The sequence below is a fragment of the Macaca fascicularis genome, chromosome 4 (assembly GCF_037993035.2).
Source record: "Macaca fascicularis isolate 582-1 chromosome 4, T2T-MFA8v1.1".
Classification (NCBI taxonomy): domain Eukaryota; kingdom Metazoa; phylum Chordata; class Mammalia; order Primates; family Cercopithecidae; genus Macaca; species Macaca fascicularis.
The window spans coordinates 161,366,756-161,438,844 of record NC_088378.1 but is presented as its reverse complement, the minus strand read 5'-3'; the positions used below and the strand labels follow the sequence as shown (position 1 = coordinate 161,438,844).

Genomic DNA, 72,089 nt, shown 5'->3' with positions numbered 1-72,089 from the left:
AAATTCAACAACTTAGAAGGAATGGACACATTTTCTGAACAATACAACTTACTAAACTGACACAAGATGAAATAAAAATTCTTAACTAGTCCTATATATATAAAAGAAATTGAATTTGTTATCAAAATCTTCCCTCTGAACTCTGTTAAACATTTAGGTAAGAAAAAACATAACAGTCTTACACAAAAGCTTTCAGAAACCCAGGAGGAAGAAATACATCCCAGTGCATTTTATGAGGTCAGCATGATCCTGATACTAAACTTGACAAAGACATTTCAAATAAAGAAAATTAAAACACTGGTCACGTTAAGTTGATTTTCTTTCCCCATCACTGACAGGAAGGCAGGAGGGCCTGAGTCTGCGGGTGGGGAATGTGGGCTAGCTGGCTGGTAGGGCTACAACATCAAACTTGTATGCAGTTCCCAACTGCACATGGAAGAATATGAAGCCCAATCTGGCCTTCAGGTTACTACAAGACCTTGAAAGAAGCCTGAAGTGGGTGAAGAAATGTAGAAAAATTAACTTACAAGATAAAACACCTGATTGGCTGAGTAAACATTATTGTCAAACACTTTATAGAACTAGTACTTGTAGGAGAGTTCTTTGCAATTATGCTATGCTAGCAATGTTTGATTTTGCTGATCATCTGAACAATCCACATGGTGGACACTGAAAATAAGATAATTGAGTGATAATTAAATCAGGACACAAATGGAAAAAAATGATGAAACTTCTGAACAGAAACAAACCAATAAAGAAACAACAGCAATACGCAGAACTCCAGTGCAGAAGAAGAAAGTGAAGAACAAAATGAAGGCATTTAACCCCTAAACTTTGAAGAGAATAAAAACAAAGATCACTTAACATCTTTATTTGAAGTTTGGTTTTTACAAAATACATCTTTGGATGAAGATGAGGTTGACCAAATCTCAAAGGGTTTCTTTTCTCCTTTTAATGTTTAAGCACTGCTGGAGTGCAGTGTACTTTCTGGTGAGGCAGTTCTGAGAAAGTTCTTTGAAACACATTATTCAGTTTGAAAACACAACAGAATCAGGTGCTTGAGATCTACAGCAGCTGCACTGGGAAGAAACAGGGAAGTGAGAGATTCACTTCTTTCCTACTGTCGCTAATATGGAGGACATAAAAAGCTGAGAAAAAGCAATCACCGGTATTGGTGAGGCTCACTGATGAATCTCAGGGCCAGAGAGAAGGATGCGGGATTTCTCCCTTCTGAAGCTGATGCAGGAAGTTTGGCTGTGAAATTTCACACTACAATAACTGAGAAGTGGGAAATGAATAAGGAATTCTGGTGTGATCTGGCTTAGATTACATCTAGTAGACTTTCTTTCAAAATGGCAATCATGATAACTAGAACTTTAGAGAAATAACCCCAACATATCTACACACCTTGCTCTTCCTCTGCCTTTAACATGTAGAAGTCAAAATCAGTTTTCTGTTGTGGGAGGATCATCTATTGCTTTGGGAGCAATTAAAGATGTCAGTTCTCTTTTCTATGTTGATCACAAGTGCTTTAGAGCTCAGTAATATAATGTCTGTCCCCTTTCAGAACAACAAAGAAAAGGCAAGTGAACTGAAAGAAATCTGCTATTCACAATGTACAGGCATGCATGATGCTTTTGAAATGTTTTTGCTAGCAATTGTTTTGTGTTTAGATCATATAAAGGATGACACCAATGTTAGATGGAATACCTTTCTAGCTGGTTGAGCTTTTGTTCTCTGTAGTGCATTAACATTTTGATTTAATTATAAATCATTGTTGTTCATAAAAGTGTCCTATTTTCAGAAAGACCATTTGGAAAAAATCTCCAGGGCCACACCTCCAATGTCTTCTTAAAAATAGGCAGTTTGACTGCAGTGTTGCATTACAGAAAGAGCTTGAAGATATTTATATTTATTGTAAATTTTGATTTGAAGAAGCCACAGGGTTGACAACCATACTTGATGCTGAAATGAAACATGCTGGGAAATTCCTCAAGGCTCCGCAAGATAATCTAGAATCTCAATGAACCACAGAGAATTACTATAAAGAAATGTGCTCCAACAATGAGGCACATTATCCAGGACCTTAAACATGTTTTCTTAGAACAGTACCTCACAGTTCTTAAATGTTCTTCAACAGTCAAAAGCAGTTCACTGGTGGCCTCGGTCATAGAATAGCTTACACTGAACACCACGCCAATGTGTACTGAGCTGACTTATTCAATCCTGATACATTCTCTGCCAACTTTCAATGTTGGAGGTTAAGGCCAAAACGCAGAAAAAAAGACAAAGAGCTTCCACCTACCACATATAAAACTCCCTATTTATCTCACTTAAAGTTTTTTTTTTTCTTACTGTTTACATGTTACTGAAGGTCCTGTGTATTCTTCCTTTTGATGAAGCTTGAGAATGAAAGTTATGAAATTGGATGAAAGCGTCTCAAACCATAACTAAGAAACACTTCAACAGACAAGAGGTCAAGTAACTTTGCACTGCTTAACGTAAATGTTGATATAAAAATAGGATCTTAATTTAACAGTAGACACATATATTAAAAAACTATACATAAAGCCAGAACTTCCTACAAGTACCTAAAAACTATTGAAAATGCCTAATAGTTTTTCTTTTTATATTTGATATTTAGAGGAAAAGCTGTGAGTTGTATGTAGGCCACTTAATCACTGAATATTTACCCACAGACCTTTCACTGAATATATTAAACACTAAAAATCTGCTGTTGAGTGGCCACTATTTGACCTTTCCTTCTTTGAAGACTTTTCCTTTCAGAATACAGCATTAAAAGAACATTCTATTTCTTTTGTTGGCAAGCTAGGGATATTTTAGTAAAGTAATTTTGAGCATAATGTCATGAATCTAATTATCAGGTATTATTAGTTACCAGTTCTTTCACAAAGTAAATGTTAAGGAGGTGTGAGGAGAAGGAATATATCTTGTAAAATATTACAATAAAGCACAGGATTGATCATTGACTAATGGGTGTTTTAGTATAGTTAAAAATATGGAATGGGTAGTTAAGGAAATTACCAACCAGCAGCAGAAACTGTGAACTCACCAAACCGAGATTTCAATGTAGATTTCATCTTTTTTATGTGGCCATAAAGACAGAATTAGAGTTTGAATAGAAAGTAATCCAAAGATGTTCCACATCTGGTTGTTTACATTCATTTGTTGGGTTTACATCTTAACATGTCCAAAGGAAGACATACAAGTGACCCAGAAACATATTTTTAAAAAGTACAACATCACTACTCATCAGAGAAATGCAAATTAAAACCACAGTGAAATATCATCTTACACTAGCCAGAACGGCCATGATTAAAAAGCCAAAAATCCAACAAGTGTTGATGAGGATACAATAGAAAGGGAACACTTATATACTGTTGGTAGGAACGTAAATTAGTACAGCCTCTATGCAAAACAGTATGGAGATTTCTTAAAGAATTAAAAATAGAACTACCATTTGATCCAGCAATCCCACTACTAAGTATCTACCCAAAGGAAAATAAATCATTATACTAAAAAGACAACTGCACTCATATGTTTATTACAGTGCTATTCACAATAGTAAAGTTATATAATCAACCTAAGTATTTATCAATGGATGATTTGACAAAGAGGATATCATATTATATATACATATCTTTTACTTCTCAACCATAACAAAGAATGAAATCATGTCTTTTGCTCAATAAGGCCATTGTCCTAAGTGAAATAACTCAGAAACAGAAAGTCAAATACTGCATGCTCTCACTTATAAGATGGAACTAAACAATGGGTGCACATGAACATACAGAGTGGAATAATAGACACTGGAGACTCCAAAGGTGGGAGGCTGGGAGGGAGATAGGGTTGAAATATTACCTATTGGGTACAACGTTCACTATTTGGATGACAGGTACAATAAAAGCCCAGACTTCCCCACTATGCAATGTAATTATGTAACAAAACTGAACTTGTATCTTCTAAATCTAAGTTCATACATACATAAAACCCTAAGAAACTCTAAGTAAACTAAGAAAAGATGGAAATTTCCTTGAGCTGATAAAGGATATTTATGAAATTCTTACAGTTAATATAATGCTTAGTGGTGAAAGACTAACCGTATTCCCTTCAAGATTAGACTCAGGGCAAAGATGTACCCTCTTAATGTTGTAATAGAAGTCCTAGCCTATGAAATGGGGCAAGAAAATGAAATAAAGAATATAATGTTCGTTGATGTAGAAAATTCTAAAGAATGTATAAGCAACCACTAGAACTAATAAGCAAATTTAACAATATTACAGGATACATGGCCAATACTCCACAATCGTCCTTTTATGTACTAGCAGCAAACAATTGAAAAAATTTTAAAAATCCACTTACAATAGCAATTAGAAATATGTAAAATACTTACAAATAAATTAAATAAAACCATACAAAATTTCTACACTAAAAATTACAAAACATTGTTGAGATAAATTAAGGAAAACCCAAATAAATGAAGATATATACTATGTTCATAGATTAGAAGACCCAAAAGACCCAAACAAACATGAAAAAGAAGAAGAAAATTGAAAGATTTACCCTATCTGAATTCAAAATGTGCTAAAGTTAATCAAGATAGTATATGGTATTGGCATAAGATCTAACAAATGTCAATGGAACAGAATAGAGAGCCTGGAAACAGACTCACACTTACACAGTCAATTAATTTTCAACAGATGCACCAAAGTAATTATACTGGGGACAAAGGAAAATTTTTTCAACAAAAGGTGCTGAAACAATTGCATATTTAAATGGAAAAGTTTATGCAAAAGGAATCTGAATGTTCAGCAGTGCTTTTGTCTGGTATGGTAATCTGATGTGTTATCTTTCCTATTTCTATATTGGTAATGTAATATCAGCTAATCAAAGCACTGTTTCCACGAATATAGTGATATTTCTACTGCAGGGTACTCTTTTTCTTTTTACAAAAATAATCTTTTTAAATTATAAAAGCAACAGATTTTCACTAACAGCTCCAAAAATAATATATAAAGTAAAAAAAAAAAAAAAATTACTCATCATCACACAACCCAGAAATCACCAAAAGTGACATTTTGAGGTAGTCTTCCCACAATATTTTATTTTGCCCACAGTATATTACTCTGGTGGTCTTCCTAATCTTCTGAATATGATGTCATAAAATTTGTATAATATACAAGATCATAGTAGATGGGGGAAGAAAACATTTGGATAATGCATTTTTCAACCTAATGTTAACTTGCATGTAATTTTTTTTCAAGACTCCTTGAGATTCAATTACTTTTGTATTCATGTACTACAGCAATATTAGCTTTCCTTTCATGATTTCTGCATTTCTATTTACTGAAGACATAAATTCTAATTTTAAGTTATATCCAAATTGTACTTCCAATAGACATCTATTTCTGAAGTATCTGCCAAACTTATAATGACTGTTTTTTAATGAAAATAACTCTATTCCCTATCCCCTATCCAAAAGGTAACTTTAATGTTAAACAAGCATGATTCAAGGAATTAATTATGAAACAAATTTGTTTTTGTCATCTACTGTTACATTAAGTTTATTTTGTATGCTCATTTCTTCCCTTGACCCTGATGAAATTTAGGGCAAGTCACAAAACTGAACATTTCAACATTATGCTTAAAACCACAGAAGCAGTCTCCGGGCAACCAAATTTATAGTAGATAATCAGTTCCATGTCCACAGTTGATTGTTCAAGTTCAGGCAATCTGATTTAACTGGGGCAATTAGGCTGTCACCCAAGAATTTCTAAATTAAGTCCAAGAGTAAAGTTTATCTCTTCATGTGTCCTGTAGCCATAGCCCACTGTGAAGCCTGAAGACCAGAGAAAGGAAGTCTTTAAGGAGAAGGAAGATAGGAGAAGATGCAAAAAGGAGAAGCAAAGATGTACACACAGTACTTCCTGGATTCTGTCAGCTGTCAGTTGCTGGTTTCACTTCCTTCCAGAACTCCAGTTTCATTCCCGCCTTTTGATTCTGTGAAACCCCTCAATTATTGTAATGATTAATAATACCCAACTCCAGGTCAGGCACAGTGGCTCATACCTGTAATCCCAGCACTTTGGGAGATGGAGGAGGATAGATCACGAGGTCAGGAGTTTGAGACCAGCCTGGCCAATGTGGTGAAACCCCATCTCTATTAAAAATACAAAAAATTAGCCGGGCATGGTGGTGCACGCCTGTAGTCCCAGCTGCTTGGGAAGCTGAGGCAGGAGAATCACTTGAACCTGGGAGGCGGAGGTTGCAGTGAGCCGAGATTGTGCCACTGCACTCTGGCCTGGGTGACAGAGAGAGACTCCATCTCAAAAATAATAATAATAATACCCAAATCCCAACCTTTCTTCTTTTTTTTTTTTTTTTTTTTGGTCAAGTTGAGTTTCCGTTAAAAAGGCTCAAATAATACAAAAATTAATGTGGCTTGTGGGAGGTTTTCTCCTATAAACAACCAACCAGCCTTAATCATAGTCCATATATTTTTGGCTTCACCCATGGTGATAGCCCCTCTTTTATCTATTCCCTCAATCTGAGGGCCCATTTTATTTATTTTTAATAATTTCAACTTTTAGATTCAGGCGGTATAAATGCAGGCTTGTTACATGGGTATATTGCATGGTACTGAGGTTTGGGGTATGGATGATTCCATCACCAAGGCAGTGAGCATAGTATCCGATGGGTAATTTTTCAACACATGCTCCATTCCCTCTTCCCTCCAGAGGTCTCCAGTATGTACTATTCCCATCTTTATATCCTGTGTACTCAATGTTTAGCTCTTATAAGCAAGAACATGTAGTATTTGGTTTTCTGTTCCCGCATTCACTTTCTTAAGATAATGGGCTCCAGCTGCAGCCATGCTGCTGCAAAGGACATGATTTTATTATTTTTTACAGCTACATAGTATTTCCTAGTATATATGTGCCACATTTTATTTATCCAGTTCACCATTGATGTGCATCTGGGTTGATTCTGTCTTTGTGCTTGTGAATACTGCTGTGATGAACATAAGAGTGCATGTGTCTGTTTTGTAGAATGATTTCTTTTCCTTTGGGTATATATTCAGTAATGGAATTGTTGGGTCAAATGGTAGTTCTGTTTTAAGTTCTTTGAGAAATCTCCAAACTGTCTTCCACAGCAACTGGACTAATTTACATTTCCATAAACAGTGTGTAAGCAATTACCTTTCCTCCGCAGCCTCACCAGAATCTGTTATTTTTTGACTTTTTAATAGTAGACATTCTGAATGGCTACTATTCAGATGGTAAAGTACAGTACAGTATTCAGGTGGTACAGTACAGTAAGATGGTATCTCACTGTGGTTTTGATTTGCATTTCTCTGATAATTAGTGATGATGAGCATTTTTTTCATGTTTGTTGGCCATGTATATGTCTTCTTCTGAGAAGTGTCTGTTTATGTCCTTTGCCCATTTTTTAATGAGGTTACTTGTTTTATTTCTTGCTGAGTTGTTTCAAGTTCCTTACCGATTCTGGATAGTAAATTTAGGGTCCATTTTAGCTGTAAACTTATGGTGCTTCCTGCACACTCACCAAAGTGCTGAATGTAGAACTATTTAGACCATCTCTGCTCTCATAAAAGTTCAGTGTCAAACGTTTACGTATATTTTCCTGAGTAGAGAGAGTAGATTACCAGAAAATGATTATGATTTGACATTCAGTGACTTCTTTAGATTCTTTTTTTTTTTCTTTTCTTTTTTTTTTTTTTTTTTTTGAGATGTTGAGATGGAGTCTCATTCTGTCACCCAGGCTGGAGTCCAATGGCGCAAGCTCAGCTCACTGCAACCTCCGCCTCCCAGGTTCAAGTGATTCTCCTGCCTCAGCCTCCCGAGTAGCTGGGACTACAGGCGCCCACCACTATGCCTGGCTAATTTTTGTATTTTTAGTAGAGACAGGATTTCACCATGTTGGTCAGGCTGGTCTCAAACTCCCGACCTCAGGTGATCCACCCGCCTCGGCCTCCCAAAGTGCTGGGATTATAGGTGAGAGCCACTGTGCCCAGTCTTTCAGATTCATTTTCAAAAAGTTCTAATCCCTTCATGTTATTCATGGAAAAGAAATCAGGTTTTGTTTGCCTATTATTTACAATATAGACAATAGTTTTAACACTGTTGGAATGAAGCACTTGAGTATTTTTTGTCTTTTGAATGTCAATGAGTTCCATTTTCAGAAATTTGGCATGGGTTCAGCATAAATGTATGTGACATATATTTAGTGATTAAGACAAAAAGAATAACATTCACTAACATTGCTGAATAAAAATTTTCCAGTATTACCAATATAATTTATATTGTTTATTATAGCTTTAAGGATTTTTCTAGAAAACTGAAGATAGCAGAGAATTAACACAACTCTAAAATATCCTGAAAACTAATTTTTGCTTATACAATTGAGGAAATTATCTTCACATTTCACATTACAGACTCTGTCTACCTTCGGTGAAATATTTTTGGCTTAGAAAACTAGTGTCTAGAACACATTAGGTTTCGGAAACAGTTTTTTGGCACTTCTGTAAGAAGTGAAATTTTATTAAGTAAATTAAGTGAAAACTGTTTAATACATATTCAATATCGTGTTAGGTGGTATAGGTATTAAGGAAAAAAAGATGAGTTGTGGCCTTTGCCCTCACTTGTCTGATAAAATAGTTGAGAAGAGACATAAAGCAACAATTAATAAAACAGGACAGCTCAGAGTAATGTGTATGCTGATTTTTAGAAGTTCTGAGATGAGAGAGAGAAAGATGGAGCAAATATAAACATAGAAGCCAAGAATAGAGGACACAGAGAGAGCAAGTCCATCCTGCATTTCTGACTACTTTTCTGTTATTCTTTCCTTGAGGCTCCACTGAAATGAATAAAACCTGAAATGGTCAGAGAGAACTGCCTAGAGGAGGTGAGATTTGATCCAGGGCCTGATGGAAGAGGTAAGATTGGAGAGGATAAAAGGTCAAGTGGATAACATAAGTCAAAGCATAGAAATGAGAATATGCTCAGTTTTGCAGAGAAGCAATGCCTAACTAGACTACAAGTGCATGTTGAAGCCATGGGAAATTATACTAGGTGAAGATGGTGGATAAAGAGATGTCAGAGGAGTGTAAACATGAAGCAGCAGAACATAGGGAATGGCTGAGCACAGGGAATAACAATAATTGGGTTTAGAGAGATTAGTTGGTCAAGGTTATGCAAGACACACTGGAAGGGTGGAGACTGGCATTAAGTCAGTTAACTAGGGCATTGCTGTAGTGTTCCTTCCATGAGACGGCAAAGATTTGGGCCAGGACATGTGTGTCAGTGCACATGGTGAGACAGGATGAAAGCTTTTCAAGGAAGAAAAATACCTGGCTTGAGCATGCTGGGCTAGAGATGATGGTAGGACTTCTTGTCCAACAGGAGTTTGAAGGTATGGGGCTAGAGATTAGGGGAGAGGGCAGCAGGCAGAAACAGACTGACATAGATGAGGGAGCCAATGGCATAGCAGTTACAACTGAAACTGAGAATGGAAGATATTTCAGAAAGAAAGAATGTGAAGGGAAGGACAGAGAAATGTGAGTTGGGAAGCACCCACATTTAGGACATAGGCTAAGTAAGATGAGCAAGCGCAAGAGGGAACACTCGGTCTGGAGTATAAGGCTCAGAGTGTGGCCAGAGAACCAAGGGAGCAGACTGCTAAGGAGGAGGATGTCACCACCAGGGCAGGAAGAAATCAGATGATCCAGAAGGTGAGGTCCTTTGGGAGAAGAGTTTCAATGGCAATCTGGGACTGGAAACGGCATCACATGGATGAAGGAGGAAAGGCGATGGGGCCAGTGGTCAGGTCACATAGTGAAGCAGTTATGATGACAGGTTCTGATGGCCACAGTACCTGAATCCTGATTCCACCCAAACTGCACAACTTAACAGGTAGAAGTTTATCTAAGTCCCAGTGCACTGGGTTGAATGTGGTCCCCCAAATTCATGTCTTCCCAGATCAGAATGTGACCTTATTTCGCAGTAGGGTCATTACAGACATAGCTAGTTAAAATGAGGTTATAATGGAGAAGGGTGGCTCCATAATCCATATGACTGGTGTCCTTATAAGAAGAAGACAGAGACACGGAGAGAGACATGCACAGGGAAGACACTCAATGTGATGACAGAGGTAGAGACTGAGGTTATGCAGTTGCAAGACAAGGAACGCTACGGACTGCTGGCAACACCAGAAACTAAGAAAAAAGCATGGAACACAGTCTCCCCTTGAGGCTTCAGAGGGGGCCTGCCAACACCTTGATTTTGGACTACTAGCCTCTAGGACTATGAGAAAATAAATTTCTGCTATTGTAAGCCACCAGTTTATAGTATTTTATTATGGCAGCATCAGGAAACTAATATACTCATCCTTAAAGTAAGGAGAATAACACTTTGCTCATAGGCAGGCTGAATATAACATGAAAAATGCTTAGCACAGTGTCTGCCCCATAGAAAGAACTCAGTTAAAGCCAGGTGCGGTGGCTCACACCTGTAATCCCAACCACTAGGAAGGCAGAGGCAGGAGGACTGCTTGAGGCCAGGAGTTCGAGACCAGCCCAGGCAACAGAGCAGGACCCCCATCACCAGGGAAAAAAGGGAACTCAGTTAAATGTTGGCAATATACTGTGTTATTCTTTGAAGAATTTTTATTGTAGGGGAAAGGAAAAAGTGATCTTAGATGAGTCAGGTAAACAATAAAGTAAATGTTGTTTTTTATTTTGTTTCTCTTTTAATAGGAGTTATTCGTGTATATTTGAACACAGAAAATAAATAAGATCTCTAAGGAGAGGAAAATAGCTAAAAAATTTGGAGATGATATGATATCTTTATCAAAGACCAAATCTGGTGCAAATGAAAGATTTCAAGAGATGTGACTGTGAAGTAAAATATTTTTAGTTAGTTAGTATTTTACTTTATAGTCACATTTGTATCATTTATAATTCCCAGTTGATATTACCCTTCAGAGAAGACACTCTGGAAGGTATGACTCTTATTCTAATGTTGTTATCATTAGCTCAAATAGTTTTTTTTTTGAGATGGAGTCTTGCTCTGTCTCCCAGGCTGGAGTGCAATGGCCGATCTCGGCTCACTACAACCTCTGCCTCCTGGGTTCAAGCGATTCTCCTGCCTCAGCCTCCCGAGTAGCTGGGAGTACAGGCGTCTGCCACCACTCCTGGCTAATTTTTTTATATTTTTAGTAGAGACGGAGTTTCACCATATTGGCCAGGCTGGTCTCCAACTCCTGACCTTGTGATCCACCCGCTTCGGCTTCCCAACATGCTGGGATTACAGGCTTGAGGCACTGCGCCAGGCCTAGCTCAAACATTTTTGAAATTTTCTTCAAAACCAGGTTATGAATTACTCAAAGGTTTTACCTCTTAAGACACACCTCAGTTTTGATCAAAATAACTATTTCCCAGGCTGGTCACTTAACTGACACAACACCAAACAACTTCTGACTATATCCAAACACCGAATCTACCCTCACTTTATACACATTCACACCATTGAGGGCTTTTTTAAAAATGGACCAAATATTTATCAAAGCTGTTTTAAAATACCTAAATATGAAAAACAAAATTCTGATTTTAAATGGAAAATCAACCTTGTTGGCTTAAATTCCCAATGACTTCAAACTAGGCAAGCTTTTCGATATAAGTTTTTTGAAGTTATGTATTATACATAAATCTTTCTGCAGTCATTAACAGCCCTAACAGGCTACTCTGACTGGAGCAATAATAAGACTTTCAAGGAGTGTATTTCTATTTTAAGGGGTGGACGTCTACTCAGTAATTTCAAAGTAAGTGATCAATTTAAACTCACGGATTTATTATTTTCCTTATATTTTAGACCTCAGTATATATGAGAAGGAAATGGTCTTGCTTTTCAAAGATTTACAAAGAATAGAAAGGAATAAACAATAATTCAAAAATGTTTAATTATCTATTCACACCATGTTCGAACTTTCAGAAGGAAAGGAAGATGGGCAAAAGGCAAAAGGGCCTTTTTGTCTTCTCTTTAAGTAACTTTTCCAAAGGTTCCAGAGAAAGAGAAAAGAAGGTCATTAACTAAATCACAATGAGATTTTTTTTTTAACTTTGGTAAGAACCTAACATAAGATCTGCTCTCTTAGCAATGAGATCCTTTAAATGGGCCTCTCTTTACACATGGACCAGGAATTTGTCAGGGCCTAATCTTCACCTTGGAGTCAATTAAAATCTTTATTCATCCTTCTACTGTACTTTGTGTATTGTGTTTTACAATAAAATACTAAACTGCACTTTGGATGTTGAAAATCCAGGACGAATATAAGGAAGTTGAAATTAAAGGGGAAGCTCCCTTGGCAGCCAGACTCAGAAGCAAGCAACCCTCCTTGGTTGCAGGCAGGAAGTCACATTTTGTTGTGCAACTTGTTGGCTTACATGCAACCCTTGGCCTAATTTTGAAAGATGACATCTATTCAGCCATTGCCTAACTCAGTGTCTTACTCAAGAGATATTTGTTAATTTGACTTTTACAACTGTCTTAAACTCCTTTGGTCATCTGGAAAGATGAAGAAACCAAGATGGTTGACAGTCTGCTCTAGCTGACACAAGCATTTTTTCAAACTGGAAATTAGGTGACATGACCATGGCTATGAGGAAGGCCATTCATCTTATTCTATTTGTATAATTCCCTAAGCATTTGTGCAATATATATATATCAGTGACTGGGTACACATTTATATATATATTATGAGTACACACATATATGTTATATATATTATGTAATAAATGTAATACATTTGCTGAGTAAACACATTATATGTGCTATATATATACACACACATATATATTATAATACAAATAATAATACATATATATTACATATAATACATAGTCATGCATTGTATAATGACATTTTGGTCAACAATGGACCATTTATATGGCAGTGGTTCCATAAGATTATAATGGAGCTGAAAAATTCCTATCGCTTAATGACATTGTAGACATCCTAATGTCATAGCACAATGCATTATTTATGTGTTTATGGTGATGCTGATGTAAACAAACCTCCCCTAGAGCCAGTCATATCAAAGTAGAACACATACAATTACATATAATACACAATTGTATTTAAAGAATGATAATAAAGAACTATGGGCCATGTGCGGTGCCTCATGCTTGTAATCCCAGCACTTTGGGAGGCCGAGGCCGGTGGATCACCTGAGGTCAGGAGTTCGAGACCAGCGTGGCCAACATGGTGAAACCCCGTCTCTACTAAATACAAAAAATTAGGCAGGTGTGGTGGTGGGCGCCTATAATCCCAGCTACTTGGGAGGCTGAGGCAGGAGAACTGCTTGAACTCGGGAGATGGAGGTTGCGGTGAACCGAGATTGCACCATTGCACTCTAGCCTGGGCCACAGAGTGAAACTCTGTCTCAAAAAAAAAAAAAAAGTTAATATAAAACAGCCTCAGGTAAGTCCTTCAGGGGAATTCCAGAAGAAGGCATTGTTACCATAGGACATGACAGCTCCATGCGTGTTACTGCCCCCGAAGACTGTCCATGCCACAAGATGTGGATGCAGAAGACAGTGATATTGATGAGCCTGACCCTGTTTAGGCCTAGGCTAATGCGTATGTTTGTGTTTTAGTTTTTAACAAAAGAATCTAAAAGGTAAAAAAAAAAAAAAAAAAGTTTTGCAAACAGAAAAAAGCTTATGGAAAAGGGACAGAAATAATGAAAATATTTTTGTATAGCTGTAAATATGTTTGTGTTTTAAACTAAGTGTTATTACAAAAAGTCAGAACATTTTTAAAATTTAAAAGTTTATATAGTAAAATTGTTACTGTAATCTAAGACTAATTTATCATTGTAGAAACATTTTTAAAATAAATTTAAGGTAGCCTAAGAGTGCAGTGTGTATAGAGTCTATACAGTAAGGTCCTGGGCCTTCACACTCACTCACCACTCACCCACTGACTCAGCCATAGCAACTTCCAATCCTACAAGCTTCATTCATGGTAAGTGCCCTATAGAGTTCTACCAATTTTTATCTTTTATGCCGTATTGCGACTGTACCTTTTCTAAATTTAGATGTGTTTAGATGCACAAATACTTCCCATTATGTTACAATTGCCTGCGGTATTCAGTACAGTAACCTGCTGTACAGGTTTGTAGCGTAGGAGCTATAGGCTGTACCATCTAGCCTAGGTGTGAAGTAGGCTATACTATCTAGATTTGTGTAAATACACTCCACCATGTTCACACAATGACAAAATTGATTAATGATGCATTTCCCAGAAAGAATCCTCATTAAGTGATGCATGACTATATACATTATACAAATAAAACATAATACATACATATTATATATATTGCATACAATATGTTCAATTATAATGTGATATGGATTATAGAATGCAAATATATTTATTAGTATTATATAAATATATTTGATATGATACATATACATATATACATCTGTTCTCAGTAACTGTTTGTTACCTATTTCTTTATTGTTTCTAATGTATCTTTTATTCTCCCTTAAATAGATGCTAAGGTCTTCGAGGGTAGGAAAAAAGTATTCTATTTTTTAACACACATAATTAGTATAATGAAATGAAAGTGATAAAAATTACAAATTTGTATTCAATCTCATACTTTTACAATAGGCCAGATATTGTCATTAGTTTCCCAATTAACCCAGATATTTACAATATGAGCTTGAAAAAGTTATCTAAGAAGGCATAAAAAAATGACTATTCAAATTTCATCACAGAAATAGGAAAAAAATCCTAAGATTTATATAGAACCACAAAAAGCCCTAAATAGACAAAGCTCTCCTGAGCAAAAAGAACACAACTGGAGAAATCATATTACCTGATTTCAAATTATATTAATACTACAAAGCTATAGGAACCCAAACAGTCTGGTACTGGCATAAAAACCGACACACAGACCAATGGAAGAGAATACAGAACCCAGAAATTAATCCCTGCATTTAGAGTGAACTCATTTTTGACAAAGGTGCCAAAAACATACATTGGGGGAAGGAAAGTCTCTTCAATAAATGGCGCTGGAAAAACTGGATATCCATATGCAAAAGAATGAAACTAGACCCTTATCTCTCACCACATACAAAGATCAAATCAAAACAGATTAAAGACTTAAATTTAATTAGGACCTCAAACTATGAAATTACTAAAAGAAAACATCAGGGAAATGTTCTAAGACATTGATCTGGGCAAAGATTTCTTGAGCTATACCTCAAAAACACTGGCAACTAAAGCAAAAATGGACAACTGGGATCCCATCATGCTAAAAAGCTTCTGCACAGCAAAGGAAACAATCAATAAAGTTAAGAGACAACCCACAAAATGGGAGAAATATGTGCAAACTACTCATCTGGCAAGGAATTAATAAGCACAATTTATAAGGAGCTCAAACAACTCAATAAGAAAAAAGTCTAATAATCTGATTTTAAAATGGGCAAGAGATCTGAATAGACATTCCTCAAAAGAAGACATATAAATGGGCAACAGGTATGTGAAAAAATGCTCAACATCACTAATCATCAGTTACATGCAAACCAAAACTACAACGAGATATCATCTCACACCAGTTAAAATGGCTTTTACCCAAAAGACAAGCAATAATGAATGCTGGGGGAGGATGCAGATAAAGGGGAACACTCGTACACTATCGGTGGGAAAGTATATTAGTACAGCCACTGTGGAGAATAGCATTAAGTTTCCTCAAAAAACTAACAATAGAATTACCATATGATCCAGCAATCCCACTGCTTGGTATATTTCCAAAGGAATGCTTTTCATGAAGCATTGACAAGATATCTGCACTCCCATGTTTGTTGCAGCACTATTCATAATGGCCAAGATATGGAATCACCCTAAGGGTCTATCAATGGATGAATGGATAAAGAAAATATGATGCATATACACGATGGAATATTATTCAGCCATAAAAAAGAATCAAATCTTGTCACTTGTAACAACTAGGATAGAACTGGAAGACATGTGAAGTGAAATAAGCCAGGCACAGAAGACAAATGTCACATGTTCTCACTCATATGTGGGAGCTAAAAATTAAATAATTAAATGCATGCAGATAAAGATTAGAATGATGGTTACCAGGCCGGGTCTGGTGGCTTAAGCCTGTAATTCCAGCACTTTGGGAGGCCAAGGCAGGCAGATCACTTGAGGTCAGGAGTTTGAGACCAGGCTGGCCAACATGGTGAAACCCCGTCTCTACCAAAAATACAAAAATTAGCTAGGCATGGTGGTACATGCCTGTAATCCCAGCTACTTGGGAGGTTGAGGCAGGAGAATCACTTGAACCTGGGAGGCGGAGGTTGCAATGAGCCAAGTTCATACCACTGCACTGCAGCCTGGGTGACAAGAGTGAAACTCCATCTCAAAAAAAAAAAAAAAGATAAAGAATGAATGGTTAACAGGCACAAAAATTATAGTTTGATCAAATGAGTAAGAGCTAGTATTCTGTAGCAAAATAGGGTGACCATAGTTAACAAAAATGTATTGTATGTTTTAAAATAACTGAAAGAGTGATATCGAAATGTTCCTAACACGAAGAAATAATGAATTCTTGAGACTAAGGATATCCCAATTACTCTGATTTGGTCATGATCAATGGTATGCCTGTATCGAAACTCACATGTACACCATCAATACAATTATTATGTACCCATAATTTAAAAATTAAAATTTAATTTAAAAATAATTGTAATATGTATTCATAATAATTAAAAAATTAAAAAATAATTTTAAAAAAGAAAGAAAAATAGACCATTGGGAAAATTTACTTTCAGAGTTTCAATTTTTTTAATGCAACTAATATTTCTAGTTGAATTCAATTTATGATGGATTGGGTTAGGTACCCAATTGGACAGAACTTTAATATGGAGAAGGGTGTTGGAGTAACATTTATTATGTACATTATATAAAAACTTAGAAAGTCATATAAGTGAAGAAAGGTAGTGTGGATGAATTCTCTAGGAAACAGCCTTTGCCAGTTGCAAGGTGGCAGGATTTTGTGGATAGACAAGATATGCTCAAATTGTTTGTGTCTATAGAAAATTTGGATCATCTAGCTTTGATTAGTAAGCTGAATTCACCAACTGACTTCAAAAATAGAATCACTGGAAACCTGGAATACAAAATAATGCATTCTTATCGGAGCAGTATTGGAATACTGATTAGGGAAGCTAAACCACTGAAGGAAAAGTCCCAAAATACAATAGCTTGCTAATCTAAAATAATCAAAATGGTCAAAATCTAGTTTAAGGAGAGTGTGTTCAAGTACAATGTGGGGATGGCCCACCTGGGAAGTACAGATTCCAAAGAACGGAACCCAGTGTTCCAAAGTGTAGAAGTTATCTAAGCTTTAATGCATAGTTACAATGATCTGATTAGCAAAAGGTGGTCTTTTTCCCTTGGGAAAGGTACATTTAACATTCCACATGGAAGATGTAACTGTTATGGGGTCTTGAGCACCATCTGGTCTAAGTTAGACACAGGACAATAAAGGAGGCAGCTAATCTATAACAAAGATCAGTGATTGGAAGGGAAGATCTGGGCTCTGGGCTCTCTTAGTCATTTACAGAACAAGAACAATGAGGAAGAGAGTTAAGCTACAACCTAAGAAGCAGAATTCCAAACAGGTGACATGACTCAGTCTCCAGGGCTTACCTTCCCTGTTGGCATAATAAATTCACAGGGTCTTAAAATTTTATTTTCTTTTATAAGCTCTATACTAAGGAAGTTCAAAGGGGATTCCAGATCAGCTGGGGGTTCCGTGTCCTGTTCTATGCACTCTTTCAAGAACCCAGGCTGATATCTTTGGCTTTGACATCTTTGATATGTGACTTTCAAAAATACTGGAGTGTCACCATCCCAATGAGTCAGAAAAGTAATAAGAGTATGGAGCAACAGTTAAAAGAGGTTTTGATATGCCAGGCATGGAAGTGGCACACATCACATCTGGGCACGTTCCAAGGCCATACTTCCCTGCAAGGGTGGCTGGGAAATGTATCAGGTTGTATGCCCAGGAAGAAGAGATTTTAGTGAACAGTGAATATCTCTGCCTCAAAAGTCATTCAACAAGCAGATCTAAAGTTCCTGTAAGTTTTGAGCCTCAGAAGTCTTATTAAAACAAGGGGCAAATTGAGGAAGTAATGGTTAAATTTTGGGGATTTGGATTCAGACAGTATTGGGCTATGTGACCTTGGCAGGTTACTGGCTGCTCAGAGTCACAATTTCCTTATTTGAAAAGTGAAGCTAATAGCAGCACAACCTTAAAAGTGTGTTGTGACGGTTAACAGTTTATAGATTGGTATATGAAAGATAGAAAGTGTTAAATAAACGATGGTTTTCAAGCTGTTCATGACAACTCCACTTCTCGTTTCAAAGCTTCTTTCAATAATAGGAGGGTCATGCCTTGTTGAACATACTGTATAACCCAGGTGTCTTCAAATCTCCTGAATTTCTCAGATGGTTAATTTTGTGTGTTAAATAGAATTATGGTTAATTTTATGTGTCGACATGACTGGGCCGTGGAATATCCAGTTATTTCGTCAAACATTATTTGGGGTGTTTCTGTGAGGGTGTTTTTAGGTGAGAGTAATTTTACATTGGTGGATGAAATAAAGCAGACTGCCTTCCCTCATGTGGGTGGGGCTCATCCAGTCAGCTGAAGACCTGAATAGAGTAAAAAGGCTCCCCCAAGTAAGGGAGAATTCTTCCCTGTCTTTGAATGGAAACATTGGCTCTCCTGGTTCTCAGGCATGCAGTCTCAGACTGGAACTATACCATTGGCTCTCCTTGGTTGCCAGCTTGCCAACTCACCCTGCAGATACTGGGTCCTGTCAGTCTCGTAATCATGTGAGCCAATTCCTCATAATAAATGTCTTCCTATACATATGCAACCTATTGGTTCTGTTTCTCTGGGAGAATCCTGACTAATACTCTTTCCCTAACTAAAATGCTGCATACAGTTGGGAGCCCCTAAAACCCATTTTCTTACCAATATTGTGTAAACGGTCTAGGTTTGGGAGCAGAATAGGGCTATTTTTAATGGACATTTGTCACTAAACTTGCATTTCTCCTGTATTCTCTTATTTTATCACTTACCTTCTATTAATACTACAGTTTCCATCCTACATTAAATTATTTCTTCATGCCCAAACATCACTTTCTACACTTTTACTAAAGGAAACAGTGTTATGGCCCAGGAAGGGCAAGTAACTCCCAGGCAGCATGGACCTAAGTGGCTGGGGGCCAGGGGTCAGTGGAGACTTTTCACTGATCCCATGTCATATCATGAGAGTTTACAGTCATATGAATTCATCACTCTTAAAAAAAAAAAAAAAAAAAAAAGGTGGGAAAGAGGTAGATTCTTGCCCATCAAGAGAATCCTTCACAAGTTCTTTCTGCTTGTTCTTTAAAACAAATAATTATTTAGAAGATTGCCATTCCCATACAGTTCTAAAAAATCTATTAACATTTAAATGTTACAGTAATAAAAACTAGTATTCATTGAGTATTTACTGCTCCAGACTCCACTCTAAGCACTTAAATACTAAGTACTTTGATCCTCAAAATATCTCAAGGAAATATTATAATTAAATATACACTATCTATAATGCATAACATGTATATTATACATATAATGGAACATTATAGTTCACATTTTACAGAGGAGAAAACCGAAAGTTACAGAGGTTAAGTAACTCCTGAATGTTGAATATTCACTCCTGGTAAAGCAATAAAATCAGGATTAAAACTTAGGTAGGTTAGCTGTAGAAGTAAGAAATAGAAAAAAATATATACTGTATTATAATCTGATGGAGAAGGGGAGGAAGAGCAGGTTATAAGGAAGTGGAGTCATATGATTTTAGGATTGCTGAGAGTGAATGGTCACTAGATACATTCTAAACAGAGGACAAAGTGTGTATTGGTTATGGTAACAGAGATTACTATAAAATATAAAAACCAAATCAATCCTTTCAAATTATAAGGAACACATAAACAAAGGAAACACAAACCATACCCATGAAATACCTTTTTAAAAGAAGCAACAAAAATAGAAAGAATAATATAACTATGATACAAGTAATACCACATATTTATCATATCAATGACTCGAAATTATCTAGAAGTTCTATTAAATTAGAAATTTCATATTGGATTACGATGTCAAACTCCTATAACAAAATTATTCAAAAGTTGAAAAAGAATGGAAAAATACATGCCAGGCAAATACAAACAGAAAGCAGGACTCAGGACGTTAACATCAGACAAGATTCACCTAAAGTTTAAAAGCATTTTATAATGGAAATTAATATATTTTTAATTTAAAAAAACAAAATCATAAATCTTACATACATATGTGTTCACTAAAACACATAGAATCAAAATTCATAAAGCGCAAACTACAAAAAGTACACAGAAATATACGCTGAAATATATTATTTGTAGAAGACTTTACCTCACTCAGCCTGTGTTAGACTGCATTATTTGTTCACTATCATTTGTTGCCCCTTCCCATTCATTCTTTCCATCCTTCTCTGTAGGCAGAATATACTTTTTTATCCCATTCACTTAGGGGCTTAACTATGCAATTTGCTTCAAACAAGGGAATGTGGACATGTGACATATATGTGACATGGACCCCATATCTAAGCATGAACTTTAAGTGCACCTGTGTAGTTTAGCCCTGCCCCTCTTTTTCATGCCAGAGCTGTGATAAGGATGAGATGGGTGAGACAAGGTCTTGCAAGTGCAGGGTCAGATTCTGTGTTTATTTACAATTTTGGTATTTCATTAATCATGGATTTTTGCATGAATTTTTATTTTTAAAAATATTACATTAGTGTATTATTTATCTTGATAACAGAGTGTTTCAGAGTCTGTTATCAAGACTTGCAGGCAAGGCCAGTGTCCCATTATAGTCCTGGTTCCAGCCCTATACCATGAGAATGGCACATACTCAGAGCGTGACATCTTCCTCAGCCTCAGGTATGAAATAAGAAGACCCGTGGAGCTGGACTGAGCTGAATCAGGCTGAATCAATCTAGATTTTGGACTTGCACGGGGCCTGTAGCCCCTTTGTTTTGGCCAATGTATCCCATTCTGAATGGCTGTATTTATCCAATGCCTGTATCACCATTGTATGTAGGAAGTAACTAACTTGCTTTCGATTTTACATGCTCATAGGCGGAAGGGACTTGCCTCGGTTCAGATGAGAATTTGGACTGTGGACTTTTGAGTTAATGCTGAAATGACTTAAGACCTTGGGGGACTGTAGTGAAGGCATGATTGATTTTGAAATGTGAGGACATCAGGTTTGGCAGGGGCCAGGGGAGGAATGATATTGACTCTTTATGGTTTTATCAGGGGTTTCCACTTTTGCATCTTCCTCATTCTCTCTTTGCCTGCTGCCATCCATGTAAGACGAGACCTGCTCCTCCTTGCCTTCCACCATGATTGTGAGGCTTCGTCAGTCACATGGAACCATAAGTCCAATTAAATCTCTATCTTTATAAATTGCCCAGTCTTAGGTATGTCTTTATCTGCAGCGTGAAAATGGACTAATACGGTAAGTTGATACCAGTAGAGTGGGGTGCTGCTGAAAAGATACCTGAAAATGTTTTTCTCAAAGGATCAATATCATTTTATATTTTAATTGATTTTAAGAGCTTTCCTCTAGGTTGTCTCTGGACAGTTTTTAAAATGACTAAGGCTAATGTGTGTTCCCTCACCTATGTGTGAGAAATAAACCAGGAATTTTGGTTTATGAACTACATTTGTGAATTGTTTCATGCTGAAGGGCACAGAGTTGAAAGGAAATTTTTGGATTCACTTGGGGTGTTCCCTGATTTCCAACAGGATGGTGACTAAACCATTCCTGAATTGGCGTATTATTCAGTATCAAAAATCTGTAGGAAATAAATTCCATAACTTTCATTTGTATTAACTCAGTTTTGGGTTTCATAACTCTGGCTGTTGGGAAAATGTCTAATTCTCTTAAGGATATAAGCTTCCAACTTTAAGATTCTTTACCTTTATCCAAGATCATTACCTTTATCAACGCAAACCTGAGTTAAATAGCCTAGAGAGTAGAGACCTTATCTTCAAATCTTACAGATAACACCTTGCACAGAACATTACAGATAGTAGATGCCAAAAAAATATAGACGCCAATTAAATTGAACTGAACAGCAGGGGAGAAGTTGTTGGGTAGCAAAGAACATTACTGACTTGAGGCTTCATTGCTGTGTTTTTCTCATTTCCTGACATGAACACTTGGATTCTGTAAAAAATATTTATTCGGAACAGGAACAATGCTTAATTTTCTATGAAGATCACTCAGTGATTCATTCAACAAATATTTGTGGTACACGTGCCAGGCACTGTCCCAAGTTCTGAATATTTTCACTGCATGCTACTGTGTTTTAAATAACAGTGTGCAATCTGAAGAACTTAAACTAACTAAAGGTTTCTGATATGAGAGTTTAATGAGTCCCTGCTCAGGGAGTTTGCTGTGAACCCTTCACTGAATGTGGTCACATTCCCTAACATCAGTAATTATGTAATGCCAAGTCCCTTAAGAATATTATTAGGTAACCTGCACTTCCCCATCGAGAATCTTAAAGTGAGGGAGTTAATAGTGGGTTAAGAAAGATAATGGGGTTGCTAGAAAGAATAATAGACCAGGAATTCAGAAACTGGGCTCTGAAGTGCTGTCATCTCTGTCAAGTCACTTAAGTCACAGAATCCGTTTCCCTATCTGTAAAATAAAACTATAAAAAATGTTAAAGCCTCTTTTAGGTTTGATATTCTGTAATCTTAATATATCTAATTAAGTCTAAATTCTAGGAGGAAGATAAATTCTACATTATGAGTTTTGGCTCAATTCCTATTAATGGTGCAAAAATTTCTCTTATGTTGTGACATCAAAAAGAAAATACAAATAAATAAATAAATGTGTGTAGGTAAATATTATTTTAAAGTGACCACCAAGAGCACCATTTGACAGGTAATTCAACCCTTCAGTGCTTTGTCAAATATATTTGATGATTTAGCTATAGCAGGTATTTCTTCACTTCTCTTTGTAAATTTTTCTTTATCCAGATGGCAGAAGGGTTGAAAAAAGGTGGGGGGAGGGGCTGGCTACTGCATATTTGTGTTATTGCTAAAACTTAAATCTTTATTTTTTAAAGTTTCACATTTCGAGGAGTTTAACTTGTAGTAGGATTTTAGATGCTCCTCTGGCTAACGCTGGACATGAAGAAAGACAGCAAATGATGGGGAGAGAGGTCGAGTTTAAATTCGAGGGAAAAAAATAACAGGCACAATTTAGATAAAAGAATACTACCACCAAAAAAGCGGGGGACTAGAGCCGGCGATGGCCGTGAGGATTAGGACACCTGCTGAGCCTGGAGTAAACAGGTAATGTCAGGTCCTGGAACCCTGGGAGGCCCAAGTTCTTGCTGCGGGAAGAGGGATTAGCAGAATGATAACGCGGGTCTATTTGTGTTTTAGGGGTTTTAACACGCATTCTGCAAGTAAGTGACCTATCCAGGTCATTCGATTCAGGCTCAGAAAAAAAACCCCGCAAATTAATACACCTAAATGCTGAGATATTTATACCTTTTAAAAAGTTACACGTAAGCATCTTTACCAAAAGCATTACATTTTAAGGCAAAAATGTGAACTGTCACAGCATCCACCTCACCGAGTTCAGCAGCCCCACCTTGGGTCAGGGCTGCCCCTGCAGCGCGGGCTCCTGCACCGCGCGCACCGCCCACGCCGCCCGCACAGCGCGCACCCAGCAGGGCCAGGGCGAGGGCTCCAGGTCTCCAGGTCTCCCAGGGCGCGCGCCCGGGGTCCGGGGGTGGGGGGTGTGGAGGCGGTTCCCTTGGAGCGCCCAATCAGCAGTAAGGCCCGGCGGTGGCGCCAGTGACGTAGACCGCACTTCCCTCCGCCCCACTGCGGGCCGACGCTCGGCGCTGTCAGCCACGCGAGCTGGAGCGCGAGGGGAGAACGAGGAGGAGGGCTTTGGGGCCGACTGGCTGTCGGAGGGCGGCGGGTCGCGGGGAGCGGGGGAGTGAGCATGCGCAGCGGCTCCGGGGCGGGTAGGGGAGGAGGGACCGGCGCTGAGAGGCGCGCGCGCGCGCGCGCACGAGCGGCCCGCCGCCGGCTGCGGGTGGAGGGGGCGGTTCCTCGAGTGTCGGCGACCCGAGGGCGGGCAGGCGGGCGGCAGGTGCTGCCGCAGCCTCCGGCCGGTCCCGCGTCTCTTCGTCCTCCGGCGGCGATGAGCTGGGCCCTGTCGGGGGCTGCACCTGCCGGCTGCCCGTCAGCACCGGCCTCCCGGCGTGACCTCGGCCTCCTCGCGTGTCCGGCCCCCGCGGCGCGGCGCTGCCCCTGAGAGGGCGCGGCGGCGGCCTCCTCCGCCCCGAGTCCGGCCGCGCGGGGACGGCGCCCGGCCCCCTCCCCTCCCTCCTCCGTCCGCCGTCCTCAATGTCTCCCCGGCGGGGAGGGGGCTGCCTGGGAGACTCGCTGAGCGGCCGCCCCACGGAGGACCTCCGGCTGCAGCAGCAGCAGCGCCCGGCCCGGCGTCCCGCAGCCTCCACCGGCGGCGGCGGCCTGGAGGAGCCGCGCACCCGCCGCCGCCCCCCAAGCCTCGCAGCCGCCGCCGCCGCCCGGCACCCGAGGAGAGGGCGGCGGGCGCCCCTCGGGGAAGATGAAGGCGGAGGGGGGCGACCACTCCATGATCAACCTGTCGGTGCAGCAGGTCCTGAGCCTCTGGGCCCACGGGACGGTGCTGAGGAACCTCACGGGTAATTGACGCGCCTGGGCTGGTGACGGGGATGCGGTCCTCCCCTCTCCTGTCTTCTCCTTCCCGGGGAGGGGACACGCTCCTCGCCGCCCCACCCCCGTGCGCGCCCCGCTCGGAGCTCCAGGTCACGGCGAGGAAGGTGTTAATTGGAGCCACTCCGCGCGTGTCCTGGGGGCGCCGGCGCCCGCCACCCCCTTCCCTGAGTCGCGGGGTGAGCATCCGCGACCCCCGCTCCTGCCCTGCGCTGGGAGAGCTCCCGGCGGCGGCCCGGCCTCTGTAGTAAGCGCGGAGTAGCTTTAGTGCTGAGACTTGAGCGCGGTTCGCTTTTATTCCATTACCCTCTTCCCCTCCCCCTTCCACACACATCGCTTCTTGCTATTTACATCTTTTTCTGATTTAGCTCTTTTTCTTTCTGGCAAGTCTCAAGCCAAATGTAGGACCTAAAATCACTGCCCACAATGGTCGATTTGCTTTTCAACCGCTAATTTTTTTGGGCGATGTAGATAACTGAGCAAATTACAGTGGATCGGGGCTGAGCTAAGGTCTAGTGCAGTCTAAGCATGTTAGCTTCATATATCTCCTTCTCCTCCCATTTCCTTTTGTCTGTCTGTCTCTTTCCCTCAGGCCTCCAGCTGCTGCTTCTGAGACTTTTGATAATTTTGTGTATTTCCGTTCATTTATTAAGGCTGTCAGGAATTGGCCTTACAACATCAATTTCTGTTTGTAAAAGTGGGTGATAATACACACAATATTTTTATTCAGTCTGTAGATTTGCTTTATGAAGAAACTTCTGGTTTTGTTGTGTGGAAATGCTTACGTTATACGTTGAGTTCCGAATTTAAAAATTATTCTCTAAAGTAGAATTTACGAGAAAGAGATTCAGTTGCGATTTGGTGACTCCTCAGTGCCTGCTTTTCAGAGAAAAAAAATTCTTAAAAACATACTCAGGATTTAATTCTTGAAAATGTGTAAGGCAGTTAATTTCAATAGAACGTTAGTATTTCAAAATGCATTTTGTCAAACTGGTTAAGAGTGTTATGAGTATTTTACAAATATAACATGTGTTCACATATATAACAGATATAAAGTCTGGCATGGTATAGAATACATTCATAGAAGAATTTTATGGAATTATATACCACAAAAGACAACTTGAAGGACACTGGTTTCTTTGAATAGAAACTATACAGTTAAAGTAGATTCTGGATTGCTTGATGCTATCCTCACTTTTAAGCTGTGGTTATTTAACTTGAAACAGACTGACTGTACGTGTTGATTGCCGGTAAGGAGCATATTGTTATAATTCTGGAAAACTAAATGGACATAAAGATCATCTCATGATTCAATTGAATTTAGAAGTAGACTGCTTTATCTTACTTCTGATTTTTCTTGCATTTATCCACTGTTTGGTATTTGAACTGTACCAATTTTTGTTGAAGTCAAATGAAAAGTAGGGACTTAACATATATTCGTGCAGGCATACCTTGGAAATATTGCAGGTTTAGTTCCAGAACACTGCAAGAAAGCAAATATTGCAATAAAGTGAGTCAAATGAATTTTTTGTTTTCCTAGTGCATGTAAAAGTTACATTTTACCTGTAGTCTTTAAATGTGCAATAGCATTGTTTGAAAAAAAAGTACAGACGTTAATTTAAAAATACTTTATTGCTGAAAAATGCTAATGATCATCTGAGTCTTCAGCAAGGATGTTACCTTTTTCCTGGTGGAGGATCTTGCCTTTGTGTTAATGACTGCTGACTGATCAAGGTGATGATTGCTGGAGATTGGGATGACAGCAGTGTCTTAAAACAATGAAGTTTGCCACTAAGGAAGAGCAATAGACTCTTCCTTTCATGAAAGATTTCTCTGTAGCATGGGATGCTGTTTGATAGCATTTTACCCACAGTAGAACTTTCAGAATTGGAGTCAATCCTTTCAAACCCTGCTGCGGCTTTATCCACCGAGTTTATGTAATAGTCTAAATCCTTTGTTGTCATTTCACTGGTGTTCACATAATCTTCACCAATAGTAGATTCCATCTCAAGAAACCACTTTCTTTGCTCATCCCTAAGAAGCAACTCCTCATCCATTCAAACTTTATCATGAGATTGCAGCAATTCAGTCACATCTTCAGACTCCACTTCTAATTGTAGTTATCTTGCTATTTCAACTACACCTGTGGTTACTTCCTCCACTGAAGTATTGATCCCCTCAAAGTCATCCATGAGGAATGGAGTTAATTGCTTTCCAACTCCTATGAAAGTTGATATTTGGACCTCTTCTCATGAGTCACGATTGTTCTTAATGGCACGTAGAATGGTGACTCCTTTCCAAAAGGTTTTCAATTTCCTTTGCTCAGATCCATCAGAGGAATCACTATCTCTGGCAGTTTTAGCTTTCTTACACAGTGTGTTTCTTAAATAATAAGACTAGAAAGTCAGAATCACTTTGATCCATGGTCTGCAGAATGAATGTTGTATTAGCAGGCATGAAAACAACATTGATCTAGTTGGACATCTCCATCACAGCTCTTCGTTGACCAGGTACATTGTCAGTGAAGAAAATACTCATTAGAATGAAAGGAATCTTTTTTTCTGAGCAGTTTGCAACAGCGGGCTTCACATATTCAGTGGGCCATGCTATAAACTGATGTACTGTCATCCAGGCTTTTTTGTTTCATTTATAGGGTGCAGCCAGAGTAGATTTAGCTTAATTCTCAAGGGCGCGAGAATGGTAAATGAGCGTTGGCTTTAATATAAAGTCACCAGCTGCATTAGCTCCTAAAAAGAGTCAGCCTGTCCTTTGAAGCTTTGAAGTCAGGCATTGACTTCTCTCTAACTATGCAAGTCCTAAATGGCATCTTCTTCTGATATAAGACTGTTTCATCTACATGGAATATCTGTTGTTTGGGGTAGCCACCTTCATCAGTTAGCTAGATCATCTGGATAATTTGTGCTTCTACGTCAGCATTTGCTGCTTCATCTGGCACTTTTATGATATAGAGGTGTCTTTTGTTAAATCTCAAGATCCGACATCTGCTAGTATCAAACTTTCTTTTGCAGCTTCCTCACGGAATTGAAGAGAGTTGGGGCCTTTTTGTGGATGAGGCTTTGGCTTAAGGGAGTGTTGTAGCTGGTTTCGTCTTCTATTTAGACCACTCAAACTTTCTTCATATCAGAGAGCAGTCTGTTTTGCTTTCTTATCATTTGTGTGTTCACTAGTGTAACACTTTTAATTTCCTTTAAGAACTTTTCTTTGCATTTGCAACTTGGCTGTTTGGTACAAGAGGCCTAGCTTTTAGCCTAACTTATGTTTGAACGAGCCTTCCTCACTAAGCTTTATCATCTCTAGCATTTGATTTAAAGTGAGATATCTGACTCTGTTTTTCACTTGAACACTTAGAGGCCAATGTAGGGTTATTAGCTGGCCTGATTTCAATACTGTATCTCAGGGAATAGGGAAGCCTGAGAAGAGGGAGAGAGACTGGGGAATGGCTGGCTGGTGGAGCAGTGAGAAGACACACAAGATTTATCGAGTAAGTTCCCTGTCTTATATGGGCGCAGTTTGTCGCACCCCCAGACAATTACAATAGTAACATCAAAGATCACTTATCACAGATCCCTATAACAGATACAATAATAAAATTTGAAATATTGTGAGAATTATCAAAATGTGACACCAAGTGAGCACCTGATGTTGGAAAAATGGTACTGATAGACTTGCTTGACACAGGGTAGCCTCAAAGTTACCATTTGTAAAAGCCAAAATAAAGTGAAGTACAATAAAACAAGGTATGCCTGTAGATGTTAGTCACTGGCTTAGCTCATCAAAGGGCTTTTAGAGAAAGTTAGCTTTGGGAGCCATAGAGTAAATGTAAATGTAACTTAACTCCTGGCCAGCTTCAACAATATTTTTAAATAAGTAAGATTCTAATGATTATAATTGCCGCCAGTTCCACAAGTCAGCCATGAAGCTGATAATTGTAGTTATTCATCCAAGGTTAGCTCCAGTTGTCTTTCAATATGATCTTAATACTTGCCAGTTGCTCATTGGACCTTGCCATTTCATAAAGGATATGCCGAACATCCCAAACTTGGACTGCGGTGGGACCGAGGAACATGGGAACCTCTACTAGGAAATAACTATTGTCTGAATATGTAAAATTCTAGGCGTCAGAGTAAAAATGCAGAAAAAACCAGATTAGAAATATGTTTCACTAGTGGTTGAGTGTACAACATGTTAGGAACCACATCTCAACAGTGGCAGTCTGTAAGTGGTAATATTCTGATGGGATTCATTGTGGCTTTCTCCATGCTAGTGACCTTAGTGATCCCATGTGTATCTTAATCATTAGTTAACAGATGCTGCCTACAGTGCCATTTACAATTTAGTCTACTAAAAAGAGGCAAGTAAACACAACTTCTGAAACATCTGTCATTTGTTGAATGACCACTATGTGTTAGGCACTTTACATATATTATTTCTAATTTTCAGAGTAACTCTTCAAAGTACATTTAAAAGGAAACTCAGAGAGGTAAATTAAATTGTCCCAAATCTTATAGCCAGTATATGACTGAGCTGGGCTTTAGACCCAAGTCTTTGCCTCTAGACTCCTCTTTCTTCTTTACCATGCTACTTCAGCTACTTCCTCCTTACTTTCTTCAAGCAAAATGAGTTTCTTGCTTTATCTTGCTGCTTCTGCTCTTTGTACATACCTTTTTTATGTTTTTCAATTACGTTATAATTTGTATTTATCGATTCTAGACTGTGAGCTTTTTGAGGGTCCATCCATTGCCTCACCTTTGAATTCTTATACCCTAGCATTATAGTACCTGGCACATAGTAAATGATAAATACGTGTTTATTGAGGTGAATTTTAAAAATTTTAACAGTTGTATGATTTAAACATTCTACATTGCATTGTTGCTCAGCTGCATCTCTTGGAGTGAATATGCTGTTTAAGAGGAATGAAGTGTTAAGCAACTCGTATAAATCGTTTTTTTTGTTTTGTTTTTGTTTTTGTTTTTTTGTTTTTTTTTGAGACGATGTCTGGCTCTGTGGCCCAGGCTGGAGTGCAGTGGCGCGATCTCCGCTCACTGCAAGCTCTGCCACCTCCCAGGTTCACACCATTCTTCTGCCTCAGCCTCCCTAGAAGCTGGGACTACAGGTGCCCGCCACCATGCCTGGCTAATTTTTTTGTATTTATAGTAGAGACGGGGTTTCACCGTTTTTGCCAGGATGGTCTCGATCTCCTGACCTCATGATCCGCCCGCCTCAGCCTCCCAAAGTGCTGGGATTACAGGCGTGAGCCACCGCGCCCGGCCGTAAATCGTTTTTATACATACCTTTAAAACATGCAAATGCTTATTGAGTGTAGTTTTCTGTGCTGGGTATAATGTTTTCATGTATTTTGTTTAATCTTTTCAGCAATCCTGAGAGAGATTATTCTTATTTTACAGATTCAGATACTGAAGCAAAGAGTAACTTGCTTAGATCTGATAGCTAATAAATGAAAAAGTCATTATCTTTTTTCATAATATGATAACACATACTGTTAAGTCAGAAGGCATTTTTATCATCATTATAAACTTGGAAATGAAACTAAGAGAAAGGAGCGTAGTGTAGAACCAGGGCTACTTGGATTTAAGAAATAACTGTGTGAAGGATTTGCACAAATTTGCTTAATAGGCATTCTGGTTAATTAAATACCAAATGAAAGGAAAATATGCTGTCACTAGTGTTTTTTTCCCATGTACAAACAAAGAGATGTGATGTGATTCTTCACTTTTTGTATTATCCCAATGGGTGAAGTGGGAAAATATACTGACCTTTTTATCTTGGAGACTGACCGCTAGAAAGTAGTCTTGTTTATGTACCACTTTAACAAAAATAAATTCTTAAAAAGTAATCATGAGAACTACAAACATCTTAACATTTTACAGCCAGAACTCTGACTTAATTTCAGAAATATTGAAATAATCACTCCATCAGTGAAGTGACATGGCTGAGATCAGTTATTTAATGACAGAGGCAGGACTGGAACCAGAGTTTCCTGGCCATTTGTTCTCTGCCTTTCCTTGTTCTCCTACATAGCTTGTTAACTCAGGCAGGTCAAGAGAGAATAAATATTACAGTACAGGTTGAACATTCCTAATCTGAAATTTCGAAATTCAAAATGCTCCAAAACCCTAAACTTTTTGAGCACCAACATGACACTCAAAGGAAATACTAGAACATTTCAGATTTCAGATTTTCAAGTTAGGAATGCTGAATCAGTAAATCGCATGAAAATATTCCGAAATCTGAAGTCTGAAATCCTTCTGGTCTCAAGCATTTCAGATAAGGGATATTCATCCTGTACTTAAGGGTACCCTGGTAAGTATTTGCATCAGCGAGCCTGAATATGTATGAATGGAACTAATTTGTCCAGAAAATAAAATATACTGGAAAATGTAATACATTAGGCTTTCTGAATTTTAAGTTGCCATTGCCTTTGTAAAAGCTAGTGATCCATATTTATCATCTAGCCAGTTTTAGAACTCCCACCAAGTTCAGCCTGCTATTTATTTCCTCTACCTTGGAGACACTTGTATGGGGATTCCATATCGAGCATATTAATCCCTCGAAACCCCATATCTATCACTTAATAACTATTGCCAAAATTATCTTTCTGTATATATCACTTCTTTAAGTGCGTTTTTCACAAGATTCCTAAATTGTTTAACTGTATCAGTTATATGCTTCTAAAGTAGGGAGATAAATAGCTTCCTTTCTTTCTCAAATAGATTTCTTTGAATATGTTCTAAATTCCCAACCCCAATCTAAAACGAGAGTCAATATTGTATATACAGTTTTTTAGGTAACTAGACTTTTAAAAAATCTACAATTAATTTTTTTTTTTTGCTTTACTTTTATTTTCTTTAACTATTTTGGCTTCCATCTTAGTGTTCTGACCCAAATTTGGTTGCTAAGAGTTTAGAGAAGAATTTTTATTTAGAAAAGGGCAGGGTCTGTAAACCCCAGTATAAATACAAAACTTGGCTGGTGTTAGGAAAGGGATAATTGCTCCGTGGGAAAAAGATGAGGGCTGCTTCAGGCTGGTCTCTCCCAGTGTCAGCAGCCAATGTGGGGGCAGGTGTTCCCTTCTTTTTATTGGTAATAAGCATTGGGAGGCTGGGAATTCAACCTGGAATGAAGGCTAAAAGGCTTTCTCTCTCTCTCTCTCTCTCTCTCTCTCTCTCTCTCTCTCTGTGTGTGTGTGTGTGTGTGTGTGTGTGTGTGTGTGTGTGGTAGTAGTAGTACTAGTAGTAGTCCCCTTTATTCAAGGGCAATATGTTCTAAAACCCCCAGTGGATGCCTGAAACCATGGATATTTCTGAACTGCATATATACAGTCATGTGCCATGTAACTTTCCAGTCAAAGAAGGACCTCATATGATGATGGTCCCATAATTTCAGAATGGAGCTAAAAAAATTCTATCACCTACTGAGATCATGGCCGTCCTAATGTCATAGTGCAACACATTACTCACATGTTTATAGTGATGCTGGTGTCAACAGACCTACTGTACTGCCTGTTGTATAAAAGTAGAGCATATGTAGTTATGTACAGTACATAATACTTGGTAACAAACAACTGTGTTACTGGTTTATATATTTACTAGATTTTTAATTGTTATTTTAGAATGTACCCCTACTTACCAAAAAAAACCCAAAACTGTAAAACAGCCTCAGGCGGATCCTTCAGGAGCAATTCCACAAGAAGACATTGTTACCTTAGGAGATGACAGCTCCCTGCCTGTCATTGCCCCAGAAGACTTTCCACGAGACAAGGTGTGGAGGTGGAAGACAGTGATGTTGATGATCCTGACCCTGTGGTAGGCCTCGGCGAATATGTCTGTTTGGGTCTTAGTTTTTAACAAAAATTTTTTTTGTTTTAGAAGTAGAAAAAAGCTTATAAAATAAGAATATAAAGTATTTTTCATACAGCTGTACAATATATTTGTGTTTTAAGCTAAATGTGATTAGAAAAGAGTTAAAAAGTTAAAACTTAAAAGTTTATAAAGTAAAAAAGTTACAGTAAGCTAAGGTTAATTATTGAAGTACAAAAAATATTTTAAAAGTAAATTCAGTGTAGCCTGTGCATAGTGTTTATAAAGTCTACAGCAGTGTACGATAATGTCCATCCGAGGCCTTCACATTCACTCACAGTTTCACCTGGAGCAGCTTCCAGGCCTGCAAGCTCCATTCATGGTAACTTCCCCATACAGATATCCCATTTGTTAATCTTTTATGCCATATTTGTACTGAACCTTTTCTATGTTTAGAGACACAAATGCTTCCCATTGTCTTACAATTGCCTGCAGTATTCAGTAAAGTAACATGCTATACAGGTTTGTTGCCTAGGAGCAATAGGCTAGACCGTATAGCCTCAAAGGAATATATGTTGGGCTCTACCATCTAGGTTTGTGTAAGTACACTGTATAATGTTTGTACAATAATGACATGGCCAAATGACACATTTCTCAGAATGTATCCCCGTCCTTAAGCAACACATGCCTGTACTGTTTTTTCCTACACGTGTATACCTATGATAAAGTTTAACTTAGAACTTAGGCAGAGTCAGAGATTAACAACAACAATAATAAAATAGAGCAATATAGCAATATACTGTAATAAAAGTTATATGAATATGGTCTCGCTCTCAAAATACTGTGTTGTACTATACTCATCTATTTTCAGACAACAGTCAGTAGTGGGTAACTGTAATTGCAGAAAGTGAAACTGCAGATAAACGGGGAGTATTGTATTGTATATATGTATATTTAGGATGTGTATACACATGCACATATACATACTACATTAGAGTTCCCTTTGAGGCATTATAGTTGCTAAGCCGTTTTTGTTTTAATATTTAGTGTCAGTCAAAAGAAAAAAATAAAAGAAAGTGAATATTTGGTATATGTATTTGGAATTGTTCACATTCATACTGGTATAGTCAGCACCTTCCTTCAGTAGTATTCCCAAGCAGGCATGCTTCTCTCGGGGTTACTCTGTATTCTAGCTTACCATTAGGTTAAGTTCCTCTTCCTCGATGCCCTATTATAGGAGGTGAGTTTAAGTAGGTAAAGTTACCTCAAATGTCTACTTAGAGTTTATTTATGTTTTGTAAAGGTAGCCCTAAAGATATGTGCTACTTTTCAGTATTTGTGTCAGACCTCCATTTTACTTTTAAAAAAAAATGTGAAAAGTCCTTACCCTTGATGGTACAGAGTCAATTAATAAGTACCAGTATGATATGTCCTTCATAGGATTTAACTTCTTAGGAGGCTTACCTGTATATCTTATTGAGAATGAAGATGCTATAATTTTTAAAAACCAAAATTGTCATTAGAGATTGTTTTTTGTTTTTACCATTTGTCATTAAGTTTTTATTTTCTTAATTTCTGTCTCATTATTTTTGAATCATAAATTCATATCCTCTAGCAATACCAAGTGCAAGGTCCACATGACATTTCTTAGATCTGAACCATTTTCTGGATAAGTATTGGGACTGCTTGAGTTATAATTTTGATTCTTTAATATTAACTATGATAATAAAATATATTTATCTTTGCTTAGTGATTGAAAGGAAGGTCTAAGAAAGTAAGATAGTTCATGAAGAGGAGTCACAATTTCTAGGGATATATTTTCTATGGAAAAGAAACCTAAACAGAAGAGGGAGGAGGTAGGGATGGGGACAAAGAATTGAAACTAAGGAAGGAAATTGGAATTAAGAGTGGTCAGAGGTAAGAGGAGAGCCCAGAGAGTGTAGCGTGTTGAACTTACTATAGTATCAGATGAATAATTCTACTGGTGGCTATATTTATTGAACCCTCACTATGTATCAGACACTTTATAAAGCATTTTGCATGCATCTAATTTTCTATAAAGTGAGCATATAATTTATTATTTAATATATGTGATTATATCAAGTGTGATAAGTTAATTTTATGTTTTTAATGACTACATGCACAATAAAATAATCATAGAGTAAACAGTGGCAGTAGCAACACATTTAAAGGACGCCTCATTAGACTGTCACATTCCATTTCCTGACTTTAGCTAAGTAGATTAAGCCTTGAAAGAAACAGACTTTTTTCATCAAACTTTATGCAAATAGGAAGAACACAATTTCTAACTGGAGTCCAGCTGCTTGTGTTATGATAATCATGAAATATAATCTAAGAGCATTTGTCTACTTGTTGTAGTAGGACTTGAAAAAAATGAAAATAGTTTTGAGGAATGTAGGTTACTAGATCAATTAACATTAGCTTATTAACATACTCCATTACTCCCCTTCATCTGATATGTTATCCCATATACTTACATGTACATCAGGTTTTCTAACTTTTTAGAAATAAAGACGGGGTCTCACTGTGTTTCCCAGGCTGGTCTCAAACTCCCAGACTCAAGCAGTCTGCCCGCCTTGGCCTCCCAAAATGCTAGGATTGCAGGCACGATCCACTGTACCCCGCCTCTAATTTTTTTTCATAATCCTGCCATGGCTTATATAATTTCTTCTTTTTTTTTGAAGCGGAGTCTCGCTTTGTCACCCAGGCTGGAGTACCGTGGCGCAATCTTGGCTCACTGCAAGCTGTGCCTCCTGGGTTCAAGTGATTCTCCTGCTTCAGCCTCCTGAGTAGCTGAGATTACAGGTGCACACCACCATGGCCGGCTAATTTTTTGTATTTTTAATAGAGATGTGATTTCACCATGTTGGTCAGGCAGGTCTCAAACTCCTGACCTTAGGTGATCCACCCGCTTCAGCCTCCCAAAGTACTGGGATTACAGGCGTGAGCCACTGTGCCCAGCCACATCTTTTTTTTTTTTTTTTTTTAAACCAACACTTTACCCTGACAGATTTTATGATTCTTATATAAAAAAATATATACCCAGGGTTTCAGTACTAAGGAACGAAAGTGATTTCCTTCTTAGAAATTTTACTTTTAGTAGTTAACATTTCTTTAACACCTTTTAATGTGTTGGGCATTGTTCTAAGAATGTTACATGTATTATTTCATTTGAGCCTCACAATAATCCCACAAGGTAGACACTATTATTAATTCGGTTTTTAAAAGTGAGGAAACAGGCAGAGAATATTTTGCCCTTGCTTACAGAGTATCTAAGCCGTGACTTGAAAAATTACCACTGTCAGTCCAGTTGAGCAAACATTTGAGTAACTTTACAGTGGACATGGTGATGTCAGAGATACAAAGATAAATACATGGTGACTATTTGCAAGAAGCTTATATTCTTGAGTATTAACTTACACATCTTCGTATTAGTTATCTATTGCTGAATGACATTACACCCAAATTCAGCAGCTTAACACAAGACACATTTATTTTCTCATACAGTCTCCGATGGTCAGGAATGCTGGTTCTGGCTCAGGGTCTTACTGTGTCCAGTCAGGCTGTCAGCCAGGACTACTGCATTCTCTGCAGACTTACCTGGGGCTGGGGGGTCAGCTCCCAGGTGCATTCCTGTGGCTCTTGGCAGGCGGTGGGAGGCCTTCTCCATAGGGCTACTCACAACATGGTTTTTTCAGAGTGAGAGATCACACACACATGAATACAAACACACAGGAAGAGAAACCAAAACAGAAGCCACAGTCTTTGATAGCCTAATCTTGGAAGTGATACACCATCCTGTCTGCTGTATTCTGTTGGTCATACGCAGACCAGCTCTGGAACATTGTGCGAGCAGACTGCACAAGGGTGTGGTGGGGACTCCTGGGGGCCTGCTCAACACTGGCTAAGACAGTGTTAAAGGTGGGTATGGGGAGAAAGGAATGAGGCTAAGGGAAGACTAGGGACATCATAGCAGGTGAGGGGATGAAGTGTCTGTAAAAACAAGGTGGTTAGAAAAGCAAAAAGCTGTCTTGATAGGTAGAATCATGTTTAAATAGCACAGTCTAGCATTTTCAAGGATTAATCCTGATATTTCTTGATTATGAGTTATATGCCAGTCTCTGTGGTAAACACTGATGAACAGAAGTGAAAATGTCAGTCATCAGTAAGGAGCTCAGTGATCTGGAGAAGCTAACCTTTAGATTGAGTAGTTCTTTTGTGGCTTGTTGAGTTCAGAAGAACCAGGCAATGGAATTGTGAAGACAGCACAAGAAGAGGTAGGGGGTGGAGGAGGAACCTGTTTCTGGGAGGGTAGAGAGGCAGGAGATGTGAACTGCCTGTGGGTTGGTACTACCAGGACATGATTATGTTGCTGCTCTTGGGTGCCTTGGATAGCAAAGATGTTTTCATCAGTAACATGAAACTGGATTTTCATTATACAGTTTTTTCCTTCTATCACTCCCTACCCATGAATTACTTGAATCTGTCGTGGTTTCCAGGCCTACGTATCAGAATCACCTGGAGCTTTTCATACAGATCCGTGGCTCCAGTCGATATATGTGGAATTAGGATCTTAGAACAAGGCCTAGGATGCTGCATTGTAAACCAACTCTTGAGGAGATTTTGTTATTGAGAGCTTAGGGGTTTTGAACACCCGATTTTAAAAAAAGTTTTTTTTGTAACAGACTTATAGCTATCTTATGGTGTATAATAGTCAATATGGGCGATTGAGACTTACTAAAATTCAGTATAAATGACTCACTTATTTCTAAGAGCATATAATAACCCAGTTGTTTAAAAAAGTGACTGTCATTTAACAGATTATATTAAATTTATCTTTTGAGAATGTTTTCTTCATTTGTATGTGGTATTAGCCATAGAAAATTATCCTTATTAAATTATAATACAGTTATCCCTCAGTATTGTCATCCAAAAGACCCCTGGGCTGGCTGAGTAGTAGAAAGGATAGTTTTATCAGCAGTATCAATTTGCAAACCAGGAGGAGACAGTCTCTGCCATGTGCATGTGCATGTGCAGAAGACACTCTCTTCATAGAAGGGAAGTTGAGTTGGGTTTTGTTGCCTCTCAGAGTTTGTGTTACACAATAGAGTCATACATATTCAGCAGGTTTGGGGGAAAAGCTATACATATTTATGAGAGGAGCTGAGTGCATGCTCAGTGGGTAAACGTGTAACATACATTCTGTGTTAACTTTGGGGCAAGGTTTTAGCATTAAAATAAGGTAGAATTTGACTACATCAAAAGGTGAACTCTGGGACGCAAAGGCAGTCTGTGCGCAGTCTCTATGGCATGCTGTAACTGTTAGAGACTGGCTTAAGGTCTACAATTGCTTATCAGAAAAGAATGTTTGTAAGGCTGGTCCTGTGTCTAATCAGAGTTGTGGTCTGGGTTGTAAATCAGTTAGGGGTGGTCTGATAGCTCCTATTGTCAGGGAGTTTAGAGCCATAGGACTTTAGAAATTTGCCATGCCACCTGGGCCCTGAACCCTTGACCTGTAGGTAACTTTGCTTCCTTAATCTTAGGGTCAGTCTTAGTTGATAAAGAGGTGTCTATTTTGGTCTCAGAGTATATATGGAGGATTGATTCTAGGACCACTGCGTATACCAAACTCCTGCAGTGGCCCTGCAGGACCCCTGGATGTGAAAAGTCGACCCTGCCTGTAGGCGGGTTTTGCATCCTGAGAGTATTTTTGCTCCATGTTTAATTGAAAAAAAAAATTCCACATGTATGCAGACTCGTGCAGTGCAAACCTGTGTTGTCCAAGGGTCTACTGTATCTTAAAAATTCTAAACATTTTAGTTATATTAAATCTGAAGTATATGGGAGAATCAAACGTTAAAAATGTTGATGTAAAAATGTTAGGTGAGCAGCTATTGGAATTTCCACCTCCCTTCTTGGGTAATTGGAGTTCCGCTATTTTTTTTTTTTTCCTAAAAATAAAGATTTTAAAGAAGTAATAGAATCCTTGAAAGTCATGTATTTCCCAGGCCTGTTTCCTCACTTATAATACTATCTAATGTAAACAGTTTTCATATTGATTAAAGGAGAGCTGATCTAGAAATGTTATGAGTTAAGAAAAAAAGTTTAGAAGTTTTACTAGGAGTTAAGAAAAATGTATGCATTTGTACATAAACTTGTTTCTTTAATCTTTCAAGTTAAGCAACTTTCTTTTTCAAGTGGGACTTCTTCAGACTTTTAATATACTTATTTGTAGGGTAAGGTTTAGAACCAAGAAAATCTTTGCTCTCTGAACACCTCTGACCTCTTAGACTTAGGCCTTCTTGAAATATGGTTTAGGAAACTTGATTCAATATTTAAAGATTCCTTCCAGTTATGAAATTCTCTCTCTCTCTCTTTTAATCCCAGTACAGCATAATTACTTCCTTACAATTAGTCAGAATGATATTTAAGGTGTGATTACTGTGACTTTACTTTGCATTATTTGCAGTTTTCCTGGTTATGCTTGTATTTCCTGATCTGTCATTCATTTGGTCACCTATTTATATTTAGTTTCAGGAATGTATTATATTGAGAATTTCATTACAAGTTATGCTCATCGGTGTAAAAAGTTTAATGTTCAGTACTTAGTATAAATATCCCATGGAAATATTATATCATGAGATTGTAAAACATTTTATTCTTCATTGAGAAGATTTTTTAGGTCAGTGATTCAAAAAACCATGAATCAAAAAAAATATTTTTTTGTATGATACATATAATTTAAGATGCTTGAGGGCACATAATAACAATTAAAACCATTGTATAGTTACTGTTATAATTTCATACTAGCTTCAGATTTTGACACTTTTTATCTGAGTAAAAATCACTGGAATTATAATTGATTAATTATTCAGTTAATCAGTTATGGGGAAGAACAAATTGAATGGCATCTTTTAGGAAGATAGTGCTGTGGCTTAAATATAGAGCAATTTTTGAACTATTTTAAATAGCTTTAACCTGATTTCTTTAAAGCAAATGATATTTTGATTGGTTTTAGTTAAAAACCTGTTTTTCTAAGGATCGTCTTCTATTTAATTATGGCTATTGTTATTTACAGTTTGAAATTATATAATTAGCAAGCAAAAGGGTATTTTAGTTTAAGTGGGTAATAAACAGTATCGCCATGAATTTTAAGATGGGCACTATTTTAAAGCAGCTCTTGTGAAGGTGTCATAATTAAATTTAAAAGCTAGTATTTCTGCTCTCAAGAGGCAAAAGTAGAAAACTATTAAATATCTCCAGTAGCTTTACCTTATGTATTAAATGTGGTTGCAGTTGATAAATACAATTTATTTTTAAATCTGGTTGAAACGTTAGATTAAAAATAAGAAGAAAGTGTCTTTTATGTTTACCTTCATTTTAGCCTTCTTTGTTGATTATTTCTTGGTGTAAAGTTTGCATCTGGTGTCATAATCCTGTCTAAGGAGCTTCCTTCAATATATTTTGTAGCATAGATCTTCTGACAGTTGATTCTCCGAGCTTTTTTCTTTCTGACAAATAAATGTTCATTTCACCTTTAGTTTTGAAAGACATTTCTGTTGGATATACATTTCTGGCTTTATAGTTTTTTTTCCCCTTTCAATATTTTAAAGATGTCACTCTATTGTCTTCTGGCTCAGAAGTTTCTGACGAGAAGTTTCCTTTACTTTTTATATTTGTTCCACCGTTTGTAATATGTCTTTTAACCTCTGACTACCCTCAGTATTTTCCCTTTATCTTTGGTTTTCACTCATTTCACTATGATGTGTCTAGGTGTATGTGTGGTTTATTTTTGTTTTGTTGTTTTTTGGTTCTTGGAAGTGGGAGGTATTTATCTTGCTTAGGATTCTGTGAGAGTCTTGGATTTGTGGTTTGATGACTTTTATTATTTTTGGAAAATTTTTAGCCACTTTCCCTTCAGGTGTCTTTTCTTCTCCATTGTCTCTTTCTTATTCTGGACCCCAATTACATATATGTTAAACCATTTGAAATTGTTCCATATCTTTTTCTCTAAACTTCTGGCATTTTCATTTGGCTCTTAGAATTTCCATCTCTACTGAGATTCCCCATCTGTTCCTGTGTGTTGTGTGCTTCTTCCCCTAGAGACGTTAACGTATTAACAATAATTATTATAAAGTCCATGTCTGGTTATTCTACAAACTGGGCCATCTCTGACTCTGGTTCTATAGATTGCTTTATCTCTCAACAGTGAGTTGTTTTTCCTGTTTTTGAGTGCTTCTTATAATTTTTTAATTGAAAAATCTCACTAAAGACTGAGGTACATAGTGTTTATGTCTGGAGATGGTCTGTTGCTTCTGTTAGACCAGTAGTGTGACAGTTGATTTAATCTACTTAAGAGTTGAGCCGAATTTGAATTTAATGGTTGTGGTTACCTTCAGCGCACCGCACGCTTCACATTCTCTGAAGGTTGCTGTTGTTGCCTTGTGTTTAGGGTGGGAGCTCTGTACTGCAGGGTTATTCTCGGTGGCCATGCTCCATTGTAGCTTTTAGCCATTTGTTCACAACTGTGCCTCAGAAGGGGCCTCCCCCAGTGGTGGAATGCTGATGCTTGTTACTTGCTGCTGGGCTCCTGAGGGGAGCTGTCCTGTTTTTGTGTTAGGCATGCTCTGTGTATGGGGATCTCAGGAAGTGGGGAGCTTTGTCAGCATTCCTGCCTTTCTGAACCATGGTGGCCAAACTCTTCTTACATTCGTGATTGTTCTTAGGCAGGAGTTTCCCGTTCTTCCATCAGCAGTAACAGACCTCTGCTTGGAATTGGGTCCTGGATCCTGGATGGTTTTCTGCTTTTCCCCCAGGAATAGAGGTTTTATTCTTCTCCCCTTCCCTGAACTGGAGTTCTGTTATAGCTTTGCCTGTCCCTTTAGGGTGACAGGATTTGCTGCCCTCCCCTAATGGCTAAGACTTTTGCCTTGAATAAGAGAAGGGTCGCAAGAAGCAAGATTTCTGTTTCCCCAGCAGCCAGTGTCACCTCCCGCAGGCCTACACTGCCAGTGGTGGCTCTCTCCAGTCCCGGCCTATGATCCAGTCTTTCCAGGGAGCACCCAGTAGAGACCTGTGGAAAAGCACTTGCAAGCGAGTGTGCATTTGTGTGTGTCACTTGTGTCATTAACTCAAGGCTGGTATGTTAACCCATGCTTGGTCTGTAACAATCTGTAAAAATTGTAGCGGATTTCTTCTTACACACTTGTATGTTGCCCACTGCCTGCTCTTGTGCTTTACCAGGTAACACGTGTCCCCCACTCTTTTGCATCCTCACCTCACTAATGAGCTAAGGAAAAGTTATGATTTTATAATTTTATCTTTTTCTCATTGGATGGGAGTGACTTTTTTGCAACTTTTTATATTAAAATTTAAATAGAATAACTGAACTGTTTTAGTAATCATAGATTTTAAATTCAACAAAATCATGGATTTAAGAAAAAATCAGGGACACTACAAACCTGAAATTAATGCATGCTGGGCTTAATACCTAGGTGATGGGTTGTTAGGTATAGCAAACCACCATGGCACACGTTTACCTATGTAACAAACATGCACATCCTGCATATGTACCCCAGAAATTAAAAAAATAAAATAATTTTAAAAAGAAATTTAGATATTTTTAGAACATGGTCAGTAATGTAATTGTGCAGGTAATCTTCACATTTTTGTACTTGTTATTTTCCTACTTTTAGTTTCTTTACTGCTTGCTTCTCACCAACGTTTGAACTGTTTGGTAGATGGACTAAACGTACGTTTTTATACTCCCAAACCTAATGGAATTATCATTTATCCAGGTGTTCACACAAGAAATCTGGGAGGCCAGACATCACACCTCCCTCATCTCTATCATCCAGGCCATCTGCAAGTTCTAAATATTTCTCAAATTATTTTCAATCCCAAGTCCAGTACAGAAATCCAGGCCTTAATTTATCTTTGTACTCTTTAAAATTGTTATTATTTACTCATTTATTATCATTACTTTTTTTTTTAATAGTGACAGGATCTCTCTCCATTGCCCAGGCTGGAGTGCAGTGGCACGATCATAGCTCACTGCAGCCTCAAACTGCTGGGCTCAAGCAATCCTCCTGCCTCAGCCTCCTGAGTAGCTGGGACTATGGGCTTCTGCCACCACACCTGGCTAATCTCTTTGTACTCTTGAAATATTCTTATAGTCTCTCATCTCCATCCAGTCCCACTTTTCCATATCTACCAGAGTCATCTTTTTAAAAGGAGATATGATTCTATAACTTCTTTATTTAAAGCCTTTATTGGGTCCTCATGGTCTTCAGTTTTCACCAAAATTCTTCATTCTGTATGGTCTATAAGCCTCTCCTCTTTCTTTGCCAAAATTACTGGCTCTAGCCAGAGTAATTTTGACTTGTTTTTACTCAGTGTTTTTTAGACATCTAGAGAAATTCATACCACTGTAATTTACAGCCTCATCTTTCCATATTTTTTGATTTTAGTCAAACCCAGAGTTCTTGCAATTTCATATTCTCTATTATATACAATTTCATGATTTGAACATTGTGTTTTAGAGCAGTGGTTTCTCATTCTTGGCTATACAGGAGCATAAGAAACGTTTAAAATTGGGAAACTTTCAAAAATTCCAGTGCCCAAGCTACATCCTAAACCAATTAAATCAGAATGTCTGCCAGTGGTATCAAGGCATCATTTATTTTAGGCTCTCCCAGGGGACTCCAGCACACAGCCAAGTCCCACCTCCCACTCCCCACTCTTACTGCACCTTCAACGTGATTATCTAATTTGTTTAAATCTTGTTAATTTTTAAAAAATTCATGTGTGGTGATGACTCTTCTTGGGACCTTTCTTGACAACCCACATCCTTGCACAGGGCTATGTACCCCATAGCATAACCTGCATACTGTACTCTGTAGAAACTGAAGAATTAGAACATATGTAATTGAAATATCATTAATTGAACACTCAAAGTGCCAACTCTTCCTAATATATGAAACCACCTTGACTGTAATTTTCCATGGGGGATGGGACAGCCAAGCCCAGCCCAGGAGTCAGCAAACTTTTTCTGTAAATGCAGTATTCTGCTTTTAGCAGTAGTATTTTATTTTACTTAAATAGAAAATGTAGTAAATATTAATATTTTTGGCTTCATGGGCCATATAGTCTCTGTCACAATTACTCAGCTCTGCCATTGTAGCTTGAAAGTAGTCATAGACTACTATGAATGAGTGTGTCTGTTCCAATAAAACTTTATGAACACTGAAATTTGAGTTTCCTCTGATTTTTACATGTCACAAATTATTGTTCTCTCTCTCTCTATATATATATATATTTTTTTTTTGAGATGGGGTTTCACTCTGTCACCCAGCTGTGGTGTGGTAGTATGCTCATGGGTCACTGCTGCAGCCTTGACCTCCTGGGCTCAAGTGATTCTCCTGTCTCAGCCTCCTGAGTAGTGAGGACCACAGGAGCACACCATCATGCCTGGCTAATTTTTTTATTTTTTTGTAGAGATAGGGCCTCATGCTGGTCTTGAACTCCTGGGCTCAAGCAGCCCTCCTGCCTCAGTCTCTCAAACTGCTGGGATTACAGGAGTGAGCTACTGTGCCCAGCTTCTTGATTTTAAAAAATCATTTCAAATCTAAAAACCGTTCTCAAAGACTGTGCAGAGTCAGGTGGTAGGCTAGATGTGGCTCATGGGCTATATGTTGCCACCCCTTCATCTATATTACACTTTTTCAAATTGTAAATGTATCATCTCTCTGAGAGTCTAATCCCCTATGTGGGACGTGTCCCCAGATTCAGAAGTCATTGCTGTTAGAAAATGGGAGCAAGTTCTACACTGGATTTGCTGGTATAACAAAAAGCTTGAAATAACCCAATTTGGACACAGATTATTTAAATATATAATATGGAGCATTTCTATAAAGAAAGTTGTGGTATAAAGAAATATATATGAGATATATAAATGGTATTTTCAGCTTGATTTCTAGAATGTTTAGTATACAGTAAGTGTTCAGTATTGACTTGCTAATGACTTTTAGTAGAGAAGTTGGATTCTCTGTATTTTTGAGGATTAAAAAAATAATTAGTCTCATGAGATAGGTTTTGTTGTTTTAATGACTTTTGGAGTTTTAAAAAAATACCTCTTATGTAACTTTATCCTAGAGTAGTGATTTCTGTCTCTACTGCATACCCAGTATGCAGTCGTTCTCATGAGCAGCCCAAGTGTATTAGATGCTCTACTACACTAATGGTTATTAGTGTAGTAGATAACTAATGGTTATTAGTGTAGTAGAGCATCTTCTCCTTTGATAAGAATAGAATGAGAGCCAGGCATGGTTGTACATGCCTGTAGTACCAGCTACTCAGGAGACTGAGACAGGAGAATCATTCGAGCCCAGGAGTTTGAGTTCAGCCTGGGCAACACAGCAAGACTGCTATCTCTTTAAAAAAAAAAAAAAAAAAATGAAAATCTAATTTCTAAAAATATTATATTTGCCGTAAAAATGTGTGTAAAATATTTCAGACTGGTTGTTTAAAATAGTAAATAATGTATAAAATAGTATCGTTCATCTCATATCTTATCTCTAAAAGATAGCCATTGTTAGGTATTCTTCCATTTGATGATACGTTTTCTGTACAGATATGAAAATGTACTTTTTTAAACAAATAGGATTATACAATACGTACCATTCTTTAACTTGTTTTTACTCAGTATTTTTTAGACATCTAGAGAAATTCATTTCTCATAAATAATGTTGTTGAAGGATTAAAAACAAAAGCACAGAAGATAATTTTTTAGTGGCTTGGCAACCAGAGCTGATGAAAGTTACAGATTGGGAGCAGAGCTATTTCTAGTATTGTTTGGAGGCTGGAACAGATCATAACTCTGCTGCCTTTCACCCCACCAAAAGGTAACGCACTGCAACAATCCAGACAAAATTAGTCTAAGGTGAGGATTGTAGATAGTCTTGAGTGGGGAATTGTTACAAAAGGAATTTCTGAGATATGTTCAGAAAGAAGGGATATTCCCTTCCAGAGAATCATGGTGATTGTAGGCATGGGATGTTTCAACGTTTCTGTTGTTTTGTGTATTACATTTTTTAAATGTTTGTTTTGTGTTTTTTTCAGCACTAGCAGAGTCTCTCTGGCTTCCTCCCCTCATTGTCACCCATTTGCTAGAAGCTTGGATGAGGTGGGGTACGGGTGGAGAGAGAAAACTGTGAGCCTCTGGGTGTTCACTTTAGCATAGACAGTTTAAGGAAAGGCTGTGATAGTCCACTCCTGTCTTTTTACTAGGTGTTCTTCTTCCCAGGATCTTAGGCATCTGCTTTTGCTCTAGTCCTTAGGATCCTGCAGTTCTCTTCACCTGAACTAATCCAGTAGGTTTCATGTATTTGCCAATAGTGATTGGGCTTTCGACAGTCTTGCTTATCCAGAGTTGATCAAAATCTTTAGAGGCCCTGTTCACTCAGGAGGTTATGTTGATCTGTCAGGTAATTCAAAATAATAGTAATAACACAAAACCTAACATAACTGTAAATATTCTCAAGGTAGTCCATTTTTTCCATCATAAAGAGTATGATTTTTTAAAAGAGAAAGAAATGTAAAAGTAAATCTGACATTAGGGTACTTTGTTGATGTTGAGTCTGATGAAGGAATAATCCTGGACTGGTCATTGGAGGACCATTTAAGATTCTGTTTTAATTTTATGATTATTTTTATGCCTTTGGTTTTTATAAAACATTAAACTGAAATTTTACTTTGCCTTCTATTAGGTAGATTTATTGTTGAGATCATAGCTACATATTCAGTAGTCAAACAACACTACTTTTTTTATAATGTCAGATAATCTCCTGTTCATAGTGTTAAATATAGTCAATAAATTATTTCCTCTAATTGTATTATAAGAACTTTTTAAATGGGCTCGAGGTACAAGGTGGATTGTTGACTTTTGTACTGAAGAGTCTGTGGTTGTTGCAGAGCCTTTCCTTGTCTCAGGGTAAATTGAGAAAAGAGCTCCCTTGATGAAAATATACACCCCCATATTATACTCCCTTATATTTTTACTTTATTAGGTTCACTTAGGAAAACTGCATCTTTCAATATGCAAATATCTTCTGAGCAAGTTGGGGTTTTTAAATTTTAATGTATTTATTATAAATTGAAGCCATGTGTTTGAGAGTGATGGTCTGAAATACTGTTTGCCTGAATGCTGGAAGAGAAAAGCCTCTAAAAGGCAAACACTGTCTATTTTTCTGTAATCACTAGCTTCTATCTCTTATGCCATTGAGAAGCATGCATGGTAGCTTAACACACACTATAAAATATATCAGATGTCTCTTCTTTGAAATAATTTCAAATTGCCTGAGTCCATTCTATGTGCCAATTCTTAAGAATTTGGCAGGGTAAAGCTGATTTTTAAAAAAATCTTTCTATTCCCTCTTTCGTTTTTTAAAATTAAACTTTTTATTTTGAGATTGTAAGAATCGCAGTTGTAAGAACCAACACGTAGAGAGCTTATGTACTCTTTATCCAGTTTGCCCAATAGGAACATCTCAGAAATCCACAGTATAATATATCAACCAGGATATTGACATGGATGCAATCCACCAACCTTATCCAGGTTTTGCTAGTATTTCATGTACACTTGTACTCTTCTCTGTATGTATTTAGTTCTATACAATTGTATCACTTACATGTATATCCACCACTGTAGTCAAAGAAGAAATCCATTACCACAGAGATCGCTCAGTTGCTTTTTAATAACCATACCCTCCTTCCTTTTTAAGGAGTTTTTGTTTTGTTTTAAAATTCTTAGTCATTTGTGGTCTTGACCTAATTATTTTTCAAATTTATATCCATGCTTTTAAATTTTTTACCTTTTTAAAAAAATTGGTAAAAACATATCTGATGAAACACACTCACTGTTGGCTGGTCGTGGTGGCTCACACCTGTAATCCTGGCACTTTGGGAGGCTGAGGTGCGCGAATCACCTGAGGTCAGGAGTTCGAGACCAGCCTGGCTAACATGGTGAAACCCTCTCTCTACTAAAAATACAAAAATTAGCCAGGCATGGTGACGGGCACCTGTAATCCCAGCTACTTGGGAGGCTGAGGCAGGAGAATCGCTTGAACCCAGGAGGTGGAGGTTGCAGTGAGCTGAGATCACTCTATTGCAGGCCCCCTCCACCCCAAAAAAAGGCACTCACTGTTTTCTCCACCCTCACACAGATCACTTCTGTGACAAGTGATGTGTGGTTTTTTTTTTCCCACACCAAGCAATTTAGGATACCAACTGGGTGTCCTACAGTTCAATTTAGTTCTGACATCTACCTGGTGGTGTTAGCATCCAGTCCCACAAGTTAAAGGCACAGTCCCAGAAACGACTCCCATTTAGACACCAGTAGAAAGCCACTTCACTGGTTATGGTTACTGGTTGATTTTAAAGGTTACAACTTGAGGCCAGGTGTGGTGATTCTCGCCTGTAATCCCAGCACTTTGCGAGGCTGAGGCAGGAGAATTACTTGAGGCCAGGAGTTCTAGATCAGTCTGGGCAACACGGGCACATCCTGTCTGTACAAAAAATATTTTTATGGCCCACATGTGTAGTTGTAGCTACTGGGAAGACTGAGGCAGGAGGATCACTTGATCCCAGGAGATGGAAGCTGCAGTGAGCTATGGTCACGCCACCGCACTCCAGCCTGGGTGATGGAGCAAGACTCTGCCTCAAAAAAAAAAAAAAAAAAAAAAAAAATCATATGGTATTCATTTGTGATGGTTTATTTCACTTAGCATAATGTCCTCAAGGTTCATTCATGTTGTAGCATGTGACAGGATTTCCTTCCTTCCCTTTTAAAACTCAGTAATTTTTCCATTGTATGTGTACTGTGTTTTGTTTATCCATTCAGGGACTCTTGAGTTGCTGTCACCTCTTGGCTATTGTGAATAATACTGATAAACATGGGTGTGCCAATATCTCTTTGAGATTCTGCTTTTAGTTCTTTTGGGTATATACCCAGAAAGTGGAATTGTTGGATCATATGGTAGTTTTGTTTTTAACTTCTTGAGGAGCCTCCATACTATTTTCCACAGCAGCTGTATCATTTTACATTCCTACCAACAGTGTATATCCATATTTAACGATATTTAGATACATAGGTTTTGATTCATCCATTTTAATTCTATTAATGACTATTTTATTGACTTTTCTTTTACAATTGATAGTGACTACCTAGCCCAAATCACAGATGAGATACTTTGTATTATGGAACGTTTGCATATCAAGGATGACCCTCAAGGTAACATCTAAATATTTTAGAGTCAGCTCTTTCAGGTATCAGTGAGAGAATCCTTACCTGAACAGTTTAAGTAAAAAGAGGGATTTTATTACAAGGGAACTGGGATGTGACATTGAATCTAAGGATGGTAATGTGTCAGGGCCATAGAAATAACTCATTACGGGACTTGATTCTCTCTTGTCTTTGATGAATCTTTTTCTTTTTGTACTGTGGCTTTCATCCTGCGATGATGAAGTAACTTCACAAATTGTGAGCCTTTCAGCTTTAGCTACCCAAAGAGCAAGGACGCTCAGTTGACCCCAATCCAGAAGTCCCAGGGGAAGGGGACGATTGGCCCAGCTTGGATCACTTGCCTTTCTTTCATACCTCACTACAGTATGGTCAGGGAGAAGGAGTCAGTGCAGGGACATCTGTGGAAACTATATGGAGTGACTGGGAGGCAGTCAGGTGGCCAGAAGGAAAGGGAATGAGTGTGGGAGAGCGAATGAAAAGTGCGCTTGTCCACTGTCTCTAAGCCGAGATGTCAGTGAACAGTCGATTGAGGTCACACTGGGGAGATAATATTGGAGCTTGAAAAGTTCTTGGTAAGGAACACTAAGATGACTAGAGGCAAATGATTTTTTTTTTTTTAATCTGACTGATTTTTTAGTATACCAAGGTCAGGGCCACAAGGAGAAAATGCCTGAAATTCTTAAAAATAAAAGGTAAAAATAATTGACTGATTTCTGGAATGATTTGAATTAGAATTAGAAGGTAGTTAAAAACATTCTTAACACTGTTATTTAGGGTAGAAAATAAAAGATTCTATTTCAAATAGGAATTAACTTTTATAATTTATCCTAAGAAGTTTACACATATATCAGAGGTTTAATATGAAATTGATGGATGATAGCTATATAATAGGGACATTTAGAAAAAATTAGAATATAGTATTAACCTTTTGAAGCCATAGGAGGAATATTTCCCCATCAGGCGTCAGCAATGATGGTAAACCTTATAATGTATTCCGTGCTGCTTGTGTCAGGCACGGTGTGAGGCATTTTTCTATGTATTATGTCATGTAACCTCCCAAACCATAGGTGCTCACTATTTGTTAAACTGAATTTTCTAAGTTGTGTTTCAACAGATGATTAACACTTTGCTTTTCCTTTCAGAGATGTGGTACTGGATCTTCCTCTGGGCTCTCTTCTCTTCTCTGTTTGTCCATGGTGCTGCAGGAGTGTTGATGTTTGTGATGCTGCAGAGGCATAGGCAGGGAAGAGTCATCTCTGTCATTGCAGTCAGCATTGGATTTCTGGCTTCTGTAACTGGAGCGATGATTACCAGTAAGTTGATTTTGTTTTGTCTGAGGATGTAAGTTTGTATGCACTTACCATTTTGGTAGCTGTATTCTTATTATACATGTAACATTAGTGAGATATTTTATGTAGATTATTTGTCAACACTTAACACACTCCACCTAGAAGATAAAGATGAGCTGATTTATTCACTGAACAGATAGTTGTAATTCTGCAATGTGAAGAGTCCTTTTACAAGGTTTTGTGGGAAATAGAAAAATTCATAACAGTTGGCAAGAGGCAAGGCAGTTCAGTGGGAAAATTCACAGTCATTATAGTTTCTGCTTTAAAGTTGCTCACTTTCTAGGAAAAAGGAAAGGCATGAAAATATGTCAGTGATAATTATCGTAAGCAGAAGTATAGCCCTGAGGTCCTTACTGTCATCTGCCTGTGACTACACAACAAAATTGCACTTTCTTCTTATGCACACATTATTATGGCCTACTAGAAATAAGCTGTGCTAGAGTGTCCTCTAGTGCTTTGCAGGTTCCCTGCTGTGCTGCCTCATGAGCTTTTTCAGACAAGTTTTCAGGTTCATCCCCTCTGGCCTTCTCTGCTTAACACTGTACTTAGGCCCAAACTCCAGCCTGACTTCAAAGAATTAGTTATGGTTTTGTTATCAGCAGAAGGTATCCAAGTTACCAGTAGCAAATCCAGACAGGTCTGCAGCAGCCTCAGTTCTTGCCTCCTCAGAAGAAATAATTTGACTGAGGGGTGTAAGACAGAAAAAGAGACCGAGGCAAGTTTCAGAGCAGGAGTGGAATTTCAAAGCTTTAGAGCAGGAAAGAAAGGAACGTACACTTGGAAGAGACCCAGGCGGGCACTTTGGAGGTCAAGTGTCCCATTTAACCTTGGTCCTATGACTTGCTGGCCCATTTCCAGTGTCTTGCACCCCTTTTCCTTCGTTCTTCCTTTAGGGTGAGCCACCCGCATGTGCGGTGCCCTCCTTACACTTGGGAGGCGAGCATGCGCAGTGTGTTTAAGAAGTTGTATTCATGCTCATCTGAGGCTTTCTTCCCTTTTCCAGTGGAATGCCCCCGAAGCTCATACTCTACCATTTTGTCTTAATGCACATGCTTGAGCCCATTTACCCATTTCCTGAGGTTTCATTGGAAGCTACTGGTTACCAGTTTCAAGTGTTTTTATCCTTTGGAAAATTGCCTTTCCCTGGTGCCTGTGACCAATTATTTTAGTGTGACAACTGCTGGACCATCACCTGATGGTCACCTGACATTCCTCTCCTGCTCCACTGCTGACAACTTACCTAGTGTAACAATTTCTACAGCTGCTGGTTGAGCAGAGCTTAGGTGTACACCCTGTTGAGACTGGAGTGTGCCACATCTGCTTGCTTAGTGTGGTTGTGCCAGAAACCGGGTGCCACTCTGTGCTGCTCTCGGTTCTGTGACTGCCAGTGTCACTGTACAAGTGTCTGTTGCCCTTCACATCTGGCCTATTCCCATATGTTAGCGTCAGCTCACTGCTACCACTGAATCTGTTTTGGGACTCTCTGACAGTTTCTTCTTCCTTTCTAGTTGATTCTTGCCTCAGAGATAAGAAGGCAACCTTATCTTTATGATGCAAGGGATTCCCTTCTTTATCCTTTCCAGAGTGATTGACATCCTTTGTCTTGAGAGGAGAGCCCTGCTCCCATGCCCCTGGGTATGTCCTAGGCACTAATAAGGCAACCATAAAATACTTGTGGGAAATGGGGAGGAGTCTGTTTTCTTATTCTTCAGTTGCTGTTTTTTTCTGTGTTATCTTGTGTTAAGTTTTTATAATTGCTTTTGTTGTTTCTGCATTCAACCTATAATTTGATGATATGAATGGTACCTCATATGCTTTGTCATAGACAGGGTTTTAAACAGGTACTCAGGTTTAGCTAAAGCACATAGGAAAGGTAGAACAGAGCCAGATTCCAGAGGGCCTTGGAAAGCTGTCTGGGAAGTTTGGGCTTTTATCCTGCAGGTCATGGAAAACAAATGGATATTTTTGAATGCAGTTGGCAAGGGACAAAGCCGTTCAGTGGTAAATTTTGTTTTATAGTTGAATACAGAATTAATGTATAGAAGCAAGAGAAAACCCTGAAAGAGCAGGGACCTGGTCTGTCTTCATCACTGCTCGATCCCGAAACATAAAACGGTACCTAGAGCATAATTTATACTCAAAACATATAGGTTGGATGGATAGGAGGAGTGAGAGAGGAAGAGAGGGAGGAAAGGAAATAAAGAAGAGGGGATAGGGAGAGAGAATAAAGAGGAAGGAAGAGGAATTAAGAGGCATTAACTGTAATCTATACTTGAGGCCAGGTTCTGAACTACAATGATGGCCATAGGTTGGGAAGGAAGGAGTTAATGTGAGAACTATACAAAGGACAGAAAATCTAAGTTAGTTATTAATTGTGGTGGCAGACAGAGAGATACGAAAGGGGCTGCCAGTAGTTTTCGACATGGCCACTGTTGTAATTGTGGAACCATTAACAGAGGAGAAGGAAGAAGGAGCAGCTTGTTTGGAAGTTTAAGTGGTATGTGTGTGTATATATATGTATTTATTTGCATATATTACTGTAAAACTTTAAAGAGAGCATGAGAAATTGAATTCTTCCATTTATCTCTGATGATATGTGTGTATATGTAACCCATTTGCAATTCAGTCAAGAATAAAGTAAGCCAGTGATTTTAGAAACTGCAGTGTTATATTTTTAAATCCTTAAAAATATAAGTCTGACACAATTTCAAGTAAAAATTTGTGTGTGTATTAGCAATAAAACATTTAATTTTTTTCTGGCTAATTATCTGACCTGCAAACAGGTGAGTTAGGAAAACTAGCCAATGTGAGTAGTGATATTTATTTTCTTAATACAAGTTATGAATACTAGTGCACTCATAGCTGTATCTTCAGTTTAGTTATTGATTGCCAAATATCTATATTCAATAAGATGCTGCTGACTGAATATAGTTACATGTTCATTATATTTTGCTACTTCTTAAATTTTATTTTGAAACCAGAGTGATTTTTCATATAGTATTTTTAGTTAATACCAGAATTGGGAGAAACTTGTTTCTATATAATGTCTAATTTTAGCTGTTTAATTTTAGCCAGTCTAAAGGTGTAAAGTAAGTTCTCATTGTTGGTTTAATTTGCATTTCTGTGATTATTAATGAGTTTGAGCATCTCTTCCTATGTTTATTATATATTTAGGTTTTCTTTTCTACAGATAACTTCTTTATATTCTGTGGTTTTCTTTTGGTATTCTTGTTTCCTTTTTAAATTACAGATATTTTTATATATTAGAGATATTGACCTCTGGTTTTGGACTTTGCAAATAATTTATCTCAGTCTTTTATCAGTTACCTTCATCCATGATATCATTTACAGAGCAGAAATCCTTGATTTCGATGTGATCAGCTTTAAGAGTTTTTGCCTTACGGTTCATAAAGATTTTATTAAAGAAGTTATCCTCCATACCAGTGCCAAAAGATATTCTGATATATTTTCTTCCATTAATTTTACAATTTTTCCTTTTGTATTAAGGTCTTTAATTCGCCTGTAGCAGGAATTGGCAAACATTTTTGTAAAGGGCCAAGTAATAAATATTTTAGATTTCTCAGGCTACTGGTCTCTGTCACATTATTGAGTTCTGCCAAGGTAGTGCAAAAGCAGCCATAGACATACGTAGATGAATGCACATGGCCTGTTTCAGTAATGCACATGGCCTGTTTCAGTAAAACTTTATTTCCATTTACAAAAAAGGCATCGGGCATTCAGGCCATAATTTATCCTCCATATAGAGTCTACCTTTGTTTTAGGTATTAGATAGGATTCTATGTGGTTTTTTCCCCCACTGCCATATAGTAAATCAGTTTTTATCATACCATACACTTAAAAAAATCATCATTTCCTTACTGATTTGTAGTGCTACCTTTATTGTATATTACATTCTCAAAGTACAGGGATCTGTCTCTGAACTCTATTCTGATTCATTGGTTTTTTTTTTTTGTCTATTCTTATAGAAGGGTCACTTTTTTTTATCCCAGTAGTTTTGTGGTATATCTTAATATCTGTCAGGAATAGGTCCCTCTTGTTGCTTTCCTTTCTCAAAGTTTATAGCTATTGATGGAGCTTTATTCTTTCATATAAATTTTAGACTGTGTCTATGGATCACTCAAAAAGTATGATAATGATTTTTATTAGGATTTAACTGAATATAGAGGATAATTTGGGAAGAATTGGCATATTATATCACCCAGGAACATGTAGTGTATCTCCATTTATTGAGATCATCTTTTATGTCTCTTATTAGAGTTTAAAAATGCTTTTCTCAATAGGAAGTTTGTATGTTTTTTATTAAGTTAATTCCTAAACACCTGTTACGGCTATTGTGCATGGATATCTTTTGATTACATTGTTTAGTTTTATTGGTGTGGAGAAATACTATTAAGCTTTGTAAGTCAGGTTTATGAAAGATTAACAAAAAACTGGTTCTTTGGAGAGATAAGATGAATAGACTGCTGGCAAACTAAGAAAAAAGGATTAAGGCAGAAGAGTAAAATACAGAGCATAATAGAAGAAATAACTAAATCTCAGTAATGAAGATAGAGAATTATAATAATAAAATAGTTTTATGAACAGCTGTACCTAAATATAAAATGTCAAAATTGACATAAGTGGAAATAGAGAAAATGTGAATAGGAAAATAATTATTTTTGCCAATTGCAATATTACAGACCCTTCTTCCAAAAAAACTCCAGGCCCAAAGGGGTTTACAGGAGAATTCTACCAAACTTTCAAGAACAACTAGTTCATATTTGATCCAAGTTACTGCAGAAAATAGAATAAAAGCTGTGCACAGCTTATTTGCAGAGGTCAGTGGAATCTTGTTGCTGAACAAGATGAGGACTACACCAGAACCTTAGGAATTGCTGTTCTTGGGATGCAAAAGATAATTCAATGTCAGAAATGAGTGCAGCTGTATTTCAAGAAAACATTATTGATGAATACTACAATCAGAATTTCATATAATTTTCATGTATCATATAATGTTATTCTCTGGATTTTAGAAAATCACTTTAAAAATGTGAAAACGATTCTTAGCCTACATGCTGTACAAAATAGGTGGGTGGGCCAGATTTGTGGATTGTAGTTTGCCGACCTCGATCTAACTGTGCAAACGGATAGAATGAACATATTATTAAAACTAATTATTCCCTTATCCTTGTTCTATTTTTTTTCTGTTTTTCTACCCATAGCTCTTTATGTCTCTTCACACTTAACCTTTATGATATGCTTGCTTTTTTTTTTCTTTTTCCATTTTAGAGATAGGGTCTGGCTCTGCTGCCCAGGCTGGAGTGCGGTGGCACACTCATACCTCACTGTACCCTTGAACTTCGGAGCTCCAGTGATCCTCCCAACTCAGCCTCCTGAGTCGCTAGGACTACAGGCTATCATTTGCTTTCTGTCAGGAAATACGCAGGGCAGATCACATCACTTTTTATTGGAATGCCCATTTGCAGGCACTTTTATATTGTGTATCAGTGTTTTCTGTCTACTGTTGACTCTTCTATTCCTCTTCATCCTTGTAGTTTTGTATCTTTTACTCAACTTCAAGTCATCTTGGCAGTATTGCTTTCTCCACTTCATTTGGGATCTTTCCTTATGTCTAATTGATTGTGTTGGCCACTGTTCATAGTGGCAGATCCACATGTATTATTTATTTCAAGCACCCTATCCCACTTCTTTAAATGCCTGCATATATTAGCCTCATAAATCACCATGAAAATAAAGATCTTAATGTATTCTTTCAGCTAGCTGTTGTTCAGCAAGACACCCTAAGGAGAGTGAAAACTAAAGAACAAACTGGATACTTGTTAAAACAATATATAACTTCATATAATTGTCAAAAGATTAATATCTAGACTATATATTTTTTAAAAACCCTGTGACTTAAGTAAAAAGACAACCCAGTAGAAAAATGAATAAAGGACTTAAGCATTTCCTAGAAGTAGAAATCCTAATGGTTAATAATATGTGAAGAGAAACTTAATCACATTAATTGCCAAGGATTTATAAATTAATCAGATAGATAATATGTCTTACTCACTAGATTGGCAAAAAAATAAAAAAAAAAAATGGATATCACCTGCCTCTGAGGATATGGAGTAACTGAAATATACATTGGTACAACTAATTTGGAAAAATAATTTGGCACTATCTAGTCAAGTGGAAAAGGCCCATACCACAGGGCTGAGCAATTCTGGTTTTACCCGTGGATCATGGAGAAACTCTTAATTGCATGTGTGTGCTAGGGGTCGTGGACAAGAACAGGAGCAGCGTTTGTGATTGTAAGGGACTGAAAACAAAGAAATGTTGTTGGCCACAGAATGGATAAATAAATTGTGGTATATTCATACTTGGAATTCTGTATGGCAGTGAAAATGAATAAGTTATAGCTGCATACAAGGAATATAGTTATTTCTTATTATATTCCATGATATATTTGTGCCCTGCTTTTTTAAATCAAGAATTTATTTAACTTTTTCATTATATACCAATATTTTTGTTTGAAAAATAGGATTGAAAGATATCCTGGCATTTAAAATGAAATATCTTTCATATCCTGACATTTAAGATGAAAGTTTCTTGGAATTTTAGGGACATTTTAGGCAAGTTAGGTATAGAAGTTAAGTTAGATTTTAAAAATTTTATTACGTGAGTAATATATGATTATATTCATTATATAAAACTGAAAACATTGTAGATAAAGCAAAGTCCCTTTTGACCAACACTCTCAAACTAGTGCTTTTCTCACAAGCAAGCCCTATTTTCAGTTTGGTATATATCCACCAGATATTTGTTGATGCATTACATTCACTCATACATATTTACATACATACATGCATACACACATACATATGTATGTATGTACTAGTAGAGAATACGTATTGTTTTATGTTTTATTTTCTTTGTTACATAGATGATATGTCTAAGTTATTTTTATTTCAGTTCATACAGATCTATATTTTCCTTTTGAAATTGGATGGGTTCATGGTGTGGACTTCGTATAGTTTATCTCCAACTGATGGTGGACATTTGTTTTTGTTTGGTTACAAAAGTGCTGTATTGATTATGTGTTTATGCATGTGTATGTGTGTGTTTATCTTCTAAATACTAATCATCAGTTTGTTTTGCATATAGCAAATACTTTCCAGTCTGTTCCTTGATGTGAAACCTGTATGGGTTTTACTATTTTTTTGTGGTCTTAAGAAGATCTCTTTTCCTAGGATCATAAATATAATTATCTTACATTTTAAAGTTTAGATATGTACTTTTGTTTTTAACATTTAGTTATTTAATCCATCTGAAATTTATTTCGGGAATGGTGTGAAGCAGGGACCTAAATTTATTTTTCTGAAATGGCTACCAGTCGTTCCAACACCATTTATTGAATGCTGAATCACTGATTGGAATTATCTTTATCCTTTACTACTATGACAACTACTAGCCAAAATTTGTTGAGTACATAATAGGATCATCCACTATTTTAAGCACCTGACAAGTGTCATCTCTTAATCTTCATGCCCACCCATTTTACAGTTGAGGAAGCAAGGCATGGGAGGCTAAGTGATTGCCCAATGTAACACAGTTGCTAAGTAGTGGAGCTTGGATTTTAATCCAGGAGTCTAGCTCCAGAACCCATGCTCCTCACCTTATGTAAGCATGTAACGTTTGAATTGATACATTTGTTTTCCATTTCGTGGCAGCCTGAGCTAGTAATTGCTTTGATTTTCCCCTTCTTGTGTATCATGATTGAAAACAGTATCAGAGGGATGGAGGCCAAATTGTGGTTTTTAAAATGGAAGATAGTCACATAAATCTAGGATGCATCCAAAGAGAAAGAGTATTACTCTAATTTATTTTAACATAATTTCTGATAACAAAGTTGTAGGATACTTAATATTTTTAGAGAATGTCATCCAGTTCTACAATTTGGATATGTGACCAATTATACAAGTGATTTTATTGTTTGATTAAGTAAATGTTGGTGCTACTAGGAGTTTTGAGATGCTTATTAGCTACTTTATCATTTTCTGAATTCTTTGTTCTCATTTTCACTTAGTATAAATATGAAGTGATAGAATGATTTTGGGATTTATAGCCATACTAACCTGGATTGAAAAATCCCAGCTCTTGTACTTGCTGTATTTCCTGGGGCTAGTAACTGAACCTCTCTGAACCTCTGTTTCTTTCATCTTTAAATTAGATTATAATACTGAGGGGGTGGTATGATATTTAAATATGAAAATATTTTTAAAGTTCCTAGCAAAATACATAGTATATGGTAAGTACACTATTTTAATTTCCTTTTATTTTAAAACATGTATATGAAAGTCCTTGACTTAGGTTAATAATTTTTTTTTTCCTGTTTACATCTCTTACAAAGCAATACAATAACTTTTATTTGGAAGATTTTGGGTGAAGTACAAAGAATTAATCTTTAGCTAATTTTTTTCTAAGTTGACAAGTAAAAATTATATTCGAATTTTCATGACTAGGTTTCAGTCTTAATTGTAATTGTCAATTCAGTATCTTCAGATAACTTTTCTTTTTCTTATGTTCTTTTATCTAACCATTTTAGGATATATAGACAGTTTTGCTAGAAAAATAGTTTTCAGGCCATCTGTATCTGTGAGATGGCGTATTATAATTTAAATGGTTCCTCCTTTTTGGTTCCTAAATGTGCTTTTAAAGTTAGCCACTTAGATACCACATCATTGTGGATGGTCTGTGAAGATCAGATGTTGAATCAGATGGGCACTGAGGTTCCTCATATGCTGAGATTCTCCCGTTCTTGGAAGTGTACGTTACCTAAGGAACCTCACTAGAATAGATGTCAAGTTCATTTTCTATTCTTATTAGACATCAAGATACTAGTCTCCAGATAACTTAGAGTTGGATGGTTTATTTAAAAAGCAATGAACTATTTTATATGGTAGATTGTGAGAATTGTGAGATGGATTAGTCAGGTATTATATTTTACATGACATTTAAGAATTCATATTATTCAAAAAAGATACCTTTAATATTAAAATATTAATTTAGAAATTACATTAAATTATGTTATTTTTCTGCATTATCATTTGTAAGTATCAGTATGTTATGTTGTATGTTTACAAAAATGCTACAGAGGTATAGCTAATTGAATGCCCAGGTGAGAGGTTGCAATAATGAATTATTTTTATGAATGTATTTATTATCAAGTATGGAGCATATACCATAAATACATATCTTTTGGTTCAATAGAAAAGTCTGTTTTTCAAATAAGTGGCTAAGTGTATTATGGTAAGGTGTAACTTTCACCAGTCACAGGGAAAGTTTCTCATAGAAAGTGGATAAAATGAAAAAATACGATGACTTAAGTTTTGATGAAATGAAAAGAGCTCTTAAGGTGCAGCATGCAGTGTGTTATAAAACGAGTGACTGTCCCTTCATTTTTCTCCCGTTTCTCTTTAGGTGCAGCAGTAGCGGGCATTTACAGAGTAGCTGGGAAGAACATGGCCCCTTTGGAAGCGCTGGTATGGGGCGTTGGACAGACTGTACTGACATTAATCATCTCCTTTTCAAGGATCCTCGCTACACTTTGAGGTTTCTGTGGGAATGTCTTACTTCACATAAGGAAACAGATGTATAGATTCCCTGAAAACGGCGTTGTTAACAAGTGGAAGTGAAATTGTGCAAGAATGTGGACTGAGCAGGTCAAAGCATAAGGAAGACCTTGAGCTGTGTGGAAAGATTGCCCTCTGGTGTTCAAGTGATTGCACTACCGCACTGCACCTTATGTGCCTCTGTCTCAGGCAAGGTGCATTAAGACACTATGTAAAGTTACAAGAAAAAGCACCTTGTTTAGCTGCTTATCAGGTTAACATTGGTGTTGAAATCATCGTTCCTAACAGTGTTGTGTTAAGTTACAGGGACGTTTCGAGGTATTGATATATGTGCCAAACTCTTTTCTTTTTGTTAACATTGATCATGTGACAATTTGCAAGCGTAGATGTAGCTGAGTGCTGTGAACATATTTGACATGAATTCAGGTAATGTACTAAGATTTTTGTTCCGTAACACTAAATCCCGTATGAGTGCTAAATACTGAATTCTTTAATATGAGAGAAATTATTTGGTTTTTAATGTTGCGCGTTTCTGGGATTTAGGGCTTCAATATGTTTAGGTATTATTGTTATTTGATGTGGAAGATAAGTCTTCTTAACTGAAGACTAGCTCAGCCGTTTTAAGAACTCAGAGTAGCTCTATAGGGTGCATACTTTTCACTAACTTAACACCCTTTTAATAGCTTCCCTCACGCATACATATTCTGTTTATACAAATTCAGAAACTTGAAGGGTCATACACATTGATTGTAGTTTGTGTGTCATAAAAATGTAATTTGAAAATTTTCTTAAAAATTTTGTAAGAAAAAAGTCTGAAATGCATGTTGCATTCTTTGACCCTTCTAAAGAAAGTTTTTGCCTTGTATCTCACGGACAAAACATCTTTATAACTAGTATCTCAGTGGGATTATATTACGTGTTGCATATATCTTGATTTTTGACAAAACATAAACAGTCTTTCATTCTGGAGTATTAACTGTTTTTAGAGAGTGGCCTAAATTAGGCTCTGGAAATAAAGACCTCATTTGTAGATATAAGTAACAAGTAAGTTATACAGGAAGAGTAATAAACTTTTGCTTTGGACATGTGGCAACATCATAATTTTGCTAAGTGAAAACTGGGAAATATAGTAGGTAATTTTAAAATTTGGCAGTTAGTCTCAGCATATCAATACAGTACTGAACGTGTATTTGAGTAATTCATTTCAGTTATTCAGTTCTTGATTTATGATAGGAAGTTATGATTTAAGTTTACTAGAAGAATCTGTGAGGGTGTATGTTAAAAGTGGAAATGCCCTTTATATAAAACATTTTAAGAGGTTCTGGCAATACGTAATTGTAACAGTATAGGAAGTAGGGTTGAACTGGTCTCCTAATGAGATTTTTTTTGGCACCAGATACAGTTATAATGTGCTAACTCAAAGGAGACATTGCAGAGAATGTTAAAGTTAAGGATAATCAAAAAATAACCTGGTAGCCTTGCTGTTTAATCCAATTTGCTGTAAAGGTAGGCCTTGGTTATATTCCATTCAAATTTAAGAACTTTGTTACCCGTACCACTTTTTCTCTAGCCAGACGCAGAATATATCCACAACTTATCAATGAGAAGTTGGAGAGGCAGTACTTTTCCCAGTATGGAAGCCAATTTAGGGGATTTACTAACACTGGCTTGGAAATTCGTTTAAAAAAAATAATAAGCAACTATGCATGGATCTTTGAAGTAAATCTTAAAATTGATTATTTTTATTATGTACAAGCCTGAAATTGTTTTCATGTGTTCTTTATATTCCTGTTGTTTTTACAAATTAAATATAGGCATAACTTTTCCAAGTCGATCTGATTTTTTCTTTTCTGCCAGACTTGAATTGTGTTCTTCCTTTACTTTGGCTATTCTGTGAATAATTTAAAGCATTCATATTCTTCTAGAGGAATTACCAATAGCATGTGGAAATTGTTTCAGATCTACAGAAGGAATACTTACTTTAACATATGGTTATTTTATGATTTAAGAAAGTTATCATGGTAAAGTAATATGGAGCACGATTCATAATCCAAAATTAACGAGAAAATAACTTGGGTACATTAAATGTACTAATGTGTGGACCAAAGAGATTTAAACTCTTGTTTTTACTCTAGAATGAAAGTATAATTGAATGGTTAATGGTTTGTAGAGTGTCCTGCAGTTATCTCATTATCAAGTTGCTTTACATTATGAATTGTGTGTGTATGTATATACTTTCAATTTTAGGGGTTATTTTTGTTTCCTTTGCTGTTTTCAGTTATTTCCATGGAGATTTTGTGCAACTGTCACTCTTTTGATGTTTTGAGATGCAGTTGAATAGTGTGAGTTTATGAATTGTCTTAATAGCTATTTATATGCTGAGATTTTTTAAAAGTTAGTAGCTTTCCTATAGACACAAGAAATGTTTAATGATATATATACACACACATATATATCATTATATACATATATAGAGAGCTGCTATATATGAATACAGTCTACTTGGAAAGCTTTTTTTCAATGAACACTTTCATGTTCTAGTGGAAAATTTGTTCAGTGTAATGATCTTTTAAATAGGTTTGAGGATGTTTGAGAATTTTGAATTTTGGGAAAATTTTCTTCATTTAATAGAGCTGGAGACCCTTGTTTGGGACATGACAAAAGCCCTTATTGATGTATTTGGGTTATATACTTTGTTAAAATTTATATATGATTTAGCAGTACATTTTCTTCGTGACAAATGCAGGAAGGGAGGGAGGATCCTCTATAGTGGACACTCCTTTATTTAAAAAGTGTTTAATAAAATATTGTTTACAGAAAATAATTGTTTCTCCCCAAAGAAAGAACTCCTACATGTCCAAACTAATTATTGTTTAACATACTGATTAAAAATGCCCATAGTTGACAGCTAGTCAGGAGGCCCCAAATAAACTACAAATAATGCTTAAAACTTTAAAAGAAGGAGAACTAGTAGTCTTCCCCATGAGACAGTTCCAAGGTAATACCCTACCTTGCTTAGGATAAACAAAGTCCTAAATGATGGCTCTCTTCAGGGCCTGTAGCTGAATTATTCTTTAGATCTTAATGTTTACCAAACAGTGTTACAGTTTGTTACCCAATATACTTTCTTAGTATTTGCAGCATACATTTCACTGCTCGAAAAAGTATAAGGGTTGGGTTTGTTTGTACTTTAAATGAGAGAAATAAAGAAATGAGTTGGCCTCTATATCTTGTATTTGTGATATAAGGAACGGGATAATTTGAAATCACAGAATGTTGTGGAAAAGGTCTTTAAAGAACCTCTAATGAAGAAAGTGCAGCTGCCACATTGATGTACCTAGGCTGCCACTCATATACCAAATAATTCTCTTTTGTAAACACTTTTTGTGGATCCACTATGTAAAGTGCTCTACCAAGTGTTTTCTCTAGTAAGGAGTACAAGAATTACCAAGGTGGAATTCTTTACCTTGAGTCCACCAAGAGCTAGCAAGATGATTTTAAATCCTAAAAAGTGTGGGACAACATTTTGCTTCCTGATTTTAGTTGAGAGTTAGCCGGTTTTGTCTCTCCAAATTCTCATTTTCCTGGTTCATCCACTAAATAGAATTTCCATAACTGAGATATCATGGCTGTGACATAGTGAAGAGAATACTAGACTCCAAGCCAGCAACACAGATTGAATTAAGACTCCGTCACTTGTCAACTTTTTGACCTTGAGTGAATCACTTAACCTCTCTGAGCCTCAGTTCATACTCTGTAAAATGTGACTAATACCTCATGTAGTTATTGTGAGGGTTATGTGAGATTGTTTATGAATGGCAAAGCAGTATGTATTTGACAGTAAATGATCAATTGATAGTCTCTAGAATTTTTTTAAAATTATATTTTGCAATTGCATTACCAATTGAATATGTTGTTTTGTAAAATTCATCAATTTTCTTTCATTTCTCTATTTTCCCTACATATACTTTAGGAAAGAAACTAAAAACGTTCTCTTATAATCTTGCTTCATCTCCTTTTCACCTTTTCTTTTTAAAATCAGCAGATCTTTAAGAACCTTTTGTGAATTGGTGGTGGCAGAAATGGCCAGTGCAAGGAGGATTAAATTAGGAGTTCTGTTGACCACTGCTTAAAATAGGACAAAGGTAGAGAGGTAGCCAGCCTTGACTCCTTTACCTAATCCCACTCACTTCCCTTGGATTCATTCAGCCATGTTGATTCATTGACTTTCTGCTATTAGCTAATTATTCTTCTTGAAAAGTAAGAGCGATATATAACCCTTCTGTCTTCTATATGTCTTTTTCTTCTGCTGGCCCTGGGCCTTTGGCTCTACAGTGTAGTTCTAATTCTGTAGAAAAATAGAATGATATTCAGTGTCTACCAAGTCCTTTCTTCCACTGGCCAAGGGTGCTTAAGCCCTAGCTGTTTTTTTGTTTCTTTTTTTTTTTTTTTTTTGAGATGGAGTCTCGCGCTGTCGCCCAGGCTGGAGTGCGGTGGCGCGATCTCGGCTCATTGCAAGCTCCGCCTCTAGGGTTCACGCCATTCTCCTGCCTCAGCCTCCCAAGTAGCTGGGACTACAGGCACGCACCACCATGCCTGACTAATTTTGTATTTTTAATAGAGACAGGGTTTCTCTATGTTAGTCAGGCTGGTCTCAAACTCCCGACCTCAAGGAATCCGCCCACCTCGGCTTCCCAAAGTGCTGGGATTACAGGCGTGAGCCACCGCACCCAGCCCCTTTTTTTTTTTTTAACTTTAAGTACAATTATATTAAATTTATGTTCATTATATAATTCAAGGAGTAACAAAATGCCTGGAGCAATTTCTGAAATATTCTCAAACCACTTCACTCTTGACACTACAGATTTTTCTCTCAGTCTCAATCAGAATCTCTGCAGTCATTATTTGTTTTTAAGATGTGAAGGACGAGGAAAATTACTGAAGAAATTCTAGCAGATTTCCATTGCAGAGAGATTTGGTAACACTTTTTGGGTAACTGGGTAAATTACTATTTCTTTTAATAATCAGGGGTGAAACTCTTAATTGTTAAAATGGACCAATAATCAAATGGTTTTATAATCTTTCTTAACTTCCCGTCCTTGTTATAACATCTTGGAAGAAGACTCTTCAGGATAAAATGGATATTATTTGATTAAAAATTATAGCATTTAGAGACATAACGCACAGAAACAAAAACATATTTGACGAAGCACCCTACATCCTGTGAAACACAATTTCCACGCTTTTGTTAGGACTAGAAACTATACTGGATGAGTATGTATACTGCATGTTTACACATGCTGTGTTTATATGTGAGGCTTCACTGACCACCGTGCATTTTGAAATTGTATTACATTTTGTGTGTGTGTGGTGATAGGTTTGTTCTTCTTGCTTAAGGAGCTCTGTTCTGTGTAGGCAGTACAGTGTTAAGGAGGTTGCTGAATTAGTTATCTAAAAATGTATCCGTGAATTTGGGGTAAATAATGCTTAATATCTGAAGTATTTTCAGTAAACGTGGAGATATATCAGATAATACTTTTAAATTAGTGGAAACACTCGCATTTCTGAGTGAGCTATGAACTATAATCATCTCTTCCCCTGAGTTTAGAGAAGTTGTTTTCACATTCTTTACATTTATGGCACATATATTGAACTTACATAATAACTCTTCCCTGATTTTGAGAACAAATTTAGCAGTTTCCTAAAAATCTTCCTCCTCTTTCCATACAGATGTCATATGTTATAGTTTAAACATATGTACAGTTTTTTGATAGAATCCAAGGAGCTGATTTAGGAAAGAATATTAACACCTACGGTTGTGCAGCTCTAATCTTACTGAAAAGTAAATACTTAGGCAAGTCAGCAGAGCATGAACCTCATACATATGTTTTTAAGATTATGTACTGCACCCACATATATCTACTCTTGGTAGTAACGTGACTCTACCCTTTTTGGGAATGGATTTAGGTGGATAACTGAAACCGAAAAGCAGTTTGACACAAATACACAGAAAGCAGCATTGCGGTGCATCATCAATCATCTGAGTCCCGTAACTGTAACACTTTTTCTCTTAAATATAAATCGGTAGTTACTAAAAATCACTTTAAAAATTTTATTCTGTCTTGCTGAATTAAGCAGAAATCACTTTTTTTAGAGCCCTGTTTAAATGAGTGTTAACTCGAGAGGACTACTGATGATGAAGCTTCTCTTGTTTTTAAAGTATTGACACATCATTGTTAAGTAGTTTTGGAATGGAACATTTTAAAGTTTTCTCCACAGAAAGCAACATAGTGGCACTTGTTGAGTAAATCATCATAAAAATGATTTAATAGCAGATGAGTTGATAGTCTAACTGTTAACACCTTCTTAATGTTTGTGATATTGGATGCATTTACAATGGAAGAATTTTTTTAAAAAGATTTGGCCCTCTCACCAATATACACATTCAGACTTAAGCTCCACGCATTTAGATGAACAAATAGGAAATTAACAATATTTTTTGTTTTAGCCCTCCAAAATTCGTAGGATTCTACCGTAAATATTAGCCCCTGACTCTAGTTATTCTGAGATGAGGGAATCAACTTGATCTTGAAAGTTAACTAGCTAAAATGTCTATTTAAATAGCAAAAATGTAGTTTACCTGACAGGTATTAAAAGTCTCACTTTCAAATTGTGTTAACTCTCAGACCACTGATGAGTCATTTAGTAAATCACAGGCAGATTTTAAAAGCTAAATGAAGCCTTAGTGCCTTGAAAGTTCAGATGCTTGTGCAAAGTGGATTTAGCAAGATTCAGGATTGGCACCAGTGAGCTGGCTAGGTACACATCACCCGTGACTGGGAATTCAAAGTTTAGAAAGCCTAACAAATAGTAGCTACTAACTTCATATGGTTCAATGTAAATCAGTTACTTAGTCATTGACTGTGACAGATGACAGCTACTTTCACTATATTTTCATGATGTGGTATTTTTCTCTATTTTTTCTTTTTCCAAGTATGAAATGGAAAAAAAAAATGTAGTTAAGAAATTAAGTGTGAGACTTTAAAATTTAGTTTTGTTGTAAACTAGAGATTCTAGTGAACAGTGTTAGTTTTATACTGTAGTACAGGGCACACACTTTAACCTTTAGAAATATGTTTACCATCAGGGATTTATTTTTACTATAGAAATACTAAATGTACTGTGAAGCTTAAAGACAGGAGAATAAATGTTGGAGGGGTAATATACAAAAACAAAGGCATATTTGATGAAGTACCCTGTGTTATGTGAACACAATTTCCCCTTCAGTTAAGACTATAAACTACACTGTATGAGTATGTGTACTGCATGTTTACATAAAACAGTTTAATTTTGAAGGATTATTTTAAAAACTATGTTTATATATAATACCTAACAAGCTGTAAATATTGTATATTATTGATTTTTAATTTTATATAAGCAATTTTTTATTTCCCAATTCATGTACAAATCTCATTATGTATATAGCATAATTTCCTGGAGAACACAAATTTTGCAGTGAATTTTAAGTATTTTAATTGCAGTAAGCATCAGTTTAGCCTAGAGATGTTGATCTTTATTTTAAATTTTCACCATTCTCATTTTCTTCAAAGGGCAGCAATAAACATACGCAAGTTATTTTTAACTATAGAAAGTAGGTCTACAAAGATAAGATCTAGGTTTCAATTCATTTCTTTAAGGAAAAGATGCACAGTTACTATCATTCAGTGTCTAATCACAGGACCATTTCTGAGGTCCTCATGTGGCTCTCCTCTTTGTAATATACAGGGTGAACTCTTTACTGATACACACAAAACAACTGTTAAAAGTGAATCCAGCACTTAAATGTCATTACACAGAATTTATTGGATTAAAAATTTGTAATATACAGTATTTTAATAAAGTTTCTGTATTCAGTTTCATGCACTTATATATAAATAAACCTGTCTTTGAAAGCTTTATGGGGTGTTCGACTCTTGGTGATACATCTTTTCAATTCATTCACTATGGACTCAAATGTCTTCTCTTGCCTTTTTGTCAATTTTTCTGGCCCAGTTTTACCTACAGATTTAGGAGGTAGTCCTTAAAAGGTGAGAGGCGACCAGCCTGGCCAACATGGTGAAACCCCGTCTCTACTAAAAATACAAAAAAAATTAGCCGGACGCCGTGGTGTGTGCCTGTAGTCCCAGCTACTTGGGAGACTGAGGCTGGGAAATCACAAGAGGCGGAGGTTTCAGTGAGACAAAAACGCGCCACTGCACTCCAGCGTGGGCAACAGAGTGAGACTGTCTCAGAAAATAAACAAATAAATAAAGGTGAGAGGCATAAAGTCTGGTTAATACACTTGCGTAGGACCAATCCTGGGCTACATAACATCTACTTCTGAGTCACTGTTTAAAGAAGCATGCTATCAGTTTTATTAATAAGGAGCTACCATTTGTTGAGTGCTTCTTATCTGGTAGACACTTCATATATATTCTTTAACACTTAAGGTAATCCTTCAAGTGATGTGTTTTATCACCGTTTTATAGATGAAGCATTTGAAGTTAAGAGAAGGTAGGAATCTTCTCAAGGTCACAGAGCTAATAATTGCCGGGCTAGGGTTTTCTTGCTATTACCTTGCTTCCCCGCAACTATGTTGTTTTGGTGTCTACAGAGTATTTTGGGAGCTCTTACCTGTAATGAGGTAATATCTCATTACTGTCAAAAACCAGATGAAATGATGTGGTTTTGAAAAATTATGAACTCAGGATTTGAATTGTCAAATTTATGCATATTTTGAATGTTTGGGATTTCTCAGGGAAGTGCTAAGTACCCAACTACTTTCAACTACTTTCTTGCCTGTGAAGAGATTGGAGCTGACAGAGCCAGTCACTATACATGTTTCAAATCTTGCTGGAATGAAAACTAGCTTCACTTTAAACATTGAGCGAGCATAATGGAAGTAAACATTTTTTCACATACACTGACATACTCGTTCCACATAATTACTCTGGAAATGTATTTTCTTCCTTGGTAATTTTTAAAATTCATAATAATCATGAAATTATTCAATATATTTTCTCCCTGGCCATGAATATTAACATCTTGGACAAAATATGAATCTTGACATCCAAAAAAAGTTTTCTATTTTAGTTCTAGTATCTTTGGCTCTTGAAGTAATATTTTTGTAATTTTAAAACATAAGTCAGTTTTCTTTGGGCATTTTGTTATTTGCTGAGCATTCAAATAAGACATTAAATTTCACATTTACTTATTTCAGATTTAATGAGTGATTGATGAGGTCTGACTCTCTTGCCCAGCCTGGAGTGCAGTGATGTAGCTCACTACAGCCTTGACCTCCTGAGCTCAAGTGATCCTTCCTCCTCAGCCTTTCCAGTAGCTGGGACTACAGGTGTGCACCACTAAGCTTGGCTAGTACATTTCAGATTTATCACCACCTACATTGGACAAAACTACAGGGAAAGGTAATTAGAAGGAAGATGCCTGAGTCTTAAACTGAGCCTTGTGTTTACCATTATGAATGAGTCCTAGTCAGGCTTGTGGAGAAACATTTCAGATTTACTGAATAGGTCCTTACACCATCTATGTTTTGCAGTTGAACCCTTATTATTTTGTTTTTGAGAGTGGATTGCTCACTATTTTGCCAAGGTTGGTCTCAAACTCCTGGACTTAAGCAGTCCTTCCCCTTAGCCTGCTGAGTAGCTGGGATTACAGGTGTGTACCACCATGCCTGGCTTCGAACCCTTATTAGCTCATAAAATAGTACATAAAACTTCTGGGTGCAGAGGGGAAAGTAAACAGGACCCATGGCACCTACTTACTCCTTGAGGAGTAAAACTTGGGTTTGCCTCTAGCTTCCAAATGGAAACTTAGGAGAAGAATCTATCCTGTCTGCTCTTCATTTTCTATGATTGATTGTCACTATGCATTCTTCTTTTGGACAATTTTATGAATATTCTTCAGGCTCAGAAAGTGCTGGGGACTGATTTGCAAAATGTAATTCCATCAGGTAGTTTTCTTGTAAAGCAAGAGTTCCGTCACTAGATGGTGCAGTGGTTCTATTTTATTTTTCTCCTTGCTTTTGCTTTGGACATTACCTATGAACTGAAATTAACTGTTACTTTTGGATTCATTTCCATGTGACATATTTAATGTTAAATTTTTTCCAAAGAAATGCACACCAGAAAATTAAATATGAGAAAAATTAAGGTTGCTTCATGTCATCACTAGCCAATTTAACTTTCCAAAGAATTATTAAGATAGGTTTCAAGGTTGTTTGCAAATTAGAAAATCACTTTAGTTTATGATTTTTGTAAGTCATTAATCTAGACTTTGATTTATGTATTTTTCTTAAATTCCAACTCAATACATAATGGATTTATCTGATTTATTTTATCTAGTGTATCTTGTTTATTATTTAGAGAGTCACACTGTGTTACCCAGGCAAGTCGAGGACTCCTAGCCTCAAGCAATCCTCCTGCCTCATCCTCTCGAATAGCTGGGATTACAGATGCAAGCCTTGACATCTTAGTATCTAATTTAATAGTCTACGCTTTCTTAGTGACACTTAGTTATACAGTTGGTCAACTTGGGGTTACACACACATAGTGCAATCGGCCTTGTATCATGAGACTTGGTTTTAAATTCCTCCTCCACCCACTTAGTAATTGAACTTGTCCGAGTCATTTAACTTCTGCAACAGTCTGTTCTTACATTAGTAAAATGGAATGACATCTCATGTTGCACGTAGTGAGTGCTTAGCAAATAACCTTTGTCCCACTGGCCTCTTTCAATGTATTGTCTGCACATAGAGGGATGATGTCCTTCCAGCCTTTACTAGAAGTTTCGGTAATAAGTTCAGGCACTTCTGTTTCAAAGACTAAGTCAGATTCTGTCCTGACAGAGAACAGTGCATTTTTAGGGAGGATTTGTTTTAGATTTAAACTGTCCCGTTGAAGCCTGCACTGCTTTTGCAACGAAGCCTGCTGAGGGAAATTTTAGAAACATATCTCAGTGGGAAAGAGCCTAGTTAGAAAGCAGGATGAATAAACTTGCTCAGCTAGCAAATTCCTCGCATTCTCTAAACCAAATATGTACAAGATGAGGAAGCCAAGGCGGCCAGCATAAATTAATCCTGAAAGATGGCCGGGACTTGCCCATCAGCTGTGCACATAGTCATCAACCACCACAGATCCTGTTGCTAATGAGCTTCTCTGCTTTGTTTACTATGCTACAGAGACAGACTATTTAGTTCAAACTCAGAGAGGGAGGGTTGGTCTTTTCAGCTCCAGGGTTCTGGTTGTAAAAGCGTTGAGTTTTGTTTTCCATAGTGTGGCCTGCAGCAGCCATGGAGACACACATGGTCCTGCACTCAGGGTCTTCAATCAGGACTGAACTTCAGACACCAGATGGCGCACGCCTGTAACCTCAGCACTTTGGGAGGCCAAGGCGGGCGGATCACTTGAGGTCAGGAGTTCGAGACCAGCCTGGCCAACATGGTGAGACACCCTCTCTATTAAAAATATAAAAAATTAGCAGGGCATGTTGGCGGGCGCCTGTAATCCCAGCTACGCAGGAGGCTGAGGAAGGAGAATTGCTTGAACTCGGGAGGCAGAGGTTTCAGTGAGCCGAGATGGCACCACTGCACTCCAGCCTGGGCGACAGAGTAAGACTCTGTCGCAAAAATAAATAAATAAATAAATAAATAAATAAATAAATAGAAAAGAGAAGAAAAGAAAAGGAGGACCAAACAGATTTTCATAAAACTACACTTGGCTTACTTTTTGTGGGAATTGGTGTTGGTGGGCGACTCCAAAATGTGTTAAAAGAAGACGCTTGTGTTATCTTTGATGTGGAAAATAGGAGAAGGTACGGGGATGAGTGGGAGATGTAGGGTTGAGGAAACTACAATTTTGAGAGACTCGTGACTTTCCTTTTTTTTTCTTTAAGTTCTGGGATCCATGTGCAGAACGTGCATGTTTGTTACATAGGTATACGTG

The 72,089-nt window shown here is 37.3% G+C and overlaps 1 protein-coding gene across 3 annotated transcripts; it reads left to right on the top strand.

Moving 5' to 3' along the window:
• The first annotated feature begins 24,259 nt into the window (after positions 1-24,259).
• Positions 24,260-68,046, top strand: TMEM170B (transmembrane protein 170B). 3 transcript variants are annotated; one of them, XR_012434245.1, is made up of 4 exons: positions 24,260-24,916; positions 32,599-32,791; positions 50,249-50,419; positions 59,939-68,046. XR_012434245.1 is itself a non-coding variant. In XM_005554035.4 (3 exons), the coding sequence occupies exons 1-3, from the start codon at positions 24,820-24,822 to the stop codon at positions 60,067-60,069; spliced, it is 399 nt and encodes a 132-aa protein (XP_005554092.1). In that variant the 5' UTR covers positions 24,260-24,819; the 3' UTR covers positions 60,070-68,046. The 3 variants fall into 3 exon arrangements, 2 of the variants coding, with proteins under 2 accessions (XP_005554092.1, XP_065400496.1); XM_005554035.4 differs by lacking the exon at positions 32,599-32,791; XM_065544424.1 differs by lacking the exons at positions 32,599-32,791; positions 50,249-50,419.
• Positions 68,047-72,089: the final 4,043 nt, after the last annotated feature.

What these genes read in the sequence shown, in the direction of transcription:
- TMEM170B (XM_065544424.1), top strand. Translation starts at nt 24,597, where the DNA reads ATGTCTCCCCGGCGGGGAGGGGGCTGCCTGGGAGACTCGCTGAGCGGC. An exon ending in GGTGCTGAGGAACCTCACGG is followed by an intron (nt 24,917 to 59,938) that starts GTAATTGACGCG and finishes GTTTCTCTTTAG; the next exon opens with GTGCAGCAGTAGCGGGCATT.